The 72089-nt window shown below is 45.3% G+C and overlaps 1 protein-coding gene across 2 annotated transcripts; it reads right to left on the bottom strand.

The window, feature by feature from the left end:
* Positions 1 to 15805: 15805 nt before the first annotated feature.
* Positions 15806 to 51348, bottom strand: Lrrc8c (leucine rich repeat containing 8 VRAC subunit C). Of its 2 annotated transcripts, none has more exons than XM_059274884.1 (4): positions 51309 to 51348; positions 46722 to 46933; positions 44375 to 44513; positions 15806 to 18186 (listed from the first exon to the last, which is right to left on the bottom strand). In XM_059274884.1, the coding sequence occupies exons 2-4, from the start codon at positions 46727 to 46729 to the stop codon at positions 15913 to 15915; spliced, it is 2421 nt and encodes an 806-aa protein (XP_059130867.1). In that variant the 5' UTR covers positions 46730 to 46933; positions 51309 to 51348; the 3' UTR covers positions 15806 to 15912. The 2 variants fall into 2 exon arrangements, with proteins under 2 accessions (XP_059130867.1, XP_059130866.1); XM_059274883.1 differs by having other exon boundaries at positions 51247 to 51326.
* Positions 51349 to 72089: the final 20741 nt, after the last annotated feature.

Here is a 72089-nt window from a genome sequence, read left to right as displayed (position 1 = left end):
AAGCTGGAGGCATGAGGCGGATCTCACTGTGGCGTTGCGTAGTCATAGTTTCTATTGGGCGTAATCCGGCAGGCTGCCCGCTGCTAGTCATCTTTAAAATGCCTGCTGGAGATCATCTCTGGAACTTTTCTGGTCCCTTTGCTCATGAGTAATTGTTTCCTAGAAAACTTTTACAAGCCTCAAATGTTCCTACTGAGCTGGAAGGGTGTGGCCCGCTGGAAAGGCAACTGAACCAGATCTGTGCCTTCAGGGCACGTCTGCCTGTCTTGGTTACTGTAGAGGATTGTCACCTTCACTGAAGTCTGCCCTGGGAGGGGGCAGCTGGCTAGGGCTCTGTTGGGATTGGAATAGAAAGAAGCTAAAGGGCTTTGTTGAGGCCACCCAGTTTCCATTCTTTTTTTAACCATTGAAACCAGTAAGGCACTTTCTCTTAGAGTTTGTGTAGGTCACCAGGGCTATGTGCACATGTGTATCTGTGTACAACGCATGTGTTGCTGAACACTACTGGACATTTTGGGCTAATATTGGGAGAAACACCTGATAATTAAATGAAATTTGTGAAAGTGTTAGCTGAAACCCTGAAGAAAGATGATTGTTAAAATGTGAGAGGCTGGAGAGATGGCTCAGTAATTAAGGGAACTTAATGCTGCTCTTGTAGAAGACCTGAGTTCAATTTCCAGCACCCATGCCAGGTGGCCTACAATCTCCTAAAACTGCAGCTCCAGGGGATCCAACTCCCTCTGCTGGCCTCTCAGGGCACTACACTCATACGCACATATTCATATATACGTAATTTAAAAATAAAAAGAAAATCCTTAAAAATGAGATTTAATAAAAAAGAACAACAGTTTTCTTTAAGTAACTTTATAATGTACACTCTCCCAAGATGTCCTACTGTGAAAAAAGGAAAAGGTGAAGAAAAAATGACTTTCTCAGTTTTCTACAATAATTGGTGTAATGAATGAAATTCATTCTTTATGAACCCCATACCTCTCATCTGTAAATGACAGTAGCATTAAGGTAGGGGCCTTACACATGGAGCTGTGAAAGTGTTACCTCCATTTATGACAGGAAAGATTAGGATGGGATTGTGTGACAGTGACAGATTGCATGTTTCACAGATGGCCACAATACCATCTGTGTATAAGTATGTATGTATTTGTGATGGTTAGTACTAACTGTTAATTTGACATGATCTTGAATTACCTGAGAAGAAAGTCTTGATGATGGACTGTCTAGATCAGGTAGGCCTACGGGCATGTCTGTGAGATATTGCCTTAATTTCAGAAATGGGTAGGAAGACCAACTCACTGTGGAGGGCAGCATTCTGGTGTGTGTGTGTGTGTGTGTGTGTGTGTGTGTGTGTGTGTGTGTGTGTGTGTGTGATTCTGCATTGTATATGTGTAAAGTAAAGAGGGGACTAAACACAAGTAGGCATGCATGCATTCATTCTCTCTCTGCTTTTGACTATGTGATTAGCTCCTCCAAGCCCTGCCCTACTGACAGTCTGTAACCTGGAATTGTGAGCTGAAATAAATCTATTTCCGTCCTTAATTTAATTCCTTTGGGGTATTTTATATGGCAACAGGAAATGAAAACTAGGACAGTGAACTTACAATCATGTGTTCCCAGCTCTGTCTCTCTCTCCTTCCTCTCTCTCTCCCTCACTCTTTCTCTGTTTTTCCTCTTTCCCTCTCTGACACTTCTCCAACAGAAAGGTGGGGTCTATGGTGTCTGTGCATCTGTCCAAAGCTGGACAAGTTCTACATTGGCTCAGGTGACACCGCACAGCAGGAGTGATGTGTGTGACTTTCAAGATCAGCCCATAAAAGGTGGTAAGCTTCCCTCCCGTGTGTTCAGACATTCATTTGGGAGCCCTAAGCTATCATGAGACGTCTCACACCCTGAAGCTGCCATGCTGGGAAGACACCCAGGCTGTGTGGAGAAGCTTGTTCTGGCTGGTTGGCCCAGCCAAGGTTTCAGCCTGTAAACAGAGCCAAATGCCTGATACTGGATAAAGATGCCTCCATGGATGGAATTCTAGCTCCCAGCCATCCAGTCCTGCCAACCAAGGAGCTGTCTTCACCGTATCTTCTCCAAATTTACTGACAGAGTATGAGGGTCATAAAAGAGTTCCTTCACGCTGTCATGTTTTGGACAGGCTTACTATATGGAAACAAGTGCATGTACATGCATTAGGGCAGATACAAAACCAGTGGCCTTATGTGCAGGGGTCTTCCCAAGATGGAGAACTAGAGCCTGTTGGATCACTATATTTAAAAGAAGATTTATTTATTTATTTTTAGTTTATGTGCATTGGTGTTTTGCCTGCATGTGTGTCTGTGTGAGTGTTGGATTTCCTGGAACGGGAGTGATAGACAGTTGTAAGCTGCCATGTGGGTGCTGGGAATTGAACCTGGGTCCTTTGGAAGAGCAGCTAGTGCTCTTAACTGCTGAGCCACCTCTCTAGCCCCTATTTGTATTTTTTTAAACTATGCATATAAATGTGTAACTGTGTAGAGTATGTGCACATGAGTGCAGTTACCTAAGGAGGCCAGAAGAGGGTGTCAGATCCCTTTGAACTGGAGTTACAGGCAGTTGTGAGCTGCTGGATGTGGATGCTAGAACCAAACTCAGATCTTGTCTAAGAGTGGTACATGCTTTTAACTGCTAAGCCGTAACGCTATCTGAAAACTTTTGGATTAGCAGACTTCAAGGAACTAACTTCTGTTTCTAGTAGGATAGATTTATCTATACAGAGAAGTATCTCACCCAGCATCTCAGATTTGATTCTGTCTACGCATCTCAGGGGTTGAAGTCCCAGCTCTCCATACCAAGAAGGTAGGTTTTTGATGAAGATCAAGTCTAAGATCCTATGTGAAACCAGTGTTTGCAGAAGTCTAATATCACCATGTGTCATGGTTGGTTTAATTGTCAACCTGAAGTCACACGCAATCACTTGGGAAGAAAGCCGGAGTGAGGGATCAAGCGCTTGTACCAAGTTGGCCTGTGGGCATGTCTATAGAGATTGTCTCGATTGCTTTAACTAATGGGGGAGACTCAGTCCACTGTGGGAGGCACAATTCCCTAGGCAGGAATTCTACACAAACTGTAGAAGAGAGGAGAGGAAAAGCAGGCTAGTGAGCATCCACATACCCATTCCTCCCTGTTCTTGATGATAGATGTGGTGTGACTGTTTTAGGTTCCTACCACCTACCCGGAGTCGTGAGCTAACATGAACACTTTCCCTCTTAGCCTCTTTAAAAATAATAATTATTATTATTTTTTAAATCCAGGGTCTCATTAGATAACCCTGGCTGGTCTGGAACTCTCTATGTAGATGATATAAAGATCTGCCCGCCTCTGCTTACTAGGTGCTGGGATTAAAAGCATGTGATACCATGCTTGGCCCACGAAGTTGCTTTTTTGCCAGGGTATCTTTATCACATCAACAGAAAGGAAATTGGCATACCATGTCCTTACAGAAGGGAAAATTTGGACCTAGATGTTGACACACCCAGAAAAGTGCCATAGGAATGGGAAAGCAGAGATGGGGTGACACATCTATGAGTCAAGGGCCACCGAGGACTTCTTGCAAACTACCACACCCCTCGCAGTCCTCAGAAACACAGCTGTGCTGTAGATGCGCCAAAGGCAGAACTGAGAAGCTGGGTGTGGCAGCGCACACTCACAGACCCAGCAGTTAGAACCCCAAGTCAGGACCACTGAGCTTAGTGCCAGCCGGGGCTACACAGTGAGACCCGCCAAACAAAGCCCAAATCAAAACCAAGTGAAAAAAACTGCAATGTTAAATTTCTTCTTTTTGTACTCGAAAATAGATTCTTCTCTCATACAATACATCCTAACCACAGTTTCCCCTCCCTCTGCTCCACCCAGCTCCCCCACCTCCACTCCCCTCTGCTTCCTCTTCAGAAAAGTGCAGGCCTCCACGAGATGACAGTCAAATGGGACAAAACAAGATACAACAAGACAAGGCAAAGGCCTCATATGGAGGCTGGACAAGGCAATCCAACAGGAAGAGGAGTCCTGAGAGCAGGCAGAGTCAGAGACACACCCGTTCCCACAGTTAGGAGTCCCACAAGAACACCAAGCGACAGCCACAGTATGGACGCAGAGGACCAGGTGCAGACCCATGCGGGCCTCATGGTTGCTGCTCCAGACCCTGTGAGCCCATGTGAGCCCATGTGAGCCCATGTGAGCCCATGTGAGCCCATGTGAGCCCATGTGAGCCCTGCTTAGTTGATTCTGCGATCTGTTCTCCAGATGTCCTTGACCCTCTGGCTCCTACAATCTTTCTCTCCCTTCTTCTCCAGGGTTCTCCTTCTTTAGCGGGGTTCCCCATCTCTGAGGGGAGAGACCTGATGGAGACCTCCAATTTAGACTCTCTCCATGATGTTAAATTCCCATTTCTGCCTCCTAGTTTGTGCTCCTTCACTGTGGAGGCTCTAAGACACTCACTGAGGATGGACTTTCAGGAGAGAACCTCATCCAGGCCTCTTGATTGAGTGAGCGGTAGTGATTTATTTATTACTTATTTCATGGAGCCTACCTGGTAGAGCCCCAATGGTGAGTGCTGCTCACTTAAGGCTTGGTTCTGTACTCCTTGGACAGGGTCCTAAAATCACCCCAATGAAGCTCAGAGTGGGCCAAATCACAATGCAAATCTAAACCATTAGAAGAAATTTGAATATATTAAATCCCTTAAAGATAAATATCTCAGGTTGTTCCATAGGCTCCAGCCCGTTCATCCATGTACACTTACTCCCTTAAGCACCTACAGAGTATGGGATGTGTTTTTGTATGTTTTTCTTTCTCTCTGCGCACACTGAAAACACATAGGATTCTAAAGCGTTTTTAGGAGAGAACACAAGCTATGCTTGGTAACGGTCCCCACAGTGTGGTCAGTGCTATAGAAAACGATGTCATAAAGCTTTTAGAGTTACTTTTAAACTATTTTGTTTTTGAGACAAGGTTTTGCTACATAGCTCAGGTTGGTCTCAAACTTGGGATCTTCTTGCCTCCATTTTCTGAGTGCTGAGTTTAGAGGTATGAACCATCGTGCCCAGCTTTTAAATTTCAAATTTTTATTTTATTTGTTTATTGGACTTTCATTTTTGATACGGGATCTTGATCAGATCTGCAACTGAAAGAACCAGTAGTCCCTAGAACTTTCTGAGTTAGATTATGTAATAATATCATCTAGCTGGTTTGCTCTAGTTGAGACTTTTTTTTTTAAACATTAGCATTTGAACTAAACTACAAATTCTAAATTTTGGACAGCACATTAAATAGTAGGAGGTTAAGCAAGTGGCGGCGTCATTTTCACGGCCCCACATCAAAATTTATGTGGTTAAATAAGTATTTAACTCCTCTGCTGGTGTTTGTGTGTACAATCTGATCCTTTATATGTTACTTAAACATTTATGCAGGTAAATGTTCAGACAGAGTTGTTGCGACTGAAACCTAATATCTGGTTTGCATTTTTACAGTATGAACTCACAGACCCAAAGGCTGCCAACATCCTGTCTGTTTCTTGATGCATAAAACAGTGAGCTCCATCACCAGGCTGAGGCTGCTGTTGAGGCTCAAAGTGTGACTACCAGGAACGCTTCTGAGTCACACTAGAGTAGAGGACCTGGAGAGAGCAGATAAAAGCAGCCTTCTGGTTCCGAACTAGCAGATTTCCTGCTATACACATTCACAGAAAAGCCCCACGACGTGGCAGTTTAAAGAGTACTGCTCACGGCTTTTCAGGTATTTCTGGGGACTGACTACCCTATAAAGGATTTTTCATAAAGAAGTCGAAATTACAAAGAAGTCACACCAGTCACTTCTCTCACAGCTGTGATAAAGCACGCAGTAGGAACGACTCAGGGAAGGGTTTTTTTTAGAGTCATTGTTCCAGGGCGTGCAGTTGGCCATGGTGGGGGAGGCACAGCAGGAATGCCTGCTGCTTTGAGTCCACAGTCAGGGAGCAGAAGAGATACATGGATGCTAGCCCTCAGCTCACTTTCTCCCTCTTATTCAGGTTGGATCTCCAGCCCATAGAATGGTACTGCCAATCTTTTTTTTTTTTAATTAAGATCATTTTACTCTTTTTTAAAAAAATATTTTAATATTTATTTATTACATATACAGTGTTCTGCTGTGGGATGGTCTGTATGTCAAGTGTGTTACTGATTGGTTAGTAAATAAATCACTGATTGGCCATTGGCTAGGCAGGAAGTATAGGCGGGACAAGGAGAAGAATGCTGGGAAGTGGAAGGCTGAGAGAGAGACACTGCCAGCCGCCACCATGACAAGCCGCATGGGAAGATCCCGGTAAGCCACGAGCCATGTGGCAAGGTATAGATTAATGGAAATGGATTAATTTAAGATATAAGAACAGTTAGCAAGAAGCCTGCCACGGCCATACAGTTTGTAACTAATATAAGTCTCTGTGTTTACTTGGTTGGGTCTGAGTGGCTGTGGGACTGGCAGGTGAGAGAGATTTGTCCTGACTGTGGGCCAGGCAGGAAAACTCTAGCTACAAATGGCGCCCAACGTGGTGGCAAGAGTTTCCACCTAAAACCTGAGTAAAAAGATTCTAAAATGGAGCTAAAAACAGCTCCTAGTTGTCTCTTTCAAGCTAGCGGCAGCCTGCGTGTTTGAGCCACTATGGCGGGTTCCTGGCGTGCATGCTTGACCTGCAGTATGGCGGGAATGAGGCCTCTGCAAGTGGCACATTAAGCTGTGTGGTGGATTTAGTCTTTGCTAGTACAAAAAAAAAAAAAAAAAAAAAGAGGTTTCTGGGCTACACACTGCTTTGATAGAAGCATAGACCCACTATTTCTGAGAGTTGATGGCTCCCAGAGCTGGCGGAAAATGTACTACCGCCATGTTGGGAAGCTGAAGTGGGCGGAGCCAGCAGCCATAGCGCCAGCGCCGGTTCAGGCTTAGAAGGCTGCAGTTTAAAGCAATAGGCTCAACCAATATAAAAAAATAAGCCACGTAAAGATGGCTACCACACAGAGAATCTGGATTATGTTCTCTTTGATATTCGTAACTGAAGAAAAACATTTGATTACAAAAGCTGTTGAGTTATGCCAAAATGTATATTTTAAAGGTACCTTGACTTCAAAATTTGGATGTAAGGATATGTTGCTTTGGAAAGGAGGCTCTGATTTTGTTTCCACAGAAAGCCAGAGGCTATGGATTTGTTCAAGATTAAGATACATCAGGTTTGACCAGCCAAGACCCCCTGAAAGGTCTCTGATGACACCATGGCCCTGATGATCCAACATCCAGAATGGTTTCAAGGCAACTGGCTCAGACGACACAGCCTCATGGACTATTTCATAATTCTAAAATTTTCTTTGTATCCCCATAAGATACAGCGCCCCCCTCCAGCAGGAAGTAGTAAGAGAAACTACGCCCAAATTCCCAAATATACCAAGCTGACTTTGGAGATATGTAAAGGTTAAAACCTTCCTTTTTAAGAAAAGAAAAGGGGAAGTGCTGTGGGATGGTCTGTATGTCAAGTGTGTTACTGATTGGTTAGTAAATAAATCACTGATTGGCCATTGGCTAGGCAGGAAGTGTAGGCGGGACAAGGAGAAGAATGCTGAGAAGTGGAAGGCTGAGTCAGAGAGACACTGCCAGCCGCCACCATGACAAGCCGCATGGGAAGATCCCGGTAAGCCACGAGCCATGTGGCAAGGTATAGATTAATGGAAATGGATTAATTTAAGATATAAGAACAGTTAGCAAGAAGCCTGCCACGGCCATACAGTTTGTAACTAATATAAGTCTCTGTGTTTACTTGATCGAGTCTGAGTGGCTGTGGGACTGGCGGGTGAGAGAGATTTGTCCTGACTGTGGGCCAGGCAGGAAAACTCTAGCTACAGTGTTCTGCCTCCGTGTATGCCTGCACACCAGATCTCATTATAGATGGTTGTGAGTCTCCATGTGATTGCTGGGAATTGAACTCAGGACCTCTGGAAGAGCAGCCAGTGCTCTGAACCTCTGAGCCATCTCTCCAGCCCCTGGTACTGTCAATCTTTAGGATGAGTCTTCCCACTGCAATTCACCTCACCTTGAAAACCTCATCGTCATGCACAGGAATTGTTTCCATGATGACCCTAAACCCCACCAAACTGACATCAAGACCATCGAAGAAACACAGCTTAGGCAAACTCAGCCGCACAAACACAATCCGCCAACTCTTCCCTAAACTTTTCACCACTTCTGTCTCAACAAATTAATTAGTCTCAAAGTTAACCCTTGGGTTACTTCAACCTAAGAACGCTGTCTGAAGCCGAGCAGCGTCGCTGAGAATGTGACCTCAATAGTCACCCCACACAGTCTGTGTGAACTCGCAATTCCAAGAACCCTCACAGCTTATAAGGAAGGAAATGCTGTGAGTTTCTGGTCATATGGAATCACTTCTTGGAAACTGATGTTTTAAATTGTAACTGTGGGTTAAATATAGAGTATGAAATGTGCATGTGTGTCTCTTTTCTCAAGATCTATATACCTGAAATTTGCAATGAGGTCCAAACTGTTGTGGAACATTTAACCAGGCAAAGATGTGTTACATTTGTTTATGCTGCATTTGTTTAATTATGAAAAGATGTGTTCCTGTTTCACCTTGTCTGCCTAAGGCACCTGATTGATCTAATAAAAAGCTGAATGGCCAATAGCTGGTGGGCAGAGAGAATAAGGAGGAGGAGAAATCTAGGGAAGAAGAATGAGGGAGGGGAGAGAAAGAGAAGGACACACTTACAGCCAGAAGCCAGGCAACCACCTGCAGGAAAGGAAGATATACAGGAAGAAAGAAAGAAAGAAAGAAAGAAAGAAAGAAAGAAAGAAAGAAAGAAAGAAGGAAGGAAGGGGAAGGGAAGGAAGGAAGGAAGGAAGGGGAAGGGAAGGGAAGGAAAGGGAAGGGAAGGAAGGAAGGAGGAAGGAAGGAAGGTAAAAGCCCAGAGGCAAAATGTAGATAAAGAGAAACAAGATAAATAAGAGCTAAGGCTAAGCATTCAAAGAACATAAGTTTCTGTGTCATGATTTGGGAGCTGGTTGGTGGCCTCAAAAGAAAAAGCCTGGTACACCAAACATTTATTTTTAAATGTACTTGCTTATTTAATTTTGAGACAGGGTCTTGCTATGAAGCCAAACCTGGCCTTGAAATCATAATCTCCGTCTCAGTTTTTTAAGTCAGATCACACATGTGAACCATGATGTCTGGCTTCAAACACAGTGATAGTGTCTGTCTGGGTGTAAGTTGACTTGAGATAAAATTAATTCTATAAGGAATGAAAAAAGAGAGAGAGAGACAGCCCATGTGTTACTTGCTTTCAGACTTTGCTAGTAGAAAAATCTTTGCATCAGTTGCAATGGGCCACTTGGTATAGATGTTTAATAGTACTGTTGCTTACTTTGTATAATTTATATAAAATATTAAAGCTCAGAAAACACTCATTTATGTCATGGCTGGTCATGCAGGTGCTTATTTGTACATTGCTGGGTTCAAACAGGTTTGTAAGTTTACATTTACTTATTTCCATTCCATGCTGCAGTCTAGGCTGGACTGGAGTTTATTTAGACAGCCTAGGACAGCCTTAAACTGGAAGTAAGCTTCCTCAGCATCTTGAGCTGGGATGACAAGCCTGAGCCATTGTATCTGGCCTTTTAAATCTTTGCAAGTGTGAAATCCAGACTGCAGTCTGCACTCCTAGAGTTACATGCAAAAAATAGATGTGACTAGCAAACGTGCTTGACTTTTTATGTAGGACGACACACTGCATAAGCCTGGAACTACCCCATGGAGGTTGTTTGCACGAGACGTTTCCTATGAGTCTCGGGCACTTGCATGTTTGATTCCCAGTTGGTGGCTGCTTGAGGAGGATTAGAGATGTGGCCTTATTGGAGGAAGTATGTCCCCGGGGAGGGCTTTGAGGTTTCACAAGACTTCACCATTCCTCTCTGCTTCTTGTTTGCGGCTGTGGACTTCCACTGCCGCTCAAGCTGGCATGCTGGTGGCTTGCTACCATGCTTCCCTGCCATGGTGTTTTCTTACCCTCCGGAGCCCTAAGGCAAGTAACTGTTCCTTCTGTAAGTTGCCTTGGTTAAGGTGTTTTATCACAGCGACAGAAAAGTGACTAAGACACATCCCTGCCAAGTCTCAAATGAACTTTGGTGACTCTCCCCTGCACATTTACTTTTCCTCTCAAACGAAATGCTGGCCATGAGTAGTTGCTGTGGAATAATGCTTTTGTACACTGGTCTAATAAAATGCTGATTGGCCAGTAGCCAGGAAGGAGGTATAGGCGGGATCAGCAGACAAGGAGAATTCTGGGAAGAAGAAGGCTGAGTCAAGAGATGCCATCCTGCCATCCAGGGAACAGCATGTAATAACATACAGGTAAAGCCACGGAACACGTGGCAACAAATAGATTAACAGAAATGGGCTTAATTTAAGTGTAAGAGCTAGTCAGTGGTAAGCCTGAGCTAGTGGCTGAGCAGTTTTAATTAATATAAGCCTCTGTGTTTACTTGTGTTTAAGTGGCTGCGGACCAGGCGGGACACAGGAAAACTTCAGCTACAAATAGTAACTGACCTAATTGCTTGCTGAGCCTCAGCTTATCTCAATACTCTTATGAAAGGAAGGACTGAAGGTGGAACAGTGGAGAGCAGTGGAGAGCAGTGGAGAGCAGTGGAGAGCAGTGGAGGGGAGCAGTGGAGAGCAGTGGAGAGCAGTGGAGAGCAGTGGAGGAGAGCAGTGGAGAGCAGTGGAGGAGAGCAGTGGAGAGCAGTGGAGGAGAGCAGTGGAGAGCAGTGGAGAAGAGCAATGGAGGAGAGCAGTGGAGAGCAGTGGAGAGCAGTGGAGAGCAGTGGAGAGCAGTGGAGGAGAGCAGTGGAGAGCAGTGGAGGAGAGCAGTGGAGAGCAGTGGAGGAGAGCAGTGGAGGAGAGCAGTGGAGGAGAGCAGTGGAGGAGAGCAGTGGAGAGCAGTGGAGGAGAGCAGTGGAGAGCAGTGGAGGAGAGCAGTGGAGGAGAGCAGTGGAGAGCAGTGGAGAGCAGTGGCCAGTGGGGTCTCTTCTGCTGTGTGCACTGCTCTGAAGCCACGACCTATGGAATCTGGGGCGTCAGCTTTTGTCTCTAAAGCGTGCTAATGCTCTCAGAGCTGCTTCTGTTTCTGAAACACAACTCACTCAGCCTCTCCCTTCACCCTCCCCACCACTCCTCATCACAACCATCCTTCCCCAGACATGACTACCAGCAACATAATTCTTCCCAGAAAGTATGGGTGACGGCATCAACACTAGCCACGGGTTTCTTACGCCTATGCAACAGTATGGAGAATTGTCCACGTAGCGGCCTTCTGTAAATGTGTGTTTAATTAGAGAATGCCTCTCTGGCTGTGCGGGACCACTCTTATTCCTCTAAGTAACCATCAGTGTATTTACTGAAGGCTGAGCTGGGTAGCCATTGTACAATCTGATTTGGCAACTGTACAAAAATTGTACTCCAGATTATACATTAAAGCACTAATTACACAAATGGAACTCCAGGGACACCTTGGGTAGATGCAGTACAGTGAATTAAGGAAGGAAACAATTATTCACAATTATAGAAACTAGCTCCCACGGTAAGAGGGAGCCTATTTCCTGCAGCCCAGAGAACCTTGGTAATGGTTTAAGAACACAAGATAAGCATGATTTCTAAAAAACAAGTAAGTAAAGGACGGACCCCCAAGTTAAATTACAAAAACGACTTTATTTTTGTTCCTATACACTACATAGCCAAATAACATTAAGACGTTTCCTTTTGTGAACATGTATTATGACAAATCAGCTCTCAGTCCTTTTTCTCGACAGTCCAAGAAGTTTGCCAGCGCTCAACAGTCTGAATGCACGGGAATATTGTAAACAAATGCAAAACACTGAGCAAGCACATAAGGCGTGGAGTGTCAACCCCAAAGAGTACATGGAGGGAGGACAGAGATGCAAACAAATGCATTAGGAGCCATTCAGGTCAGGGGTGAACACCTGCAATCCAGTGCCCGGGAAGGTGAGGCACGAGGTTCTCAAGTTCAAGGTCAGCCTGGGCTACAAAGCAAGGCCCTGGCTCAGACACCAAACCAAACCCTAAATACATAGTGGCTGCTATTTAGCCAATAAGTTAAGCTGTACATGTTATATATCCCTCTGATTAAATATAATTCCTTGGGGGCAGAGGGAGACTCTCTTCTCTCTCCCTTAAACATGAAGATGCCATCTTACTAGTGGGCGACTTTGGGAAAGGGGAATGGGGGACGGATACTTGTTTGGAAGGCTGATACCAAATTGTTAGAAGGTCGGGAGTTCAATCCGAAAACTCTTGGTGGCTCTAGGTAAGACTGTCTGAGTTTTCTTACTTTGTCTCTAAACAGACACAAGACGCAGACGTCACACAGTCCCTTCCAGAAAGTCTCCTCCTGCTCACCATGCCGTTTTGCTCACTTGAGTGTGTCACTGTTCTTGAGATTCTGGCCCAGTGTAAACTATTCAGCACCATCTCATTCAGGAGTCACAGGACAACAGTAATGTAGTCTTACACTCCAAGAAGCTGAAATTACATCCACATTTATATTATTTGCAAGAGTAATGCTAATGGATTTTGTATCTGTGAGCCATAAATGTTACTGTTGAAATGCCAATACTGTTGACCGGGCATTTGGTATGAAATTGGATTAGAGAGTGAGATAAATTGAAACCATAAACTAGCATACTGTAAAAAACAGGACTTCTTTTGTTCCAAGAAACCCAAAAAGGAATCTGAGTTGTCTCAGACCCTTCCGAAGCAGGACCTACAATCAAAATGAACAGAGTCCGTGGGGCAGGAATATTTCCCAAGCTGCCTGGAAAACACAGGCCTATTTGCTGCTCAAGACGCCATGGGGATTGTCAGATTTCATTATAACAGCAGGGAAGAGCCGGGTGGGCAGCATGAAGAACCTACATGTGTAGACACCGAATTTTATCTCATCAAGAGTTTTGATATCCAAAACCAGACCAAATCCTGTAACAAGAAAACACAATACTCTCCTGAAGTGTTACCTTCTTAGGTGTGTTTGTGATGGAAAACAATTACATTAATTAGTGTGTGGATTTGTGTAGGTGCTCATGCTATAGCACCTCTGTGGAGGCCAGAGCACAACTTATGGGGGTTGGTTCTCTCCCCGCACTGTGTGGATCCTGGGAGTCAAACTCAGGTCCTTAGTCTGGGTGGCAAACGCCTTTTACCCACAAAGCCATCCTGCCAGTCCCTTAGGTGGGGCTCTGTTAGGACCTTCCAACCAGACAACCACCAGACAGACAGCTGTTTGTTCTGCACTCCGTTGCTGGACTTCATTGCCCACCTTGAGCTTGACGCTGCCCCTGGAGTTAAGAATACAGATAGCACATTTGTGATGGACACAGCAGTTTGCTGTGAATCAGAGGTTGGACAAAGAGCTGGCTGGTCCTCCTCAGGAAGAGCACTTGGAAAACAGAGTGATGGACGAGGCAAACAGCCTCTGTGCACTGAGTTGGATTGAAGAACATTAGAAAAGTCAGCAGCTCAGATACCTGAGTTTTCCATTGGAAGGCTAAATAGTGACCGGACGCATCTTACTCAAGAATGTGAACAAAAACTGTATTAAAAAGGATAAGAATCAGAAAATTTAAAGTCTTCAAAGTTAAGTTTGAGGCTTTGGAAGTTTTATAAAATCTAATAGAAAGATCTATGAATATTTTACTCTTGGTTAAAACATAAAGTCATAGAATTATACTGATTTATTGGATGTTATTTACAACTTAGGTTGGGACTCAGCCTGCAGAATCATTACGAAAATAAATCAAATTATTTTGGAAGCTTGATAAAATTGAATTATTGGTGACTTAGTTATGAACTCACATGGGATTTTCAGTTAATGCCACATAGAGACTTCAGCATAAATATGGTATTTAACCTGAATAGATCCCCTTTGAAGGGTGATGCTGAAAATTACTATAAATTTTAACAATCAAGACAGTGCATTCGCTGACTTGGTTCACCTTTCCACAACAGGTTACTCACGCTCAATAACAGACAATCTGCCCATACATTCCTTCTTTAAGACAGAGCTGTTTCTGAATGTGATACATCACTTATACTCAGGACCTCCATATACTAAAATTGAATATTTCTTCATATAAGAAGTATAGCCATAACAGTAAAAAAAAAAAAAAAAAAAAGTTTCATGACTGAAACTTTAAAGGGAAAACAGAAGCTCTTGCTCAACATGGCTGGCCCGTCACACAGATGTGTCCTTCACTCCTCATCCGCTCAAAATAATGAGCATCACTGGTTGTTTGTTTTGTAGTGCCAGGTGACTAAGCTCAGCTTTGGGCATGCTGCTGGACCAACTCTTCGTCACTGAGCTACACCCCTACAGCTCTGTCTTAAGTCAGATGAGGACGATGTGTCTGCCCAGTGCCCCCCAGAGCTGCCTTCTGCATGTCAGAAAACAGGGCTGGCCAAGGTCACGGGGCGAGGAAACCTTCTTCAAACAGGCCGTCCTTCCTACTCAGGGTTGAATTAAGGTGTTTCCTTACACTCGGTGAACCGTGGAACACAAGTCCCCATGCCAGGCTGGATTTTAGGAAGACAAAGGTAAGGAAAAGATCTGCCAGCCACCAGGCAGGAATTATTGCTGAGTGACAACACTCACAGGTGAGTGAAAGGACCGACTTCAGTGAGATGCGATTTTAAGCAGAGAGCTGAGAGATCCCATGCTTGCGTCCCTAGCATCTGCATCAAGGGCAGGCTTGCGGGAAGTGGATGACTATACATACGTATGTGCTGGGCTGTTCTGTTCGGCAGGCAGAACATGGCTGCACAAGGCCCAGGGAAGGGGCGGGGCCTCTGTGGAATAGCTTTTTAACAGAGTGCCTTAGCAGCAAGATTGTTTACTATCTGATGCATCCACATATCAAGACATCAAAAATGATTAAATTACTCAAAACAGGCTTCTAATTCTATGATTTAAAATTTAATTATCTGCCAGAATTTTTAAATGAATCTAATTTCCCAAAGGTTGCTCACCAGTACCACATGGCAATACTGAGGTGGACTGGGTTTGGGGGAGGGTTGTACTTAATTTTTACTGACAAATTTTAGGAGGTTGGTGAAAATACAAATCAGTTAAACAGCAAATGATAAATGAACACGGGGCTGGTGACCACTGGGGATTGCTTTCTTCACCCATCTGAAAAGCCCCTCTGAGGCTAACTGAAAATGTTGTTCGGGAAATAATACAATTGATAGTGTTGGAAGAGGGAGAATTTTCAAGACAATGCTCTGTGACAATGCACTTATGTGAGCTACGGAGTGGAAGACTGGCCAATGGGGAAGGCCGCTGATATGAGAACCGGCCCAGACTCCTTGGTACACATGATGACGGTACTAACAGAGACCTGGACAAGTAGGGACAAGGTAAAAATGGTGTTGGCAAAGTTACCTTAACCCACTTAAAATATGCCAAAATGCACACGAGCTACATTCCTTTCCTTTCACAAGAATGAACTTAAGTAAAAAAACAAAACCCAAAGCCAGAAGGAACTACCCATTCCTGTTGGTAGGAAATAACAAGATGCATTAGCTTCCAGGACAAATAAAACTTAAAAAAATTAATATTGAAAAAATACAATCAAATTTTTATTAAAAATACATACTCCTTACTCAATCTTTGTGTACATTTTGTCTTGTGTGAAAAACAAAAAAACAAAAAAACTAAAAAAAAAAAAAAAAAAAAAACCCAAAAATAATATAGGAAAGGCATTAGGATGACCTAACTCTTTATACTGTATTTGGTAGAAGCGTATTTCAGTCACGTTTTGATGAGAAATCAGCTACTCTGCTTTCATTTGCTCCCGGACATCTGAGGGCAGGGTCTCAAACAGAGCCTCTTCCACAACTAACCCAGCTCGCTTCAGAGCCCGGCAGTCTCCCAGCTCAGGAGGGAGGACTTCAAAGTGATTGCCTTTGATGTCTAGGTAGGAAAGAAATAGTAAATTTCCAATTTTTGGTGAAAGTACGGAGAGGCTGTTTTTCCCAATCTTCAAAGTTTTAAGTTTCTTGCAAAAGTAGAGTTCGTCTGGAAGGCTTTCGACTTTGTTACAAGTGATGGAAAAATAGTGTAAACTTTGCAGAACTCCGATTTCGGGCGGGATGAAGCGAATGTCATTGTAGGACAAATCCAGGTATCGGATTTTGTTGCATAGGAAGAGGTGGGAGGGTAACACCTCTACCTTATTGTGGCTGAAGTACAGTCGCTCCAGGCTGGTCAGTTTCTTGATGTGCTCTGGGATGTACGTGATGCTGTTGTACCACAGTTTGAGTACGGTGAGCTTTCTCAAGTGCTGGAAGCTCACGATTTCTTCTATTGACTTCAGGTTATTTTCCTTCAGGTCCAGTTCCTGGAGGCTGAGGAGGCTGAACACGGCGTGGGGAATGCGCTCCAGGTCACAGTGCACCAGCTCCAGCTCTGTCAGGTTGACCAGCTTCTTCAGGTTGTTCAGCATCACCAGCTTGGTGCCGTCATTGTGGATGCACATCTTCTGGAGGTGACTGGACACGTCCGCCACGGCCTGAGGGATTTTGGAGACGTTGCTCTTGAGGGAGAGGATTTTAAGGCTTTTGAGATCCCGCAGAGACTCCAGGGTGACATTTTTGGAGATGTCGTGACTCAGAGAACCAACCAGGTAGAGCTCTTCCAGATTTCGGAGGCCGTACATCCAGGGCGGCAGCTCCCTCATGTCATCAAACTTGACGCTCAGGACTTTGAGGTTTTCCTTCAGGAAAGAGAGCGCTGCGCTGTGGATTTTGACAGAGCACTGGTGCAGAGAGAGCTCCTGGAGGTTGTCTAGCTGGGCGATGGTGGCGGGTATCATGACGTTCTTAATGATCTCCAGCTTCAGAGACTGCAGCTCTGTGATCTCAAACACGGTGTCTGGAAGGCCGGACAGCATGATCAGAGGCAGCTCCAGGCGGTTGTGGGCATTCATCTGCAGCTTCTGCCTCAGTTTGTCAGGGGTCCACTCATTATTTAAATTGAGTTGCTTTAATTTGTTCTCGCTGACTTCAGACAGGAACACTGCAAACCTCTTGGAATAGAGAGGGTCGTATTGGTCTATCATGTGGAGCATAAAGGCAAAGTCATTCTTCACATCCGGAATGTCATCGATTCCAGTTTCCTGCCGGACGTACTCGAAAGAATATTCCTTCAGAGAACGGTAGAAGAGCCAGTACAAGGTATAAAGGCACGTAAAGCCATAGATGCTCACGAAGCACAGGTAACAGAAGGATAGTTTAGAGAACAAATGAGCCATGGTGTGGTTGCAAGAAAAGTTTTTATAGCCCGTCATGTCCTGGATGTCCACGTTACAGTCCACTGTAAACTGGACTTTGGAAACCAGAGCGCTGTTATACGCAATGATGATTAGGAACTTGATAACCTTAAGCACGGTCTGCCGGACGTACATGGCGTACAGGATGTCACCTTCCTCCACGTGCAGCCTGAACTTCTTCACCTTCTCAAACAAGGCCTTCGCCTGCTCCCCTTCCTTTTTGTCCAGAGCTCCTGCCGTGGATTTGTCAACCACAAACTTCTCAGGAATTGACTTGAGAGACTGGGCGTTGACCAGATTGCCTTCAGGACCGGACTGGATGGTGTTGGGCCTGTTCATGTTGTTCTTCCTGTTATCTTTCTCTTCCGAGTCCTCCCCAGACACTTCGGAGAGTGCCCGTGTAGTCCACGGGGAGTCAAAGCACTTCCCCAGGATGGAGACGAAATGTTCTATCTTGGAACTGGAACCAGGGAATTTGAACCAAAAGTTGCTGCAGAGCATGAAGACCAGGGTGTGGATGAGCACAAGGTACGGGAAGTACTTGGCATACCAGTGGAGGGCTCGCTCGTAACATATCTGGTTGATGAAACTGTACTGTTGAAGGTCCAGGTCTGTCTTCAGGCCTTTCATCTCCACCGTGGCGGGGTTGGTGGGAGAGGGCTTAGGTGGAGGCAGTGGCGTGGTACTGATAACTGCCTGAGAGACATTGGAAAGGGAAGAGTGGTTCTGATCAGGCTGCACTCTTTTCGGAAGGCAGATGATCCTGTCTTGCATGACCTGAAATACAGAAATAATAGTTTCAAATTATATTACCCAAAGAGCTTTTGTAATGTCATTAGCGCAAGGAAAGTAGCAATAACATCCAATAAATGTCCATTTCCTCTGCCTGGAGAACATAACATTTGATTCCAGCACCACCAAGATTTTATTCTTAGCCCATGTTATGGAAAAATGAAATATCTGATTTTGTTCACCACGTCAAAGATTGACACAAAGCAGTGGTATTGCCAGGGCATGGAACAAGTCAGGGCAACGTGAGTATTTAGGGACTCTTCAATATTTTTTTTTTTCTTTTTTTTTTTTTTTTTCAAGACAGGGTTTCTCTGTGTAGCTTTGCGCCTTTCCTGGGACTCACTTGGTAGCCCAGGCTGGCCTCGAACTCACAGAGATCCGCCTGCCTCTGCCTCCCGAGTGCTGGGATTAAAGGCGTGCGCCACCACCGCCCGGCAACTCTTCAATATTTTTAACCTTCTATCACTGCGGCCTGGGAGAATCTTGCCTTGAACTGGATGGCTTTCATTGCCGTATTTGTTTGTGTATTGGACGTGTAAACATTGGAAAGAGGAAATACGGAAACAGTTCCTGGTGTTCTTGTTTACTGCCTTCTTCCCACCCACACCATGCACCACATGCACAATCAGCATTACTGGCTGTGATGTAACAGGGCTCTCACGGAAGCTTCCCCACGTTCTTTAGAGATGAGAGAACATGAACAGTCCTCAATAGCGACCCACTCGTGCGGTAATTTGCTGCCTTGGAGGACAATCTTGAGCCCCTCTGCTGCTCTGCCAGGGCTTTGTTGAGAAGCCTATAGAGTCAGAACGTGGAGCGGCTCCCAGGGGAGCAACACAGAAGAGACAGGGCGGGACGACTGGGAGGAGGCGGGGAACTCCTGAAACCACCTTAGAGACACCACCCTCACCAAGAAGCTCAGGAACAATTTGGACAATGAGCAACAGTTCAGAGGACGAATAACAACCAAAGAGCACAGAGTAATGATGTATGGAATTAATAATGCAGGGACAGTTGGTTTGGGGCTGGTGAGATGGTGGGTAAAGACACTGGTGTCTGGAGTTTGAGCCCAGGGACCAAGGTGGAAGGAGAGAACTGACCTCCACACAGGTACCCACGAATAAGTAAATGTAAACAGGAAGAAAACAGAACAAGTCTGTCTGTATCTTTAAAGGCTAGAAACCCAGGTGTGGTGATTCTACAGGAGCCAGGGTCTTGTGACGACAAAGGTCTTTGCACTGATTACAGAGGGAGAAGCTGAAGGCGTTTCGCAGCAGACCCCGGCGGCATAGTCCATGATTACAAGGGGATGACAGGGCGCTGGAGCCCACCAGACAGACGCGCAGAGCTGACAACCAGCCGAGGACACGAGGCTTCGTAAAGCACGAGGTGCCCAGTGTCCGTCCACCTGCTGAGAGGCACCCAGGGCCCCCGCCAGCCCTTCTGGGTGTGGGCACTACCAATGTGGGCATGAAGCACGCCTCTCCTAGGGACGAGGACGAGGAGGGGGATGGTGACAGCAGCACATGTACGTTGTGCTCAACACGCCGCTGTCCCTATTCCAGCATCACGGGATTAATTCTGAATCGTCACTTTTACATTTCATTTTATTTAAGGGGTATCATGGTGTCCAGGCTGGCTGGGATCCCACATAGCTGGGGTCGACCCTGAATGCCTACTCTTCTTGTTTCTACCTCACAAGTGCTAGGATTCCAGGTGTGTGTCACTGTGCCTGGTTTAACTGTCACCTTAATCTCACAAGGCAGTATGCTTGTGATTCCCATTTTATAGTTCAAGAGACCAAGGCATTAAGTGACTTAAGTGACGTCATATAGCCTACATCCTGTCCTTATTTTACATAACTGATAGGTTTGAAAATAAATGTCTTTCTTGCTTTAATCATTTTTAAAAACATTTCTTTAAAGCTATGGTTAAAATTTTTTCACATATATATGTACATGCGTGTATGTGCGCATGTGTGTGTGTGTGCGCGCGCGCACGCGCGCGTGTGTGTGTATGTGTGTGTGTGTGTGCCTGCATGTGTGTGTGCGTGCGTGTGTGTGTGTGTGTGTGTGTGTGCATGCATGTGTGTGTGCATGTCACATGTGTTTCAATGCAACAGAGGCCAGGGAAGGGCGTCACATGCTCTAGAGCTGGAGTGACGAGCAGCCCAACATGGGTGCTGGGAAACAAATCTGGATCCTCTAGAAGAGCCACAAGTGCTCTTAGCCACAGGGCCCTCTATTCACCAGCCTTCCTTTATTTTTAATTAAAAAATTATCTTTATTCTTTCTCAGTGAATTTTATACCTCTTTCACCTCCTGTTACCCCCTCTCACCCCCCTCCTCCTGCTGAGAACTTTCCTCTTCCTAACAAATGCTGACCCTATTTTAAGTCTTTTTTGTTTGTTTGTTTGGTTTTTCGAGACAGGGTTTCCCTGTGTAGCTTTGCGCCTTTCCTGGAACTCACTTGGTAGACCAGGCTGGCCTCGAACTCACAGAGATCCTCCTGGCTCTGCCTCCCGAGTGCTGGGATTAAAGGCGTGTGCCGCCACCGCCCGGCTATTTTAAGTCTTTTGTTGTGTGCCCACTTGGTTTAGTTTTGGGTAGCTTCAGCAGGGTGCTCTCTTTCTTGAGGAATAGTTCGGGAATTTAACAATCATGTGTTGAAAGTAATTTCCCCTTTGCATGTGCAAACACGATTCTGTTTCCTCCTGTTTATTTGCTGGTGAGATGTCTGCTGCCAATTTAGTTCAGTGGTTTAGTGAGTGACCCATCTTTCTCTACGGTGGTTGGTGAGACTTTACTGCATCCTGGGTTTTCTAGGGTCACTTTATTCTTGGACACACGTGGATCCTCCCTGCTCCATACTGGGCACAAAGGACTCAACTCTCTGCGGTTTTAGAAAATATCTTCCAATGCTACTTCACTCGGCCCCATCCCTCCCAAGGACACATGCTCCTGCCCTGTGGTCCCTCTTCCCTAGAAGGGTGCACTCTGCCGTCCTCTCGATCTTGCTCAGACCTGGGAGAACCCGGAACTCACTTCTAATGTACCACCTCCTCAGGCAAGTGTTGTGGGTGTCTGTACAGTGTGTGAAGATGTGTTGCTGGGATTGGCGTAACAAACAGCTGAACGGCCAATAGCTAGGCAGGAGAGAATAGGCAGAACTTCTGTGCAGAGAGGGCTCTGGGAAGAAGAAAGGAGATTTTGTCAGCCAACTTGGAGCAAGTTGGATGTGCCCTACTGTGGCCTTCTGAGTGCTGAGATCATGCATGAGTGCAGCTTGATCTCAGCCCTTTTTTCAGTTTTCTTCACCCGTTCTGGGGAAGGTGTGTTTGGAGTAGGGGTGGTTTTCCACTACCTGAGTGTGCTCTTGTGATTTCTGTATCCATCTGGCCCTGGGGGCCATCCCTAGGCATTTCCACAGAGCTCTGGCGTTTCACTGGGGGTGTTATCACCTTCCAGGTCCATGCTGGGAGATGGCAGTGAGCAGGCTGACTGGAGCTCTGGTTGGGGGGTACCCTAGGGCACTTTCCTCTGAGGCACCAGCTTTAGCTTCTGGGCCATTATCCTTCTTCCAGATCCTCCTGGGAACAGAAGCTTTGGCTTCAAAGAGTGACCAGGCTCCAGGCTCTTATCTTGCCAGGAATGCTTCTAGTTGGCTTTGATGGCAGGAGCCGCGGTCCATTGCTGCTTGGTTTTGGAAGGAAGCCTGGTAGTTGATTTAGCCCACTCAGTGTTCCATTCCTGCTCCAAGGACACGCTTGTCTGGGTTTGCAGCCCACCTGTGTGCTTTGCTGTCTTACCCTTCATGACTCTACACCTAGATGGGGAGTGTTCTGGAGTCTAGCATTTTACGAGGTTTTCCATAATCACGCGTGTACATTACTAACGAAGTTAGTCACGATACAACACTCATCCGCAGTTCCAATGTATTCTTTAGTCTGCGGTTTACAATCTGAAAAGACAGGGCTTCACAGTGGTTATGGATATTGCTGCTCTGTTTGGTTAAGGCAGATTGTTCTTGTTGTTGCTGTTTTGGTTTTCTGAGACAGGATTTCTCTGTGTAGTATGTAACTTTCTCTGTCGACCAGGCTGACTTCAAACTCACAGAGATCTGCCTGCTTCTGCCTCCCAAGTGCCAGGATTAAAGGCATGAGTCATCATCACCCTAAGACAGATTTTTTTTAAAGGAATAGTCTTTTAATTTCTTTGGTAATTTCACATACATTTACAATGTATCTTAATCATATCCAACCCAAATCTCCTCTCCTACTCACCTAGACCTTCCCAGGATCCCCCCTTATGCCTCTTCTTTTTTATTTTTAATAACTAACTGAGTCCAATTAGTGATGCCTGAATGCCCATTGGAGTGTGGACAACCTATCACCGACCACATCCCTGAAGAAAAATGATTCCTCCTCAAACAGACACCAACTGCCAGCAGCTTCTCAGCTAGGGGTGGCTCTTCATGAGCCTGTCCTCCACCCACACCGGGACTCTGACTGGCTTGCTCTTTCCTGGGCAGGTAAGCACAGCTGCCATGAGTTTATGAATGCAATGACCATGTCATGGCCAGAAGACAGTGTTCCACAGCCCTCCTCCCTATCCTGCGGCTCTTACATTCATTCTTTCTGCCCCTTCTTCCTTGATAATCCACAACTTGTTGGTCAGGGGGATTGATACAGATGCCCCAACAGTCACTTATTCTCAACACTCTAACAAGTTGAGTCTCTGTGTTGACGGCTTTTGAGACAGGGTCTCATGTATCACAGATACATGGCCTTGGACTTGCTAAGTAGCTTAAGAGTGACCCTGAACTCATGATCCTCCTGTCTCTATCGTCCAAGTGGCTGAGGCATGTCCAAACCACCATACTTGATTTGGACAATGCTAGGGATGGAACCCAGGGCTTTGTGCATGCTAGGCAAGGACTCTACCGATCGAGCTACAATTTTGCAGCTGTAGCAGATTTGGTTCAAGCTGGTAGAATAGACCAATAAAAAGGCAGGTGAACTATACCAGAGATATTCAGCCTTTTACAGGAAGAGGCGACTTGGCCGTGTAAGTTATTTTATTTTGGCAATAGTGAAGCAACACAGATTCATCATACTGTTAATCTGTCTTGAGTAACCGTTATATTAAATATACATTGAATGTACTAGTTGTCTCTGTCAGCCTCCATTCACTCCTTAGAGATGCACATAGTTGATACTAAATATGATACCCCAAAGCATTGATAACTAGAGGTGTCCCAAATCAGACAGAGCAAACCAAGTTATCCCTGCTGTCCTAAGAAAGACTCAGTGACAAATGCACCCCCAAGCTGTATTCTCCATGGCTGGTTTAGAGACACCGAGGAAGCGGTTCTTTATCAGCTAACGCTGACCGAGTGTCTGCTATATGACTCACACCACAGGAAAGGAAAGGGGCACAAACGATGCTTGCTCTACAGTCTTGCTGGAGATGTAGCTGCTGTACAAAGAGTCAACAAGAGCACACACGAGGCAGTATGCCCTCCACAAGGGTGGCATAGCAGTGCAGTAAGAGCTAAGGTGTGGAGGTGGGGGGAGGGGTGCTCCAGGAAGAGGTATGACTACACTGGGTCTTCAAGCTTCTAGACTTGGATAGGGCATCGGGGAGTGGAAGGTCGGAACCTTGTAGGTTCCAGGGACAGGAGCAGAAGGCTGTGTTGGGTAAGAGTGAAGAATACTAGGAAGATGGACGCTTACTCTTTACGCACTTCTCCTGGAAGCAACTCTCATGCCACTGAGGTACCAGTCGATGAGCAAACTTAAGTACTGTCTCCCAGAAACCAGATCCCAGAGCACAAAGCCATTGCCAACAGGCACCAGTTTTGTTCCTGAGGAGGAAGGGTTAATTCAGAATATGCTGACTTTGTTTCAGGTTACTGAAAATGTTTTAAGTATTGTGAAACCTTTCAGGGAATGAGAAGGAACTGAAAAATCAGGGCCCGTGGACACTTTGGGGGTTATTAAATGTCTTATTCATAAGCCTGCTGTCCTCCGAGCCCAGCCCTGGGTATGTGGGGGCAACTACGGCAGAGTGCAAAGACAGGCATCCATGAGAACCACACACGCTGCGTCACTGTCACCAGGACAAACATGGTCTGTCTCCAGGGGACATGGGAAAGCAAAACTGAGCGGTGCTGTCACTTCCTGTCTGTGCGCGCACGTCTTCCCCTCTGTTATTTAGATGACTTTACTATGATTTTTAGAAAAGTTTCAGATTGACAGCAACATAGAGAGGAGGTACAGCAATATCCCACGAGCCTCCCATCCGTAGGTACGTACAGACTCCTGTACCAGCGCCCTTCATGGTGATACACTACAGCAATGTACAAGATGAGCCTATACTGATATGCCATTATTACCCAGAGTCCACAGCTACACTAGTGACCTCACTTGGTCTTGTTTCTTCTTTGTGTCTGGACAGCTCTATGATATATAATCATCGCTACAGCATCCTACAGAGCAGTCTCATGGTCTGGCAGGTCTTCTGTGTTTAGCCTATACATTCCTGTCCTTTCTAGAACCCTAGCCTGCCTCCCCAAACACTCACTTTTACCTCCTTTACAGTTTTGCGTTTTCCAGAATGCCCCGCAGTTGAATGAGATAGTATGTGGCTTTTCAGGTTGGATTCTGTTGCTCCACACTGCTTCTTCGGTGCCTCTGTGTGTTTTTGTAGCTAACTCAGCTTCTTCTCAGTCCTGGATAATAACAAGTTGTCTAGATCGCCTCTTAGGGATGGTGTTTAACACTTATGGAACGGTTAGGAAACAGCACAATGGGCATGGAGGAAGTTTAGAGCCAGAGAGCCAAAAGAGGGGAAAGAGTCTTAAGCCAATTGTGAAAGTTTAACTAGTTATTTAATAAATATAAGTAGTAGCTGGAGCTGGAGCTCAGCGTCAGAGCCCCTATTTATCAGCATGTATAAGGTCCTGAGTGTGATATTTTGCAACACACATGTGCAACCCAAGAATTGAGCAAAAAGTTTGCCTTTATTACTTGTAAGAAGAAACAAGACCAAGTGTCTCCTCACACGTGGCATTGGATAATAAGTAGTCTGCTGTCTGGGTTGTCTTTTTAGTGGGGATGTTAAAAACGTACAAGATGGTCAAGAAGGAATGTGTGCACAGAGGAAGGTTTGTATGTAGAGAATCAGAAGAGAGAAAAACCAGACACAGAAATACTCACAGCCTCCTGCACACCTCCACAGCCTCCTGCACACACCCCTATAGCCTCCTGCACACCCCCCACAGCCTCCTGTACATACCCTCACAGCCTCTTGCACACCCCCCACAGCCTCCTGCACACACCACTATAGCCTCCTGCACACCCCCCACAGCCTCCTGTACATACCCTCACAGCCTTCTGCACACACCCTCACAGCCTCTTGCACACCCCCCACAGCCTCCTGCACACACCCCTATAGCCTCCTGCACACCCCCCACAGCCTCCTGCACACACCCTCACAGCCTCTTGCACACATTCCCACAGCCTCTTGCACACACCCCCACAGCCTCCCAGTTCTCAGTGTCACAGAGTGGTACACCGGTTACAAGTGATGGACCTACACTGACAGGTTCAGGAGTTTGTGTCCTTGAGGATGGAAAGAAAGATGTCTAGGAAGGATTGTACAAAAACCTGGATTTTTCTCAGTGTGAAGAAGCTAACAATCATATATACTGTATATGTGAGAACTTTCTCAGCGGTAGAAGGTAACAGTCGTACAAAGCAAATCTTGTGGACATAAATCAAGAGGAATTTCTTTGCTGGAGGAATATGAAATACCACTGGAATGGCATACACTGCCATGTCATTGTCACACAGACCAAGTGAAACTTCAACACTGTAAGTTCCTCAGAGACGGGCACCGTGGCTTCACCTCACAGCACCACACATTAGGACACAGCGAACATCAGATGAGTAAATACTGTCTTTCTCCAAGGATAACGAGCCCCAGCAGTGGCCCCTACACGCACGCCTGTAATTAGATGCCATTATCATCTGGAAGAATCTGGTTGCTGGTTACCTCCTTCTGAGATAGAACAATTTCTTATGCACATTCTCCGCATCGCCAGAGCTAAGTGCTGACTGTTGAAGACTCGGACGGTGCCAGAGTTGGGAGGCTGACACATTTACATTAAGATCATCTCTGTGCTTTGATATTTGGCTCCAGAACCACAATTCTTCCGTCACCATGGACACTGAGATGACCGTTTCTGAGAGGGTGATGGGATGACGGTGCCATTACTGTTAGTACCGCTAACTCCTGGTTGGCCTGGCAATCCCCAGACATCGGGGATGGTTTCATTTCCTGTGTTTTGATGATACCGACACTGTCTGTCTCATTCTGCTGAAGCGCACAGCAGCAAACAAGGAATTAGAGGGACTGATGGCGTTTTCCAAGTAGACCAGCAAATTATTGGACCCATGGAAACTTAAGATTTCAATAAGAAACATCTATTTCAAAATTAAAACATATGGGGAAATTCAGTGGATATCAAACCTACAGATAAACACTAGGACTATACACAGAATATGACTGTTTTGTTTATGTCCTTGATAAATCTGAAATATTTACCTATAGTTACGCCCCTGTAATAATACAGGAAGAGCTTTTTCTGAAGTGATGTGCAAGGACCGACTGATGTCTTGTTCAGCAGCTACAGTTTGCTAAGGCTGTGAGCAGGAATAGAATCAGAGAAACTGGAAATGTTTAAGAAAAAAAAAACACATAAATCTTCTGGCTTACCCACAATGTATCAACAGCACAAAGAACTCAATACTAGAAACACCCAAATAAATAAGAAAACCATTCTAAGAGGATTTTTTTAAAAAAATAAAGATTATTTTACAAATTTGCCATACTAATCCAATAACAATATTCTATAGCTCCCAAGGAGTGTGATAACGCCAATGGCTAGGGTCCAATCTGTTGGAAGGAACAGACCATATTATTCTTAAAGGAGATTAGTGTCTGTCATTCATTGTGACATCACGAGGGCCCACCCTTAAGCGGGGGAAGCGGGGGAGAGCTGCTACAATTGTTAGGCAGCGGTCCGTCCCAGCAGAGCCAAGACTGCTCTTTGTTCTTGTTCGGGGAGGGCCAGGGCTGCAGAGATGCTCATCTTTAAGGAGGAGGACTGGACCTTTCGGTGGCCAGGGGTTAGCAGTTTCGGGTCTGAGCCCCAGCTGTGGGACTTTTCCTTGAAGTCAGCCCATGTGGCTGCTCCCCCTAAAGCTTCTCTCTGGATCCTCTTCTGTGGGTAAGGCTATGGACCACAGCATGGGAGACAGCACTCTGGCGTTGAGCCACACCCTCAGCACAGGAGTCACTGTGGGGCAGCTTCTCCTTTCTCGGAGCTGACGGCACAGGATGAACCCAGTACTGCTCCTGTCTTAAGGGGACAGTAGCCTGGGAGGCCAGCTCAGATGGGGGCGCCAGCCTTTCTCTGCTCTCTCTCCCACCTCCTTTCCATTTCCTTGCTAACTTACCCAGCTCTGCCCGGTCCCTGCTTTGTTACGATTGTTGTTTTGCTGTTCCTGCTGTCATTTTACACTGATCATGACAGATCACGATACCAAAGAGGCCAGGCAGCTCCCCTTCCCTGCTTCTGAGACATTTACGGGAGAGAAAGTCCTCATGACTTACGTGAGGTCTGGCCCAGCTCAACAGGAGATTGATGGTGAGGGCTGGGGCCAGAGCCTTGGCGTTAGTTAAATGGTTTTCTTGCCTGGCTTTCCTTCTGTGCCTGTACATCTTCTGCAATGCTTCCCGTATGGGAAGAATAGGCAGGCGCCTGCAGAGAGAAGCAGGTGGGCATCTGGCCTCGGGTTCTGGGGCGCTCTCAAACTCTATGTGGCTTACCTAACTTGCTCACACTTCAATCACATGGACATGTCCCAAATGAAGTGAAGTCTACAGTTAGAGGCGAAATGCAACCGATTTCTACTGTACCATGATTAACTTTTCAGAACGAAACTGAAAGAAGGTCTGGGAGACGGCTCAGTGGGTAAAGGGCTCTCCTCACAAGCATGAGGACCCGAGTTCAGACCTCCAGAGCCCAGACAGAAGCTGTGACACCCAGACACAGTGGCACATCTGTAAGTCCAGCGCCAGGAGGCAGAGGCAAGAGGATCTCTGGAGTTTGAGATCAGCCTGGTGTAAACAGTGAGTTCCACAACAGCCAGAGCTACCTAAAACTTGACTCAAAGACTTAATATGAAGAAGTGATTGAGGGAGATACTTGACATCCACCCCTGACCTCCACTCTTAAGTCTTCAAGCTCTTATTCATCCAATCAGGAAGTGCTACTCTGTGTGCCTGTCTATCCCCATCCATCCATCCATCCATCCATCCATCCATCCATCCATCCATCCATCCATCCATCCACCCATCTACCCATCATCTCCCCCCACCCCCAAAGCTCTTAGTTGCTACAATCTTCCATGTGGACATTTATGAAAAATTTAACCTAGTCTTACAAATCCCACCTTTTGTAATACCTTGTAACACTTTATTTCGGAAATATAATTTATTTCCATATTGTTCTAATCTTGTATAAAACATTAAGGGCTTTGATTTTCCAAGGTAGAATTAGTCTCCTTTCTGTTGTAGTCACTGAAGTTTATTTATAAATATCCACTGTAGAAATTACATAGTTCTATGAGTACACACATGAATTTCTACTTTGAAGCACTTTAGATATCTTTAGGATTCAGAGCAAGCCTGGGGTAGTCCTAACCTAGCACGGTGCCTGTAGCTACAGAGCAAACCACACAGAGAATAAATAATGTGCTGTTTTGCCTCTGTAATGACTGCATACAACCTTTGGGGCAGAGAAGGAGTCTTAAATTATTGTGTGTTCCCCATAATTCCTAACACAGTCCTGGGAACTCAGTCAACATTCCATCAATGTGCACTAATTTATCTGCACTTTCAGAGTGCAAGTTTCACAGGACAGGGCTCTTCTATCCCCAGACAGTCTCGAGGAAAAGTATCCACACGTCCAGGATAAACTATCTCTGTCGGACTTCCACCAAACATCTTTCAAACTCTCTTCCAGTTCTGATAAGGTCACTCTGTAAAAAGAAATGTAACTAGTGCAAGACCACAGTCTTTGAAGATAAGATTAAACCAGTATCACGAAGAGACCACTGTTACTGAAGAATGGCTAACCTTTACATGAAAAAATATAAATCCTGAACGAGGAAGTTCAGTCAAGAGTGAGTGAGCAAAGCAAGTCCTCAAAGTTAATTCAAAACCTGGTGTAGAATTAAGACTGTATGGGTAGCCCAGGAGCTAAGAGCACTCGCTGCTCTTCCTGAGAACCCCAGCCTGGTTCTCAGAACCATGTCAGGCAGCTCACAACCACCCTAACTACAGCTCCCTCGCTGGCCTCCTCGAGGACATGCACCTATGTGGCACACACTCATCCATACACATAAATAAAAATAAAATAGTGTTTAAAAATTGGTTTAGAGTAAAAACATTTTCCCATGAAAACAGATGAAGGTTTTAGGCTCAGGTCAGCTCATAAAATCCAACCCAAGGGAACAAGGCCAAGTAACTACACTGTAGAACGTGAGCACTGCAGATAATGTCTACTGTAACATCCGGGTAATGGTAAAGTTAGGCAAACCAGTGTCCTGGTATCCTCCTCTCTAGAGCTCCCTGCCATGGTCCCATTTTACTTTCTCAGTTGCTATGGTTACTACAGGTTATATACTCACATCCTAAGATTCAGAGCTAGAGCCATAAATTAGAGAACATATACATATGAGCAGCACTAAATAGATTCAGCAGGTTGTAGCTATGTGTGTGTGTGCCACAATAAAAAGCACAGGTCATGGATTTGAGAAATGAAAGCGAACACAGGAGGAGCTGGAGGGTGGGCAGAAATGAGATAAGCACAGTACTTCCAGGGACTGAGCAGGCTATATTTAGGAACATATACCTATATACATATATGCATGTAATAACTATGAAAAACAAAGGGGCCATGAATCCAAAGGAGAATGGGAAGGAGTATATGGGGAGGTTTGGAGGGAGGAAAGGGAAGGGAGAAATGTAATTATATTAATCTAAAAAAAAAAACCTTGGAAAATAACTAAAAATAAAAAAATACATATGGAATTTCAAATAAAACAAAATAAATGTTAAAAAAAAAAGGAGTAGGCAAACCAGATAAAATTGTAGTTTTAAAAAGTCTAGTAGTCAGGACAACTACAGTTTAATTAAATAACCACAGATGACTAAACTAAAACAAATGTCCAGCTGTGAAACATATTCCACCGAAGACGACATATATCACGGGACATGGAGAATCAAGATGGCACCAACCTGGAAGCCCCATCTTTACTAACTCTGGTAGAGCAGAAAGATGCTATGTACACTACTGGGGGAGAAAAGTCATCAACAGTGATACCTAGCTCCTAACCTGCAAGCTATAACAATGACTGACTCAGCAAGATATGCCTCATTGGGGCAAGAGTGGTGTGAATGTTATGGGGCCCACCAACCACTCTCTGATTGGCTCATGTCATGTGACAGACAGGTACTTTTCATGGGGCTAAGAACCCATGACTGAGATGATCAGGGACGCCAGGGGAGAACCTACCCCTATTGCTCTGCTACATGAACATAGTATTAAGATGCCTACTATGTACGTATATTTATACCCATGGGTTAACACATCTCTTAACCATCATCATAGAAGCATCTTCTTGCAGTAGATGGTGATTAATACAGAGTCTCACCATTGGCCAATGTGCAGAGACTAGGGCACTAGAGAGTGCTCAGCCCTAACTAATGATGATATCTCCATCACATCCCTCTCTGTAAAGCTCAGGGATCATAAGTGGGAGAGGGGTCAGAGAGGGTAATAGCCAGAAGCAGTAGATGACTGCAGAAAAAAAAGTATTCCAGACATGATGTGGCTGCTACATAAACTCACAGAGGCAGTAACTGTGTTGCACAAGACTCATACAAGATCAACCCCACAAAATCCTTGCATGGGCTGGGAAAAGGCCCACTTCTGTCTGAGGAGCCACTGCTAACTAATACCTACTCGGGGAGGGAAAGTCAGTTTCTTCAGGGATGTGGCCCCCAATAGGCTACCCATGCTCAGCGACGGCCCTACACCCATGTACATACTGGCAACACTAAGTGAACACAGTAGATTTGAAAGAAGAAACATGAGGTCAGGAGGGAAGTAGTGGGAGGACCAGAGAGTCGTTATACACATATACGAAATTCTCAATAAAATAAAATCTTTAGAGAAACCTTTTACTGTTGCCAAATTTTTGTGACCCTCCTACATTCAGCTATGTAATCCCACGTAGGCTATAACCCTCTGTTTCAGAAGCTAGGGCCTAAAGTACCAGGTAGGAACAAAAGGAGTCTAGCCTATAAACAACATGGCTCCTCTAGAAGCAATGCAATATGCTCATGGCGTCGTCTGTCCTGTACCGTGGTTGGCCATGTGTCAAAGCGGAGGTAATGATGACTGCTCTTGGTAACAATCCATGTGGTCCCAGCTTCCAAGACAGTGTGGGACTCAACTCGTCTTAACTCTGAGAAGTCAGACGTAAAGCTGGAAGCTGAAATCCAAGACACTTGGCATTGGTGGGAACCTGAGCATCTGGGGATACTAGATGATGGATGCTCAATGTGGGTGAGTCCTTGCCCCCATCTCACTGAAGTGACCCACTCGGTGGGTCCACAGAGAAAGGGACCACTCTGCCTTGTGCGTGCAGTCACCGCCATACTGTGTCTTTGGTTTTCTGTGTGGATGTTCCTTTGTGGAAACCCGCAGCCTCCTTTCTGTCCTTCTGGTCTGCTGTTTGATCACTCAACATGGATCTCCTGCACTCTCTCCTCATATGGCTTTTACGGTTTCAAAGGACTTATGTCTGAAGTTGTATTTCAGATGTATTTGCTGGTTTTCATGTAAGGAGCTGGATATTTAAAAAATCTCTCTCTCTCTCTCTCTCTCTCTCTCTCTCTCTCTCTCTCTCTCTCTCTCTCTCGTGAGTGTGTGTGTGTGTGTGTGTGTGTGTGTGTTTGCATATGGTTGCCATGGTACTCATGTGGAGATCAGAGGGTGACCTCTGGCCTCAGTTCTCACATTCCACCTTGAGAAAGGGTCTTTTCCCCCTGAGCTTCCGGGGCCTCCCATGTCTCCATCTCCAATCTCACTGTTGAAGTGTCGGAACTTCAGACATATATGATGTGCCAGGCTGTGCTTGGGCTCTGGGATTCAAACTCAGGATCTTACACATGCACAATTAATGCTCTACGCACTAAGCCATCTCCCCTGGGTTTGGACATTTTTTTATCACTTCTGACCCCCAATGATGTTAGAACTCTAACGAATATGTGCCAAGAACAGAGTTCTCATGACACATGGATTCTTCTTGAAGCTCTTTGTCCTGTTCTGCCACAACCCTCCTGAAGGGACTCTCCAGTATCAGAAACTCATGACCTAACATTTCAGAAGGGTCTTGACTACAGCCACAGCATTCCTTCCTAAAATCTCTGTTCCAGGAAGCACAGAAGAGGTTTAAGTCATGGATATCTTCCTTACAGAAGTCTGTTACAGTTTGGATCTTAAATGTTCCCCCACAATACTCATATACTGAGGGCTTGTTCCCCAGAATAGCAGTGTTCAGAGGCAGGGTCTTTGGTAGGAACTGGATCATTAGGGCTCTGACCTCATCAATATACTAATTCAGTAATGGATTAATAGGCTATTGGAGGTGCAGGTCTGTCAGAGGAAACAAAGCTCATAGGGACATGAATGCAATCCAACATTCCTGGGCCCTTTCCCAGGGCTATCACATGCTCACTGTCAGTAAATGGCTAACATGTCATTTGTAACTTGCTCATTTCCTAAAATCCACTCTTTTAAGCAGTTACATGTGTTTGCCACTGATTTCCACTCTGAGGGTATAGGGATGAATCCCACAGATGGGGCCAGGTTTTATCAAGTTCATAATCTTATCCATTGGATATAAATTCTTTATGTGCACTAGTGTTTTGCCTGCACAAGGGTACCTAGATCTCCTAGAACTGGAGTTGCAAGTGGGTATGAGTCACGATGTGGGTGCTGGGAATTGAATCCGGGTCCTCTGGAAGAGCAGCCAGTGCTCTTAACTGCTGAATCATCTCTCCAGCCCCTGGATATAAATTCTTACAACTGGATTCCATAGTAAGGGATGATGTAGCCTCAGAGCTGATAACTTTCCCTCTTGTGAAACTAAGCGCTAACAACTTAGCTATTTGTGAAGTACAATTTAAAAAAAAAATGCTTACAAAGTCATTTCCAAGTCCACATTTGAAAAGAGGGATAAGAATTGGAAAGTGCATGACACAGTTTATAAGGAAGGCAGAAGAATCCTTTGTAGGGAGGGGAGAATTCTGAGTATGTGTCGGTGCACATGTGTGCACACCCATGCATTTGCACATGGCTGACATGTATGAAGACACTCGGGAAAGGGGACTAACTGTGTGTGCTCCCGAATGGATGCATACACATCATCATGTTATGAAATTCCCATCTTCCTGTTCACTGATTCCTCTTCCTGTCTTTTCATTCTTCATTCTTTTCCTATTATCATGATAAATAAGAATTCTTCATTTAAATTTTGGAGAGAGTTTATAAAGACTCTCAAAAAAATCTAACTAGAATTTTATTAATATTGCTTTGGATCTATAAATAATTCTGGGGACTGAACTTGTTTATAGTCTCACTTCTGTGTGATCTGAAACGTGCAACATCTGTTTATTCAAATTACATCTTGTGTTATTCACTGGACACCTAAACGTTTCCTGAGAAGGTCTTGTCTATTGGTAGTTGGCTTATTTCCCAGATCCTCAGTTTCTCTTATGCTTTTCAATGGCATTTTTTTCTTTTAAGCTTTTTAGCTGCTATATTATCTTTCTAGTTGATAGCATCCATTAATTGACAAATAATTAATCAATACATTCATTTATCCTTTTTCTGAGACAGGGTCTCATGTAACCCAGGTTGGCCTTGAACTGTCTCTGTAGTCAAGGTTGCTCTTGAAATCCCCATACCCCATCTCCGCTTTGCAAGTGCTGGGATGACTGGCGTGCCCAGCCATGCCCGACTCATTTATACATTATATGCAGTGAGTTCCTGGCCCCAAGGTTGATGGATGGATTGCTTGACCCCGCTGTCCAGGGTTTGACAAAGAACAGGAATCCAAATACTATTCTTAGTTCATCCGATACCATGCAATGCCATGGACCATATCACATATGAATACTACATAATCCCAAAGGATGGGAATTACAAAATGCTTGGAACAAAAATACATGATTTGACAAAGAAAAATTAGCTTAAGGGGAAACAGTAGCAGCACGTACTGCATCAAATGAAGGGCTCCAGACACAAGCTAGAAACTTCCCAGCTGACGATTAAAGTGTGGTTCACCTTTAGCCTAATCACCGCAGGGCCCCTGATTCCTGGGAGGGGGGATACAAGGATCACCAGTGTCCTGGGGGTGGGTGAAGGGAGGGGGAGGGAAGAGAGGACATGCAGGAACAAAGCTGGGGTGGAAGGGGAAGAGTGGACCTGACGTGAGAGACGGAGGGATCGGTCACCGCCTTGAGGAGTCATCCCCGCCCCACGCTGAACAAACAGCCCTCCTCCCTTCCATCCCCCACCATCTTCTTCCTTTTATTTTGCTATCTGCCCCTAGCTGGCCTGAAACTCACTATGTAGCCCAGGCTAGTTTCCAGCTTGTACCAGTCCTCCTGTCTCTATCTCCTAAATTCATGATGACAGGCATGAACCACCACATGCAGCTGATCCAGATCTTTAAATAGAGGTTTTGAAGGATTTACACACACATAAACAGCAACAGAGACTAAACACATGATAAATTTGCTTGGTCTCACATAGAGAGAAGCACAGTGTTCTGTCAGCGCTTTGTGATCTGAGGGAAAAGACACATTAAGAAACAGTAGGTGCAGGCCGTGGTGGTGCACATGCCTTTAATTCCAGCACTCAGGAGGCAGAGGCAGGTGGATCTCCATGAGTGTGAGGCCAGCCAAGTCTACAAAGAGAGTTCCAGGACATCCAAGGCTGTTACCCAGAGAAAAAACGTGTCTCAACCCTCCAACCCCCTCACCACCACAAAAGAAACAGTAGGCAACAAAATCATATCAATCCACAATGTCGAGGTAAAGGGAAATGTCCCCATTCTCCGATGCATGTGGAGTGTCAGAGGGTCTAAGAATAGTACTTGGATTCCTATCCTTTGTCAAATGCAGGAGAGTGGGGTGAAAGGTAACTCATACACTATTCCTGGTGCCAGGAACCCACTGCGCTTTACACTGTCAGTGACAGAAGAGGAGAAGCCAAGTCCCAAGCGAGACCAAGTGCATCTGATTGAATAAACCCCAGTGATGAAAGAGTCCTAACAAAGATTTCGGTAGCAGGGTAGAACGGGGCTTTGAAATCATGCTGCTTTCACAGTTCTCCACTGTTGCTGCAGACGAGAAGAAACTTCAATACTATTTTCACAGCTGAAAGATTTTTATTTAACACCACCAAAGTCCCAAGTAGAATAGTGACATAGATGTGGGTACAGAGAAATTTATAAACATATCTTAGATGAAGTCTTTGATTTTTTTTTCCCCTTGGAGACAGGGTCTCCGTAGCTCAGGCTGGCATCCAGTGTATGGTACTCCACCTGCCTCAGCTCCCCAAGTGTGATCCCAGCCTCCACACCCAACTGAGGTCTTATTTTAAACCTGCTCATGGGTGTCTCCACAGTTTCCCTCGACATTGAACTTCCCCTGAAGCTAAGGCTGGCTAAGAACTTCTGGGCTCCACCTGTAGTAGAAGCAAAATTCAGAGTAGACCATCCAAATGAAGCCCTCTGAAATGACTCGAAGTTCATGATTTCTCCTGCCTGGACTCTCCTTGAGCTGCCTGCGAGCATTTTGATCCAAAGCTATTTGCCGTAGCTGGGCAGAGAAGTAGAGATGAACTTCCATGTGCACCAGACACCAACGTGTCCTCCAACAAGCTCCACTGTGCAAACTGACAGATGGACTCGTTGGCCGGTTTGCCCCGGTGCTTGGACTAAACCCACTGAAACTTTTTTTTTTTTTTTGGAAAATGGTCTCAAGTCATCGAAATAATTCTCTTGTGGCCCCCACCCAACCCAGAAAGCAGGAAATACCTTTCCTGTGTAACAATCACAGGGCAGGTCTCCAGGGCTTCCCGGGACTTGCATCCCCCCAATTCCTGTTTCTGGTCCCTAACCGCTCACTCTATATTTGTATCAGGCTGCCTGTAGGCTGTTGTGCATTTGGTTTATAAGATAACCTGGGGTCACTGAAATCTAAAACAATCTGGTGTTTCCAGGAAGCGACGTCCTGACCTTTCAGGATTTGGTCTGTTTTATTGAGTGTGTTGAGTTTTTGAATAGTGCTGTTTATAGCGCAAAGCTGGGTGTTTACACTGTGGGTCCTTGAGGGTGCCCAACTGTACAGGAATAGGATATGCACACTCCTAGACTCTCTTGGTTTATGAAGAATTGATTCCTGTTTCTTCTGTGGCCTGGTGTCACGTAAGGAATGCTATTTACACATGGTTTTCTGCCACTGTAGTTTTGAAATAGCCACTTGCTTAGAAATGAGTAAATATTTGCCAGACAAATAAGACAAGAGTTGATTCTAACTTTTGCATTTCAGGGCAAGAAAGAGCCCAACCAATGGCCCTTTTATAGATAATGTCTTTCCCCTCGTGCTTTCAAAGCTGCACTGTGTTATACTACACGAACAGTATATTTTAGGAATAACGAGATAAGCGAGCATGACTGGCCACAGAGGAAGCAATTTTCAAGACGCCCAGGCTGCTGTTGGGTTACCATTCCATCATCAATCAATGATCCAACTACTGTAGATTTTGTCCTGCTGTGTGTTCAAACCTAGGAATTAACTTGCTTTGTAACTAAGGTCAGAGAGGAGGACTGCATTTCCCTTTAACCCAGGGGAACAGCAAGGCGTAAAGCACATTTTAGCCATTTTAATATCGCCGTGGAGATGGGAAAGGAATGTGAGCTTCACAGGGAGCCCTTTGTACTTTAAGATCTGTCCGTTACTAAGCCAGCTTCAGAGGATTCCCGCAGCAGAGCCTGAACGGGAGCACATACTCCTTTCCCGGGAACAGTATGTTCACTGCAGCGTGGCTCCTGGGCGCTTTTCAATTTTTCTTTAATAATTTATTGGAGTGTTTTTTTCTTGTTTCTTTAATGCAAAAGCTATTATCTTATAGCAGGCACCAGTGAACAGCTTTTTTAAAAAAATCTGAATCTATAAGGTTGACACTCTACAACTTCAGATCTCCCACAGTCCTTATGTCCCCCCATTATCATTTTGCACTTGCTTTTTTTTTTTTAAATATTGCTTTATACACTAAAGTTTGGATATGTGTAAACCCCTGCCCCAATATTCCACACTGGTGTGTGCAGGGTGAAACGTTCCACAGGGTATGTGCATAGGCTAGAGCGGGGCTTCTCAACCTGTGGTTCTTGACCCCTTTGCGGGTCGCATAGCCTGAATCAGATATTTATATTACGATTCACAACAGGAGCAAAATTAGTCATGAAGTAGCAAAGAAATAATTTATGATTGGGGATCACCACAACATGAGGGTCACAGCATTAGGAAGGTTGAGAACCACTGGGGTAGAGAGAGGGGTCCTGAGAGCTGGTTTGCTGCTGCCTATACCCACCTCTTAGCTTTAGGGAAAGCTATCCCAACTTTTATCTTTCCAAATCCTCATCTGAGAAACAGGATTTCTCTTGCTACAGGCTCATTCTGGGAACTAAAGAAAGTCCATACGGATTCTAGCACAGACTGCTACACACTAACTACTCAATGGCACTGCTGTTAGCATTCTGGCTAAGGGGGGGGTATTCCATTGTGTGCCACAAACAGGATGTGACTATTCTTGACTCCACCCTCAAGATGGCAGCCAGGCCTCTGTCACTGTGGATCTCCAGAGGGTTTGTGAAATGACCAAACTGCTTCTGCTTACACTGACTTTTCTTCCCATTCTCACAATATTAGAGAATTTACTCGATGGTCTTCTCTTCAATTTCCTAACTTCCAGTGACTGAGATGCCCACACCACACTGCATATTCTCACTAGTTCATGAGGTGCACACTCTGCAAAGTGTCACTTTGTGTATTTTCAAGATCTTCAGACTACTGACACTGGGGTTTTCATTCAATGTCTAGCACCCTACACAATGCCTGACTATTGATGTCCTGCAGATGTCTGTGACCTGCACGGCCATCCAGTATAAGTTCAGAGCCCTGCAGACTTGGTAACTTGATGCGATGTTCTCACTCCTCAGAACTGTGGCATCTCGAACTACACTTTCTGTATCTAGCACACTGGCATCAGATTCCTTCTTAAGGACTGTAAAGATTAAATAGCATTGCAAAAGGTCCAGGCTAGCTGATCTATCTGATCTGAGTCACAAAAGCAGGGGTGGGTGGTCCTGGGCTTCCATACAATAGACACAGGGTGGAGATTTGCTGCAGACAGATGACTGTAATGTTGTAAAAAGGAGGCTTAAAGTATGCTTGACAAGTCCCCCATGCCGCCCAACACTTCAGCCACCTCTCTTGAGTGTTGTCCACCGGAGACACTATTTTATTGAGAGATGTTCTCATATAGCCCAGGCTGGCCTTGTACTTGTTACATGGCCGGGGATGACCTCGAATTTCCGATCTTTCTGCCTCCACCTTCCAAGTGCTGAGATTACAACCTCCATGCCTGGTTTATGAGGTGCTGGAGATGGAACCCAGGGCTTTGTGCATGCTAGACAAGCATTCTGCCTCACGAGCGCATCCCCAGCTGCACCATAGATATCTTTGTGGACATATTCTCTTCTTATTGGGTTTCAGGCTAAGGGTTTCTTTTCCCCGACTTTCTGATCCTCTTTTCTGCACTCTATCCAGCCCCGGACTATGGGCTTGTTAGGAAGTTTCTGCCCTGTGTCAGAGCTCTGCATGGTCAGAAGGAGATGTGCAGTCTTCCTGCCGACCCAGGCACCTTCATTTACTTCCCAAAGTGGCCATTGTTAATCTTTGTCCCCTTCCTCGAGGCCAGTGTGGCACTACTTCCCGTAGCACCATTTCCCAGTTATCCACAACCACAAAGTCTCTCTGCAGATGTGTTTCCTTTTACACCACAGAGAAACTAAGCCACAGAGGCTCATCTTTTAGTGTCCCTTCCAAATAAAAGACAATGTCATTCCCTTCTAGTAGTAGATGTTCCCAGTCAAGGGGGCCCTTCTACCCAGACCCGTCCTGTCCTCACTCCTGGAGGTGAGTGTTCATTGCTAATGCCCCCCTTTTTTGGAAATATATATTCATCTATTTATTTTACATCCCAGCTGCAGCCCCCCCATTTCCCCCTCTCAGTCCTTCTCTCCCATTTCCCCCCCCCCCCTCCACCAATCTCCTCCTTTTCTGTCTTCATCCAGGAAAAGGTAGGTCTCCCATGAGTATCAACAAAACATGGCATATCAAGTTGTAGTAAGACTAAGCACCTCTCCATATTTTAAGGCTGGACAAGGTCCAGTATGAGAAGTAGGGTTCCAAAAGCCAATAAAAGAGTCAGAGACAGCCCATGTTCTCATTGTTAGGAGTCCCACAAGAGGACCAAGCTACACAACTGTAACATATATGCAGAGTGCCTAGGTCAGTCCCATGCAGGCTTCCTGGTTGTCGGCTCAGTCTCTGCTGCCTGTATGAGGCCAGGTTAGTTGATTGTGTGAGCCTTCCTGTGTGTCCTTGACCCCTCTGGCTCCTACACTCCTTTTTCCTCCTCCTCTGCAGGATTCTTGATCTCTGCCTAATGTTGTTCAGCTGTGGGTCTCTGCATTTGGCTCCGTCAGTTCATGGCTACCCTTTATGTACCCACCTAAGCACTCAATATCACAGCCTGGAGGGTTAACACATATCTTAAATGTGACATGCTCAAAACCAAACCTTTCTAGCTGCTCAGGTCTAAAAACCTTAGAGACATCTCCATTGTTTTTTCTCTCACATTTAACATTCAATCATCCAGAAACTGTTGGTAGGCTCCTTCAATATACCCAGAGCTACTGTTTCCAGCCTGGTCTGAGGCACTAGATTAATATCGGGATCACTGTACTGGCCTTCCAAGTAATCAAGCGATACATGTCCCCTCCTTTGCACCGATACTGTACGTTCCCTCTAGTTCCCAAGCGAAGTGCCCCCATCTTGCTCACTCTTTCCTGGGGGTTATACCTAGACAAGCGCAAGCTGCACCTCCAGGGCTTGGGTTTATGAGGCACTCTCACCGTGTAGCTCCAGCTGGTCCAGAACTTGCTTCTTGGCCTTGGGCTAGTGATCCTTCTGCCTCTTGGGTGCTGAGATTATAAGCATGCCCCCTTGCCTTGGCCTACACTGATTTTCCACAGCTGGAGTGGTCTTGTTAAAATACTACCTCATGCCAGGCATGATGGTGCACGCCTTTAATCCTAGCACTTGTTAGGCATAGGCAGGCAGAACTCTATGAGTTCAAGGCCAGCCTGGTCTGCAGAGTGAGTTCCAAGACAGCCAGGGCTACATAGTGAGACCCTGTTTCAAAAGAACCAAAATAAATAAATAATAGGTAGATAGATTGATTGATCAATTGATAGAGACAGATGATAGACAGATGGATAGACAGACAGTCAGACAAATAATGCCACCTCATGAAAACCCTCTGCTCAGAACAATCCAAGGGGGTCCTGTCTCATTTGAGCAAAGTCACCTTCCAGAAGTTGACCAAGCTCTCCAGGACCTGCCTGCTCTGCCTTTCGGGTGACAGCTTTTCCTGTAATATGCCAAGGAAACCCTTGCCTGCTGGGGTCACTATCAGGGGCTTCCCAGGTTCACCTCCTCTCTAGACTATATAATATGTAAGCCTCGCATGGTACTGGAATCACTTAGACAGGACTGGAGCGACAGCTTGCACGCACAGCTTCGCCCCTGACAGGGCATCTACGCAGTTGTCAGTGGAGTGGTCCACACTGCGTTCTGAGCGTTTCCCCTCCCCCTCTCGATAGGCTTATATGGCAGAGCAGTCTATACCTCTGCTTACACAAATGTTCCCCCAAAGCACAGAAGTCCAACAATAGGGCTCCCCATCAGGCATTTATTGCTCTTTCAGCTTAGACAAGCTGATCAATCAGTGGTCATTTATATCATAAGCAATGCTGCCTAGTAACAGAGCTAAAACTTTACCTGTATCAGGTCTCCAGGGAAAGAGAAGGATAAGGAAGTGAAAGAGTTAAACTTGAGGAAGTGAAGGGTCTAGCACAGCCTGTCTCTACACCCTTGTTCTAGCTTTTAGCCTCGAGTGCTCCTTCCAACTGCGTGACCTGTTCCTGCCCGTCTTCAACTCCTTGGCCAAAAGCCACACTTCCTGATGTCCCCTCGGGTCCTCCTCCCGTCCGAGGGCCTCAGTTTTCTTGCATTCTGGTTTCCCTAACAATCCCCTTTATCCATAAGAGTGCAGTTCTGCGGTTTTGGTTACCCACTGTCAATTGTGGTCCTAAAATATTAAATGGAAATTTCTAGAAATAAGTGATTCATGCTCTTTAAATTGCACTTTATGCTGAGTAGTGCAATATTAGTCACTTAGTAATGGTCTTGGTTTTCAGGGTGACTGTGGGGGCATCTCAGCACGTGCATTCCTGTAACCTGTGTTTTCAACGTGGCCTTTGAGCACCAGGAGAGGCGACTGGAACAAATTGTCAGCTGCAAGAGAGGTCTCAGTTAAATAGGGAAAGAATAAAAAAGATTTGCTGAGGCTGCTGAGAGCCATATAATAGGGGAACAAGCAGACAGACATCAGGTTGGGTAGAATCCTTTCAGAACCCGCTGGAGGTCTTGTACGTATCTCTCACCTCACTGTTTATAATTTACCCGCTGATTTTGCTTGTTTTCTTCTTTCCTTTCCCTCAGGCTGAGGTGGGCTTTGATTGTTTTATTTATTTAGTGTGTGTGCTCTTGCACGCACGTGCTGTAGGAAGAGGACAGTTTCCTGAAGTTGGTACTCTTCTTTGACCATGCGGTTTCCTAGCGCCCAGCTCTGCTGCTCAGGCTTGGTAGCAAGTGCCTTTATCTGCTGAGCCACCTCGCCAGCCGGAGGATTTTTTTTCATCTTTTATTTTTCCTCCTTTTACTGGCAATTCTTAGTAGAGCAGAGCCTAGCACATGGTAGTGTATTCTTCAACAGTTATCTTGTTTATGAATAACTTTATGTTTTCCCTCTGCTTTAGACTTGTTTCTCCTTGGTATTCTTTTCTGAGTGGGTGGGAAGAAGGGAAGTGTGTTTTGTTTTGTTTTGTTTTGTGACACAGTTTCACGTAGCTCAGGCTAGCCTGGAACTCATTACAATGAGGATGACCTTGATTCTACTCCTCCTGGTTCCAATTTCCAAGTGCCAGGATTACGAGTCTTCACCAGCAGGCTAGCTAGCAAAATGTTTTTATTGCTCAAATAAAACACAGTGAACACGGTATTAGGGACTAGGAACAAGGACTCTAGGTCCAAATCGCTTGGGTTTAAAGAAGGGCTCTGCTGCCCACAGGGAAGTTTTTCCTTAACCTCTGTGTACTTAGGGTAGGGACAGCTCCTATCTTAGAGTTGACGCGAGGAAGGAATGAGTTACCACAGGAGTGACGTGTCCAGAAGGATGTCCAGCACACAGGCACCTTTAGGACACACTTTAACGATGAACAATACCATCTTTAAAAGGCCTTTATATCTACACTGTATTTGTTTCTGGAGATTTTTCTTTCTTCCTACTTCTTCCAGGCCTTCTTCCTGAAGGTCCCACCCACCCACAGCCTCCAGCTTCCATCCACTTACCCAACCACTGAACTAAGATGTCCAAGGGTCCAGATTTTGCTTTTCTCTCCTTAGTCAGTGAGTTGGTTGGGAGCTGCTGTTACCCACACCTTCCCTGACCACAGGACTCCCCTGTTCTCCACCCGGCCTCACAGCTCCCCATCTCTCCTCCAAGGACTCCTCAGTGCTGTTCCTCACAGCTCTCCCCACCCCACCTTCTCCTTGCATGGTTCCACTCCCAGGCACCGACTGCGGTCATCCTAAGGACACCCAATCTGCAGCCGTCCCGAGAGCCTCCCACCACCGCTGTTTTCTTTCTTTAGCTGCTTCTCCTCTCCTGGCACCGTCTCCCCACCCCTCCAGCTCCCCCTCCATCCCCCTCTCCATCCCCCCACCAGCTCCCACTCTCTAGCTGAGCCAGTTCATTCTCCAATTTTTAAGGCAACTATAACTTTTTCCTCATTTCTCGGCTGGGTCCCTTCCTCTGCACTCCCTTCCCTCCTGTGGACCCGGCATCACTAACAGTCTCTTCTGCTTGCCCGTCAGCTTAGGTCCCCTCAGAAAGGAACTACTATGTACAGTATCTAGGTCCTGCGAGTGTGGTGCCTGGCGCAGCAACAGGTGTGAAGATGTGTGGACACACAGCTTCCATACAGAGTCATTCGTGACTGAGTAACCTTTTAACTCAGAACTAGACCCTGAGTACATCTTGGACTCTCCTGAAGATATTAATTCTCCCAGATACACTTAGGCTCAGGCAGAAGAGGCAAAGAAAAGCAAAAGGCTGTATTTGACAGTGGAAGTGGCATTGTGAATACGTCAGTGTGAAGGCACAGAAAGATGAGGAACCCTTTGCAGGCTAATGACATCAAATGTCACTTGAGCAAGTGGCCTCTTTGCATTCTTCTAAGCACAGTGCCTGCTTATCAGGAATGTTTAGCAAATGAGTTTTCAGGCTCCCTGCCATGATGACCAATGCCATATATAGCTAGAGAGGACTGCCTAATGGTTACCTGTGACTCCCACCCCCATGCAGCCAGCTCGCTCCTCTCTCTCCCCGCCCCCTCTTTCTTCTCTCTTTCTGCCCTGTTCAGTGCTGGGGACTGAACCCAGGGCCTCATGTATTCGAAGCATCTCCCACTAGCAAGCTGCGTCCCCAGCCCAGAAGAGCCAGCTCTTCAGCCCACCATTTGGCTTTCGTTCCTCCGAGGGTCGGGCCTTACCTGTAATGTACATCCAAACACTCCGATCATCAGCATGGCCACCGAGAGGTAATCTGTGAACACATCCCACCATGGCTTCAGCACCCGGAAGGCGGGCTGCTGCTCGGAGAACTGCCGAAACTCGGTCACTGGAATCATGCTTCTGGGAAAAAGGCGAATTTTGGTTAGTTAACTTTTCTTTGGACATCACATAGGGCATTTTTCTTTCTTTCTTTCTTTCTTTTTTTCTTTTTCTTTCTTTTTTTTTTTAGCACCATCTGAAATGCTTTTGTGAACCGCAGGAGCAGGATGTTCTGTAGTCAAAGGGACCCACAGTGTTCCTGAGCCGGTGATGGACCGCCAATGGAAAACTGAAGAGAGCCACACACAGCTCAGTTAGTCTGGTAACCAAGCTCCCTCTGCGCTCCTCGGATTCAGACATACCCAGCTATTCCCTGGACCCCCACTTCCCTCAAGTAGAGCATGAAGATGCCATAGAGATGGGGTTCATGCTCTGACATGTCTTTGCTATTCCTTGCCTGAGGTTATGCTGTGGTGTCCACGCCATCTCTGTACCCGTCTGTCACTCCTTTCCTGGGACCTATTCATGGGCGCTTTGCTTACTCTACAGAGAAGGAAAACCATGGCTACGCGGCCACTGTCCTTTAGTAGACTGGGGGCGCGTGTCATTTTCTCCTCATTTTTTGTCAAAATGCTCTTGCTTCCATTCCTTTTCTGTTTCTTACATGTCATATTCCACTGTGAATCTCAAACCTATCCTGAGTTTCTGTTCTGAGAAATCAGTTTGCCCTGGAAACTTGCTACATTTGGGATAAGTGTTCCCTAGAGGGCCAGTGTTAATACAGGAATGACCACCAGCCTGCGGTACTTCTGGGAGGAGGAAGACCTTTAAAAGATCAGGCTCAGTAGAAGGAAATTAGGTCACTGTGAGTGGCCCTTGAAGGGACCCCGAGTGCTTGCTTCTCTCTCAGCTTTCCAACCGTCACATGACCAGTAGGCCTTGCCTAGATGTAATTCCATGCCAAAGACCCAACCAAGAGCCATAGGCAAACAGATGATGGCTAAAGTGTTTAAGAGCACGAGCCAAGAGAAACCTTTCATCTTATAAAGTTGATTTATCCCAGGCATTTCTTACAGTAGTACAAAATGAACATAAAAATAGTATCTTTATAAAAATGACTGCTAAATGCTCAGCATTAAATGGGACATTAATGCCCCTCCCCAAACCCAGGAAACTAAAGAAGAGGAGGCGGGAAGAAGATGGGGAAAAGTGCTGTTTTCTTGATAAATGAACACATATCCACTGTGTTCATGAACACATACCTGCACTTGATCTAAATGAGACTGGGCCCTACCACATTCCACTGTGAACTGGGGCGGGACTTTGAGGTCCATGACTGCCTGGGAGCTATAGAGGGAGTGGTTGCTGGAGGAGGAAACCAGGGTCCTCTAAGAACAGCAAGCGCTCCTAAGTGCTGAACCATAATGTTCATTCTATCTTGCTGCTTTACAACTCTTTATTTAGTCTCAGTTTAGTTTAGTTTTGTTTTGAGACAGGGTCTCTCTACATAGCCCTGGCTGTCCTGGAACTCACTATATAGACTAGACTGGCCTCAAACAGAGATCCACCTGCATCTGCCTCCCAAGTGCTGGGACTAAAGGTGTGTACACTACCACACTCAGCTACAACTGTTTCTTAAACAATAATTTGGGCTTTCCTCTTTTGGGTTTATTCCTTAATAATGTTGAGAATTTCAGCCCTCGGCTCTTACAGCCTGTCTCCTTGACATCTGAGCAGCATTGATGTGGTTTTTCCATCTCCCTGGAACACAACTCCACACTAACCCCACCAGCTACCACCAGCTTCTTGAGAACTGAGCCTACTGCGTCACGCATGTGCGCCAGCCCCAGTTTGCCTTCCGCCGCCGCCGTGACCAAAGGCAACATGGGGGAGGAAAGGGTTTATTTGGCTCACATGCCCTGATCACAGCCCATCTCTGAAGAAAAGTCAAGGCAGAAACTCAAGCAGGGCAGGCACATGGGGGCAAGAACTGAAGTAGAGCTCTTGGATGAACCCTGCTTACAGGCTTGCTCTCCATGGCTTGCTCACCTTGCTTCTTTGTACAACCCAGGACCACCACCCCAAGGGAGACACCAACCCTAGTTGGTTGCCCCCCCATTAATCATTAATCAAGAAAATGCTCCCCCCCAACCTGCCCTTGGGGCAAGCTGATGGAGGCAATTCCTCAAATGATGTCCTCTCTTCTTTGATGACCTGGAATAAAGTTGACAAGCACTAAACATCAGTGTCCTTAAAACACGTTCCAGGAAAACCACTCAGACGCACCCAATCATTTTAGTCCGTTGTAGAGCGCAGGGCTAGCTCGCACCAACCACAACAGTCTCACCGCCCTCAAGGTGTTGAGGTCCTTGTTTTGACACAGCCACAGACGGGCTCTACATCAGTTGGATTTCCAAGTTCTGCTCCAGAGGTGGTTTATCTTGTGTGGCATTCACATCGCCAACCATCATTCCTGGAAACCAAGAAGCTCTGAGCCACTGTTGGAGAAATAAAGGAACGGATTCAGAGGCTCATTTGCCTGGGGCGGCGCTGACAGGTTGGTGACAGTGGTAACTGTTGTAGCCCACTGGATCTTTCATGGGTTTGGTTGTTGTGTCTTTCACAAGTTCCTTTAACCTTTGAAAGAACTGGGCTCATTCACTTAGGCGGTAGACAATTTCAGGGAGGAGACCACCACAGCGGGGCAAGGCTTTCAATCTTGCTCTCCCCTTCATGCTCAAAATGTAGTGAAAATCCTCAAGTGTTTGCTATGCTCTTGAATATGGAACGTTAGAAATGAAAAACAGGAATTTTGTAAAACATCCATTCATTTATGAAAAGGAGTAAACGTACAATATAAAAAGTGTTGGTTGCACATTAACAAATGTTTCTCATGAAAGACTAAGAACTCAGAAACAGAAAAAAAAAAAACCTCATTACATGCTAACAGATGTTATGAAAAGTCAAATCTTCCAAAACACAAAAAGATGGAATTATTTTACACCTTTGGAAATCTCTCCAATATCTAAATAGAGGTGACAGTTAGATTCTCAGGTCTAGTTCTGAAGTCCATGTGTTGTGACATGCTGTTTGGGTTAAAATGCATGAGACTGAACACAGCCTCACAAAAATATGAGTTCAGAAATGCAAGGCCTATGTGAACAGGCTTTCATGTAATTATGGATATTTACTTTTTTGAGACCTTGACTAGTTACAGCATGGATACTAGGGAGGGAGGGAGGTAGCAATGAGCCTCACTCTGAGAGCTTCTGTCGGGCCCCAAGAGTATCCAAGGTAATGGGCGTCAGCTGATGCATATGGGGCTGGAACCAAGCAGGTAGAAAGGTTAAAACTTGACTGGGGTGGGCTGCTCTCTCTACGGAGTCTACTTTGCATCTTTCTCTCCTGGAGTAGTGTGTGCACCCAGCTACAGGCCTTTTGCGGCCAAAGTGGAGGCATCACCTGGCTACAGTTGTAGTGCAAAGCCACTAAAGGGTACAGAGACCTGCCTGCAGGCAGGCAGCTGCCCAGATCCCCAGGCATAATGACCTGGCAGGCAGCAGTCCTGCCTGCAGGTTGGGGTAGCCAAGGAGGCAAGCAGATTTCTTCCCTTGCTTTAGGCCAAACTAAGGAGCTAGAGTCAGCTGCACAGAGTTCATCAATGCTGGAGAAATGCAGAGGCTCTGTGGGTGCCCAGCGTGAGGAAGCCAGATACGGATAGGAACACAGGGAATGTTTTCATGCTGTATTAAACCTAGCTAATGTTTTACTGTAGTATCTCCTTAGTTACAGACTTCTGAGACTGGCTGACGGTTGACAGGCATGAATGGCAATGGACGCTGAGTATTTCATTAAGGTTATCTTTACAACCACACTATCTTTTACGGGATGGTGGCCCAGGGCCTTCTTTGCTGTTCTGCCAATCTTACGTAAATGGTTTCAATATGGAGCTGGAGAGAGAGGCTTGGCAGTTAAGAACATGGCTGCTCTTCCAGAGGACACAGGTTTCTAGCATCCACACAGTAGCTCTCAACTCTCTGTAACTCTGGCTCTAAGGGATTGATGCCCTCTTCTGCCTCCAAGGGCACTGCACACATGTGGTGCATACACACACTTGCAGGCAAAGACCCATACCACACAATAAACAAACTTTTATTATATAGAGGGCACAATGCTAACTTCTGAGTGCTTTAAAGGTCTAGAAAATTCCTTGAGGGACAGATGTGTGTACACACAGGAAGAAGTTTGAGAAGTCAGCTCACAAAGAGAACAAGGGCTAGATGCAACTGTGAAGTTCTTGGGAACTTTATGGTTGGGTGGGCATAGATGACACTAAGGTGACTGACAGAACTCAGTGACAGCCTGTGGCTGTCATTATTACAGAGTGAACAAATGTATTCTGTATGGAAAAGGATACTCCCAGAAGGGATAAGGTTGTTGACTGAGGGTCCTAGTGCTGGCAGTGGGTAATTTTCCTACGAGTTGTTGTCCAACAAAGCCCAAGAGACTTCCAAATGATAAAAGATAGACCACTGCTTATACCAGACCTTATTTCTGAAGACATTACTTGCTTTGGTTGCAAGACTTGGAGAAATCAAGCTGGGACTGAATTCTCCCTTGAGATTAGCTTTTGTAGTGCCAGATGTGTTATTGAGGTTGCTGGGAAACAATGGCCCAAAGCCCTAACCAGCTGGGTGGTTACAGGTATGGAAAGTTGTCTGAGAGACACATGAATGCGCCCAAATGAGCAATGTTGGAAGTCACCTCAGTCAGTCAAAGGATGCAAGCGCCAAGAGCTACAGAAGTGCCAGGCAGGATGAGCCAGATAGTGCAGTAGTGCTTTCAAGCGTTAGGGTACACCAACTTTGGATTTAACCCCATTCTACAGAGGGACAGTTCACATCCGGTACTGTGAGCTTTGACAAAACAGTGGCTGAGAAATCATAGTCCTCAGCTATTTGTTCTAAGAATATAATGTACTGCCTCAAGTGTTTTGCAAACATTTGTGTTTATGCTCATGGGTTATTTCTAGTGTCAGCTTCTAGTAAAGTGTCTTTCCATTTCTCATCTTCCCCCTTGTTTGTATTTTGTAATAGAAGGACTTTCTTCGAGCCACACTCAAATGGGAGGCACTGGGCAGGAGGGCTGGGTACCCCACTGGAGTTAGAGAATAGCTGGACATCTGTGTCACTCCCTCCAAGGTTCAAGAACTACTGCAGAGAAGTGAGGTGGAAAACTATGAAATTAGGGTCACTAAGTCCCACCTCAAACAACTGATGGGGCTTTTCCTTGAGACACCTCTGTACCCTGGAGTGTTCTGAGCCCTTCCTATGCCACCATATGCAACAATATCTAGTTAAAAGATGGACAGTAACTAAAACAATAACTTCTACCAAGTCAAAGAGACAGTATATGAAACTGAGAAAAACAAAAACAAAAACAAAAACAAGTTTGTCAGTGTGTCTTCAGGAAGACTATGTTCCTCCCTCTCGAGTCCGGGGCCTTGATCTCAATTTCTGAAAAGTACCTACACACCACTGATTTTGCACCATCAGCGACAAAGGCAAAAGACATGTTAGCATTACAAAATGTTGACCTTGTGGGGTTCCTTACAGGTCTGGGCTAGTGGGGTTCCATGGGCTACCACGGCAGAGGCTTGCTGGTCCTTATTGATGACTTTCCTTGAAAAAGCAAGGGTCTGGAGCTCACAGCAGGTGAGACTCCCTGAGCCCTTGGCTGGGGTGTCTCCAAGCATCACGCTTTACTATGGGAAATAAAGGTGAACTAAGGAGCCAAAGCATGCTCGTGAGGTGTGATGGTTTGAAAAAAAATGGCTCCCATAAGGGAGTGGCACTATCAGGAATTGTGGCCTTGTTGGAGGAAGTGTGTCACTATGGAAATGGGCATTGAGGTCTCATATATGCTCAAGCCACACCCAGTGAGACAGTTCACTTCCTGTTGCCTGTGAGTCAAGATGTAGAACTCTTAGTTCCTTCTCCAGCACCACGTCTGCCTGCACGCTGCCATGACCTGCCATGATAATGGACTAAACCTCTGCAACTGTAAGCCAGCCCCAATGAAATGTTTTCCTTTGTAGGAGTTGCCGTGGTCATGGTGTCTCTTCACAGCAATAGAAACCCTAACTAAAACACGAGGCAAGTGCTTTCCTTGCTGGGCCATCTCCCTACTACTCACCCATACACACGTGTGTGTGTGTGTGTGTGTGTGTGTGTGTGTGTGTGTGTGTGTGTGTGTATTGTGCAAATTTCCCATATACACATAAAATAGTGAATATTTATACTTTTAGTGAGGAAGAGGGGTAAATTGTTTTCAATTTTAGAATAGTCATGCAAGATCAACAGTTGTCTGGGAAACATCACAGGCAGAAGATCCCTTTGCCTTGGGCCAGGGCATGAGCACAATGGAGACCAGTATGGAGAAGGCACACATGATTTTACATGCACAGAGTCTCCCCATTTGTACCAAAGGGTCCACAAGTCAAAGGAAGTCATCAGGATACAAAGTATCAGTCATAATAAACAAGCTGCTTTTCTTTAGCAGTGTGAAGAGGAGTGAAAGAGGCACATTTTCTCAATTACATAAACAGTATGTCTTTCTTCCTTGGGAGAACGTGACTCTGGATAGAGTTTTACTCTGTGGTACACACAACAACCTATTTCTAGAAAAATCCACCAAAGGAGGTCGTGATGAAACGATGCTATAGAAACACACTTCATTAAAAGAGGAAAATCCTAAGTGCATTACGAATTAGAAGCGAGAGGGACCAGAAGGTTGGCCATCCCGTTCATACCATCATTTTAGGGGTGAGAAACCTGAGTCAAGAGAAACCAGATGCTTGATCAAGGACGATACCTAGCTAGTGGAGAACCGGAACCTCCAGCCGAAGTTCTTGAAGTTCTTTGATGAGGTCACAGGACGCGGGTGAGGGTTTGAAGAACCTAATGGGTTCTAAACTAACAGTTGCGGTAGAATTTCTCCTGGGCTCAATCTGCTGCCATGTCCTTCGACTGTAGGCAATGAAAACCATAAAGTGTTCTGAAAGTTTAGATGACTCTTAAAGACATACTGCCTTCAAGCCATCCTGAAATGAAAGCATTTGACTCAAAGGACTCGTAATGGTAAAGCTGACCTTGTGACCCAAGAGGGACCTCTGTATAATCATCTCCTGGGATCTGTTCATACATTCCTGCTTCCTGTGAGTTGATGGCTCAGTTATCTTCTATAAAATGTCTTCAGTTTGAACTTCCCATGATTTCCAAGGACAGTGATGGCAGGAAGTAAAAATTACTCCTAGTTATCAGTTTTGGTTCCGTCTTAACCAGGGAAAAGATCACTTTCCTTTCCAGCCATCTCCTTCAAATATTTTAGAACAGTCCTTTCGTAAATGTGTACAGCAAGCTATGCACCAAGGCCTTGGCTTTGTATGATGTTTCAGGGATCTCTATGGTAGTCTTCAGCCTTTGAGGCTACTAAAAACGTGTCATATATTTTGATCAGGAGCTGTTAGGGGCAACTAACTCCCTGTCGAAAGGATGATTCACTTTCATTACTAATTGGCTTTCTATAAATGAATTATGAGAGTGAATTATGCCTGGCCCTGTGCTAGGGACTTGGGGAACACACCAGGTACTCACTCCTACACATACTCTCCCAGGGACGGGGACCTGCCACCGGGATCCCCATGAAGCTGGAGCCGCAATGCTCTTTCCAGTCAGTGTTGACTTGTGTTTCTGTGCCAGTGCTGTAGAGATTTATTTTATTTCAACTGAGACAAAGTTTATATGTTGCTTGTCTCAGAATCTTCTAGAAAACAGCCAGGGTCTTAGAAATTATCAGTGCATATCTGTTAAGTTGAAATCACAGATACATACACTCAATTAAGCAATTTGTAGTAACCAAATCTTTCTACTTGAAATTGCAATGAAGAAAACCAAAGGCATTAATACATGGGTGCATAGTGTAAAAAGTGATTAATCTAAACACATCTGGTACGAGAGAGAATGGCTGAGAAGAGCAAAGGACTCAGGAAGTATGTATAACACCAAAGCCGAGCATCAGTGAAACCCATCCCCACTACTGCTGGAGAGGGTGTGCCATGGAGATGCGGTCCTACCGCTCAGCTTGGCCCCAAGGACAGGGCCAACGCCACTTTTCTAAACATTATGAGGACACACTAGAAATACCTCAAAGCTGAGTCTGGATTTCTGCATTTCCAGATCCTGCTGAAGGCTTTCGTTTCTTGAGGATTTTTGTTAAAAGGCTTTAGGGATATCATCATGACAACGACCATTTAATGCTCCCTCTGCAACTTTCAAGCCCACCTCCATTCACAGACCCTAGTGAACTGAGGCTAACTGTGGCGGTCTAACACTCTCATAAGAACTGACCGTAGACCAGCGCAAGGGTTAGACATTCTTTTTCTGGCCTCTGGTTCTGAATATACCTATAGGCTGTCTGCAGCATGGCTGACACTCTGTTTGTTTAAGACAGGGTCTCAAGTAGCCTTGATCCCACTAAGTGGCCAAGGATGACCTTGAGCTTTTGACCTTCCTGCTTTACTGGGGACCAAATCCAGGGCTGCATGCATACTAGGCAAGCACTCTTCCAACCAAAATACATCCCCAGTCCCTCCACTGACTTTTTTTTTCCTTTTTCTTTCTTTCTTTCTTTTTTCTTTTTTCTTTTTTTTTTGAGACAGGGTTTTTCCGTGTAGTTTTAGTGCCTGTCCTGGATCTTGCTCTGTAGACCAGGCTGGCCTCGAATTCACAGAGATTCACCTGCCTCTGCCTCCCAAGTGCTGGAATTAAGGGCATGTATCATCACTGCCTGGTGCACTGGCCTTTTTTAAAAACAAACAAACAACAGCAAAACTTAATTCTTTATTGATTCTTTAGAAATTTCACATCATGCAACCCAATCCCACTCATCTCCCATTCCCTTTATATCCACCCCTCATCCCTGCAGTATGTCTCCCCCCCAAATTAATTAACAAAACAAAAAGCCCACCTTGCTCCTCCGTCTCTCCACACCTCTTCATTGACCACAGTGGCATCGGGAGCTGCAGTGTGTCATGCAGTATATACACCCTTTTGTCCAATCAGCCCCACCCACAAAACGTTCATTGCAATGAGTCGTTGCTCTGGTCCAAGGCCTCTGGCACACCATCATCACTGGGCCCTCACTGAAACTCCTCTCAGATATCCTGTTGTTCTCCTGAGTCACGGAGATCCTGCAGTTATCGTCCACATGACCAGCAGGTCATAGATGGGGCAGATGTCAGGGTGGGCCAACCCAAGGCCCAGGATGTGGGTCTGGGTGGCTGCTGAGCTGGTCAGTCCCGACCACTGGGACCACCTCCTCAGGAGAGGGGCAGAGCCAGCAAAACCATCTTTCTGGAGGTGAATGTGCACACATGACCTGACTAACAGGAGTCCCACCCCCTAAGCACACTGTGTATCCCTTAAACAAACCTTGTGAACAATGGCTGTGGTTGTGACAGTGTTTCGGGGCACCTTATCCACCTCAACATGTGTGCAGTTCATATGTGGTCATTCTGCAGATTTATCTCCCTCAGTGAACATCGTTTACCTTCAAGGCAGACCAGTGGCTCAAACACACAGCAACTATTAGTTCTAAGCAGTCACCTGGAGCCACACAGGGCAGGCCAGACGGTCCTGGCCAAACAAGGCAGGACCAAGCTGTCCACCAAGGCTGGGCCGAGCTGTCCACCAAGGCTGGGCCGAGCTGTCCACCAAGGCTGGGCTGAGCTGTCCACCAAGGCTGGGCTGAGCTGTCCACCAAGGCTGGGCTGAGCTGTCCACCAAGGCAGAACCTAGCTGTCCACCAAGGCTGGGCCGAGCTGTCCACCAAGGCAGAACCTAGCTGTCCACCAAGGCTGGGCCGAGCTGTCCACCTAGAAGTCCATTCTTTCAAAGAAGAGGAAAGCAGAGAAGCCCGGAAGGCCCCGTCCTCTAGAACATTCGAAAACTCGAATTTCCCGCTCACTTCTTAACTTCCAAAGTTTAGAGAAGCCTGAAGGGGAGGCTCCCTCCTACTGCATATTTCTCACCCAGAGCACTAAATGGGAGCCAGAAAAGATGTTGAGCTAAACTGTGCATGGTTCTACAAGGGAGGGTTATCATTTCCGTTCCAAAGACAACGTTACCTGTTTATCAGATACTTTCCCACAGATGTTTATGGGAGAATGGCGAGGACCTGTCAACCCAAGTGTAACTGGGAAGCTAAGGCAATTTCTGGTGAAAACTTCCCATTTCTCTTTGCTCACCCCTTCATCTACTTACGGGGCATTGCAGAATCCAACCCAAGGCCTTGTACATACAAGGCAAGCACCTTAAAAAAGTGTGTGTGGCGGTGTGTGTGTGTGTGTGTGTGTGTGTGTGTGTGTGTGTGTGTGTGAAAACTTAAATTTCTAGCTAGGTTAAAATCGTGGAACATTACTCCAGGCACTCACAGCCAGCACCTCAGGCTCTCACAGCACCAGGGATGTACCTCCACCACAGACACCATCTTTCATTCATTCACTCATGGTCCTGTTCTTAAATTACTACTGTCTCCCACATCCAAAGTGTAAGCTTCATGGAAGCAGGGCTAAGTTCTGGCTGTTCGCCACACAATAGGTGTTTAATATACATGTGCGGAATAAGGGACTGAGCAACTAAACCCAAATCTCAAGATCAGTGCCTTACTGTTCCATTGTGTGGGGACACCGTGACCATGGAAACTCTTACAAAGAAAGCATTTAACTGGGGCTGGCTTCCAGCTTCAGAGGTTCAGCTCATCATCACCATGGCAGGAAGCATGGCGGCTGGCAGGTATGGGGCTGAGAGCCTTATGTCCCGATCCCTTAGCAGCAGACAGAGAAGGGGAATCTGGACTTGGCTGGGCTTTTGACACCCCAACACCCATCTCCAGCAATGCACTTCCTCTCATACTTAATCCCACAAGGCCACACCTCCTAATCCTTCTCAAACATTCCCACTCTCTGGTGACTAAGCATTCAAATATATGAGCCTATGGTGGCCATTCTCATTCAAACCGTGGCAGCCAGTACAAGCACAAGGTCATGGATTTATTAATTTGAATCCTTTGTCAGCGAAAACAAGGTAGAAGGAAAAAATTAAAAACCATCAGATAATTTTGGGTAAGACTCAACAAAGTTCCATTTTTTTTAGTAATTTTTTTTTTAGATTTTATTTATTCACACAACATGAGTGTTTTGCCTGCATGTATGTGTATACACTTATCTGCATGCCTGGTTCTTAAGGGGGTCATGAGAGGGTGTTAGATCCTCTGGAACTGGAGTTATGAATGGCTGTGAATTGTCATGTGGGTGCTGGGAACTGATCTTGGGTCCTCGGTGAGAACAAGTGCTTTTAACTATTAGCTATCTCTCTCCCCATCCCCCATGAGCGGTGGCTTGGATGAGAATGGTCCCCATGTATCTGAATGCTTAGTCTTCAGTTGGTGGACTGTCTAGGTAGGATTAGTACATGTGGCCTTGCTGTGCTAGAGGTGTGTCACTGAGGGTGGGCTTTGAGGTTTCAAAAGCCCAAGCCAGGCATAGCCCTGTCTGTCTGTCGTCTGTCTGTCTCTCCCTCTCTCCCCTCTCCCTCCCTTCCTCCTGTTTACAGATCAGGATGTAAGCTCTCAGCTCCTGCTCTAGCACCACACCTGCCTGCCTCCAGCCATGAAACTATAAGAAAGCCCCCAATTAAATGCTTTTTTTCTAAAAGTTGCCTTGGTCATAGTGTTTCATCACAGCATTAGAACAGTAACTGAGACACACCACACACCTTTTTCTTTTTTGTTTCATTTCTTGTGTGTGTGTGCGTGTGTGTGTGTGTTGCTAGTGATTGAACCTAAGGTCTCATACACACACTAGCCTGGTATTTCACCCCTGAGCTAAGTCCCCACCTCCAGCCCTTCTTTAATTTCTAAATGCTTTAGACCGTTTGTATGTTGCCCAGGCTGGCCTTGAACTCACTCTGTAGCTCACGTGGGGGTGTAGCCTTATAACCATCCTGCCTCAGCCTACCAAGTCTCTGGGATTTCAGGCCTCCCTCATCTTGCCTGGCATACTGCCACCTTCACAGAAAAAACTACATACTATTTAGAAAGGGGTTATTTGCCAGGTGCTATTATTAGTAAAAATCTTGGGTTGGAACTAAAGAGCTTGAGACTTTCCTTAAAAAAAAAAAAACATTTCAGAACTGTCTAGAGCCTTGCCAGATATATTTTTAAAAGTTGTTGAAAGATCTAGAAAACAAGATTCATAAGCCTAGTGAAGTATCAGCTTCCTTGGTGGCATCTACAGGTGGCTTCTGAGCTGAAACTCATCAACTGGATGAAAAGTGTGTTGGGCAGCAACAAAGCTAGCTTAAGGCTTGTTACATCATTGGATTAGCGTGTAAGGTCTGTCTGTAACACCAGCACTTCCAAGGCAGAGGAGAGTTCAAGGATAGCCTAGGCTAAACCGATAATTCTAAGTCAGACTGGGCTACATGAGACCCTATCTCAAAACAGTAACAAAGAGGTGTTAAATTGAAAGTCTTAAAATATTAATCCTAGGGGAGGTGTGGTGGTGTACAACTTTAATTCCAGTATTTAGGCGACAGAGGCAGGCAGATCTCTGAGCTAAAAGCCAGCCCTGTCTGTCTAGTGTGTTCAAGGCTAGCCAGGACTATAGTGAGACTTTGTGTCACCAATAAACAAATATATAGCATGGAAAATCTGAGAAAGTCAGTTAAGACCTAAAATTTCATAAGAAAAAAAAGTAGAACACAAACAAGAAAAAAAAAGATTACTTTTAAAAGTCAAAATATTCAAAGATGAGAGACCTTTGGAGCTCTGAAGAGGAGCTGGGAATTTAGTAGATCTTCTGGGTAGTGGAAAACAGGCCCAGAGCCAAGAGAAAGGGCAGTTGATGGAACTGGGGATGTTTGTTTTTATTTGTGCTGTTCCCTCTGTTCAGATGACCCACCCTCCAAAGTTAACCCAGATCACTGCTCCCTAGGCCTGAAAATGGCCACACAGACATGAAAGTTTGCAAAATAAACCCCACCACCCGGTATATGGAGAAAGGGGAATTTATGGAAAGATAGGTTGGTTCATTTGTATCCAAGGCACTGGATACATGCAAGGTCACCCTTGGGATTCCTGTGTGTAAAAAGTGGGACTGGGGATGGGGAGGAGAAAGCCAGGGCTCCACTGGCTTCATCTCCCTGACCTGGAGCTGCAGGAGCTCAGATCGTCAATGGAGAATCTTGGCATGAGAAGGTTCTCAAGGGCAGTGATCGACAACCTCTCTGTCCCCAACGCTGACCCTGACAGTAGAACCGGCAGCTTTATGAAGGTGCTAGACTAGCTTCATCAGCAACTTCCTGAGCTGCTGATGTGGAGAAGGCAGTGAGTGAGGAAGACCATCTCTGTCCTCTGAACCTTGCACTGGGATGCAAAGACATACTAAATTACCCACACCTAATTACTGTTTTGAGAGACACGTTGGGCTGGACACACTCAGGATGCTTCACACATTCAGAGGTGCCTGAACGCCGGGGTAAGATGCCTTCTTCAGTGGTTCACATGGGTCTCCGTAAGCCAGTATGAATTTTTGTTTCTGTTTCTGTTGATTAAGATAAATTTGACATTGTCTATCCCAGAGACAAGGGCAGGACAGAGGAGTAGGGCAACAAATGGCAATCTTTAGATTAAACTGACAAAAAGTCACTAAGACTCAGTCACAGAAGCCAAGCGCCCAGCAGAAGCCGAGCAGCTTCTTCTTCTAGCTGCCAGTAAATGAGGCAGACTGTCCTCCAGATGTGCCAGTGACACTGTCCTATGCCAGGTCATCCTCCCCCTGACACCTCCGTTGTCTGTGCTGGGTACTGAGTTCATAAAAGTCTCGTCCCAATCAGCAAACATTGTTTTGGCACCTTAGGGATCAGCCAGCACCTTCCCGATTGTAGGTGGTGACGATGGGTGCCACAGTCCGCTTCTCTCTCCTGCCTCTATCCAAATGGCCAACTTGTCCTGCTCTCCTCACTCGGTCCGTCCACGTCTATCTAGGAACCCAATTCCCAACTGCACACAGGCATCTATTGTCTGTTCTCTGGCCAGAGGATGATTCCTTAGATCTGCTTAGAAACGTTTTTTTTCTTTTTGGTTTGTATTTCAAGACAGGGTCTCATTGTGTTGTGTATCCCTGGCTGTCCTGGATCTTAACTCTGTAGACCAGACTGGCCACGAACTCTCGAGTTCAGAGATCAAAGGCGTGTGCCACCACTGCTCAGCTAGACACACTTTTAACTGACATATACTCATGGGCTTTAGTTCCTCAGATCTTTGGGTTTTCTTGGTGCTTGGGCTTGAGTCCACGACCTTGGGCATGTCACACAAGTGCCTTACCACTGTGCTACACTGTCAGTCTAGCATAAACCATTTTATGGCATGGCAAACCTCTTGGCTTTCTTCTTTTAGTTATTGAGACAGATAAACTGCTGTAAATAGTTATCCTGACATGCTATAGAAGAACAAATACGTCCAGTCGGACTTCTTGGTCCTGTTACATAACTCCTCCAGATCTCCCATCCTCCCTATCATTCCCAGTCCCCAGAGACTGTAACTTAACTCCCTTCATCCATGAGATCAGCCTTCTAAGATTCACGTGTATGAGGACATGCAGCATTTTCTTTTCTCTGCCTGGCTAATTTCTCTTTATTAGGATGTTTTGCAAGTTTATCCATGTTGCTGTTTTCCCTTTTTCTCCTTTCTTTCCTCATTTCCCCTTTTCAGCATTTTAAAACTACTAACTGCCCATCATTGAAAATCAAAGATAACAAGAAGTTAGGGTGGGAATGTGAGCAGGACGCATCCATGCAAGGCGGCTTGAGAGCATGACTCCTTTCTTTTGGTTCTCTGCTCTTTACACTAAGTCAGACTCGAAGGGTTTATCTGAGCTAGACGAGCAGGGGGAGATGTGTGGCAACCAGTCTTTCACTTCTGCCAGAGAGGACGAGATCCAAAGCCGTGTAAGCCAGGTGTGGCGCAGGCACCTGTAAGCCTAGCTCTGGAGAGGTGGATGGAGGGGGATTGGGAGTTCAAATCCAGGTTCAGCTCCCAAGCGAGTTAGCACAGCTTAGGTTATATGAGATTGTCTCAAAACCAAAACCAAAATCTAACAATCAAAAAACAAACAAACAAACAAACAAACAACCCAAACATGTGATTGCCTGGGAAGAAGTAGAAACAAACACGCATCTAGCTTTCACAACTGGGACTTAGAATTGGAATAGATTCATAAAGAGCTTTAAGAATTTCTTACCATATAAACTCTGCTCAGGTGATTCTGGTTTTGAGGCAGCATCTCGGGTAGCTAAGGCTGGCCTCTGACTAGCTATGCAGTCAAGGATGACCTTGAACTTCTGATCTTCCTGTGCCCACCTCTCTAGTACTGATACTTCAGGTACGTGCGGCTGCATCTAGTTTTCTGCAGGGCCGGCTAAACTACACCCCAGCCATTGCCTGAACTCCTGCAACTCGCTATCCAAATCCTGAGAACTAGATAGATTCGGAGGAGAGATGCCCCAATAAGCTTCTGCATGTTCAATACTTTTCTCCACTATTACTTCAACTGGCATTTTTCTGGTGAGAAGGTCCATAGCTCTTTCCTAGCCAGCAATGAGATGTGTAATCCCCTCAAACATTTAGCCACTGTACCAACAGGGACCCACCTGATGACTGCAGAAAACATAAGGGAAGTAGCTGCAAGAATTCAACTAGAAAAAAACAAAACCCTAAGAGAGATTGAGTCAGCATGAGGTACACCAGCCTACAGGCACCAACTTCAAAGAGAAGAGGAGATTATTCGGGTTGCTCTGGCAACACCAAGATAAAATGTGGAAATGAAAATTCAGACTCTAACATTAACAAAACCTTCCTCAGCAGGAAGGTCTCTCACATCACGGAATGAGCTTTACCATAGCAACATGCAAAAAAATCCACATAAACTGATCAGAGAATACCCAAGGGGTGGAAGCCTGGCAATGAGGATCACACTGATCCACTGCCAATTCAGTACCTCATAAGGGCTTGTTGGGATCAAGAGAGACTTCGTTTGAAATCTTAACCAGTTTTAAACACTAAGTGCTATGTATTACTTTTACCAACTCCTATTTCTCCAAATCTCCACTCATTCTGAAGAACTGTTTTGTCTCCCCTCTCCACCAGGAAAAAAAAAATAAGAACATAAAGGCTAGAACTGTTGTGGTGGTTTAAATAAGAAATGTCCTGCACGGTCTCGGGCACTTGAACACTCGGCCTCCTGTTAGTGGCACTGTGTGGGAAGGCTTGGGGGGTGTGGCCTTGCTGGAGGAAGTGTGCCACTAGGGCTGGACTTGGAGAGCGTAAGCCCCGTCCTGCTTGCCGTTGGCCCCCCTTTGCTGCCACACCACCCACCATCTGCTCTGGAACCACACGCCCAAATACACTCTTTCCTCCCATCACAGCAACAGAAAAGTTGCTAACACAGCCACCATTCAAGGTTATATTTTCTGTGTCTCAATTCTACTTTTGGGAGGGAAATAATGTCCCCAGTTACTAAGGCAGTAGGTAGACCTCTAGTTCTTAGAAAAGAAAAGTAAGATTCCAAGATCAGTAGCTTCCACTTATCCCTTCTCCTGGGAACCACCAGTGTGCTCTAATCTGATTAGTGTAGATGCGCCATGCAAGTGAAGTCCATAGCATTTGTCACTGTGCCTGGCCTGTTTCTCTTAATGTGACATTTGCAGGGTTTATCAGGCCATCACATACTGAAGAATTTACTTCTTTTTGAAAGCTGAGAAGTGTTCCATTGCAGCTATATAGCATATTTAAAAAAAAAACAAAAAAAAAACAAAAAAAAACACAACACATTAGAGGGAACTCACAAGGCCCCACCTTTCCTTGAGGATCTATAGGCTGTTGGCTATTTCTGCAGGAGAGACATTTTCTTCGACGGTGTGACCACTGGTAAGTTGTCCCTGCTCCTGTAAATTCCTCTTATCTGAGCCCCGTAAACAGCCTCAATTAAACTAATTGGTTCACACACACAACACACACACACACACACACACACACACACACACACACACACACACACACAAAAGATTACTCATGTGTTGATAGGTTATTTCCATCTTGTGACTATTATAAGAAAGGTTAGTATTAATAGAGGTTAGCACACTAAGGAAAAAAAAATGCTTTACAAACAAAAAAACCTTTGAATCAAATTTCTCATTTTTCATTAAGTGAGAAATGCAGATCTGACAACTGATAATGCTGTTGTGCCTGCCAACAGCCAGGCACGAAACACAGTGTCTTTTTACTCATTGAGCCTATCAGCTAGGCATGGGCTTGCTCTATAGAAGATGAAACCTACACACAAGTTAAATGTTTCCCCAATGTCACAAAGTCTGTGAAAGGCAGATCAAAAATTCCAACTCCAAGATTCCAATGTCCAAGCTCATCACACTTCACAAGCAGAATTATTTCGCGGGGGAAGCTAACTGTCTCGGGATTGTATTCACGGCAATCATGTTTGTGAGCTGAACACGTTGCCCCGGCTCTGGACACAGAGAGAAACTCCGTCTAAGAAAAGAGCTTTGTGGAGGCCCTAAGGACTCAGCTTCTGTCCATGGAGCCACTAGTACAGAAACTACATGTCACTCATTTGTAGCTAGAAAAATGGAGTTTACATAGCTGCAGGATCCCGTCTATTAATACATTAATTACACTCTTGGTTTATACCCGCTTCTGTTTGAAACTAAACCCTTGGGTGGAGAATGCAGTTCCCACACACTGTTCTGTTCCAGTCTCCTAATTCAGGGGGATCTGGATGTGATTTCCAGGAACTCGGTGTGGCAAAACAGCAAGAACCTTCTGTACCGAGAATTGAATACTGGGAAACTTACACCAAATTAAAACGGGAGGACACTGACCACTTACTTCCCTTTCATTGTTCTAGTTCAAACTAATTGGGTTTGGCTACTTATTAACCATCTCTCGCCCCAAGGAAATGACCAGCATCTCTCTTCCCTCATGTTTCAGCCAAGTGTTCTGCTTTATTGCAGTTATGTTCACAAAAAGGGTTGGTTTGCTATGACTAATTTGAAGGTCCAATTTTTTTTTTAATTTTAGTTTTTCTTTCATTTTATATATCAACCACAGTTCCCCCTCCCTCCCCTCTTCCTACTCCTCCTTTCACCCACCCCCCATCCACTCCTCAGAGAGGGTAAGGCCTCCAATGGGGAGTCAACAAAGTCTGGCAAATCAAGTTGAGACAGCACCAAGCCCCTCCCCACCGCATCAAGGCTGAACAAGCTATCCCACCATAGGGAATGGGCTCCAAAAAAGCCAGTTCATGCACCAGGGATAAATCCTGGTCCCACTGCCAGGGACCCCACAAACAGCTCAAGCCACACAACTGTCACCCATATTCAGAGGGTGGTCTAGTTCAGTCCAGTCCCATGCAGGTTCCCCAGCTGTGAGTCCAGAGTTCATGAGCTCCCACGAGTTCGGGTCAGCTGTGTCTGTGGGTTTCCCCATCATGATCCTGACGCACTCTTGCTTCTATAATCCCCCCTCCCTCTCTTTAACTGAACTCCAGGAGCGTGGCCCAGCAGTCATTGGATGAAGGTTCTGTGATAACAATTGAAGGTCCAATTTTAAAACACAATGTGATGACTATTTCTGGCTCCTCAGCTCTTCCCCAAATATTCCCAAAGGCAGGAAACGCTTTAGGTATATTTTATGTATACTATTCCATGAGCATTGACAGTATCTTCCTGAGGCATGGCCTTCATCCTGCCAATGAGTGCTGGTGGAAATACCCAGAGCGGACCTCTCTGAAGATACAGCTCTTTAGGTGACGTCACATCACTCGGAGTTCCAAGCTCACACACCCTCGCCTTTGGCTTTCATTATTCATTAAATATTTCCCTGCAGACACCTCTAATCATCTCAGATTTCTATCTGACCTCATTTTTTAAATGTCTAGGTACTCTAAGTTTCCCGCTTAAATTTTTCCCAATATAGAGAACTCCTGCTCTAGTTAAAGGGTTTGCCATCATGTTTGGAGAAGTCAAGACAAGTCCAAATTTTTACTCATTTTTGTAAAACTGAAAGGGATAGAGAAGCCTTAGACTATAGGAAGAGCATGTTGGCAGAGGAGCACACGGGGACTTGGTTACAGAAATGTTAGGTGTCCAAGTGGAGGGGTTCCATAAATAGTTGGACATGCCAGACTAGAGTCGGAAAGTCTTGGCTAGGGGAATAAACTCAGGAGAGATTGGGACATAAGAAGTGTCACCAGGGAACAGGATAAAACCACTCAGGGCACATACAGACAGGAAGGCTGTCTAAGGACTTCCTGAAACAAAGAACATTTTGCTCCAGATATGGACACGAATATTTTCTCTAGCTTCCTTCTAGTCTTCGCATGAATGCCACTTTTGGAGATGTTTTCTTGGATGGCCCTGTTGAAAATAGGACTACTTGGGGTGGGGGATGGCTCAGTAGGTACGTGAGGACCTAAGTTTCACTCCTTAGCGACCATATGAAAGCCGGACATCGATGTATAGTTTGTAACCCCAGCACTGGGGAGTTGTTACCCCACAGATGGACTCTCTCGGGCTCATGGGCCAGCCAGTGAGCTCCATGTTCAGTGAGAGACCCTTTCTCAAAGAAAAAAGAACAATCGAGAAAGACACCTGTGGTGATGTGTTGTGTACCCTTATTAAATTTAGCTGAAGATCAGAGGACAGAACAAGCCACTAGATTAAACATAGAAGCCAGACATTGGTGGCACATACACCTTTAATCCCAGCACTTGGGAGGCAGAAATCCATCCGGATCTCTGTGAGTTCAAAGCCACCCTGGACTACATGAGATTGATTCAGTCTAGGAGAGAAACAGAGCCAGGCAGTGGTGGCACACACCTTTAATCCCAGTACCTGGGAAGTCACACACCTTTAATCTCAGCACTAATATGACTAGGCAGAAAAAAGGTATATAAGGCCTAAGGAGACAGACGCTAAGGCTTTTTGTGAGAGTCTTTTGGTTGGGGACGCAGAAGCAGTCAGGCCCTCTTTTGAGTGAAGCATTTTGGCTTAGGCCATTTCGGCTGTGACCTTTGGGCTGAGGACTCAGAAGCAAACAGTCAGAGGATTCGTGAAGTTGGCGAGGTGAGATGTGGTGGTGGCTTGTTCCTTTGACTCTCTGATCTTTCAGCATTCACCCCAATATCTGGCTCCGGGTTTTCATTATAAGACCTTTTAGGATTTCAAGCAACAGACACCTGGCATCAACCAGTGGTTTTCACATGCACACACATGCATACTTCTACATACACATGTACAAACCATAAGAACACATACATATGTGTGCACATGCATGCACGCACACACAAATATTAGTGCTGACTCTTGCACAGCAGCACATGATTCCAACATTCCAAACACTTTTGTTGTCATGCTCTCTTCATAGCTAACTACTTAATGAAGGAGTGAAAATTAGTGTCTACACGATTGGAAGTTCTCTCAGTTGTCAGAAATGCACAGCAGAAGGGCTGCAGAGAAGGCTCCGTCATTGACAGCACCTTGCTCCTCTTGTGGAGGAGCCCAGTTTGGTTCCCAGTACCCACACAGAGTCTCACAACCACCTATATGTAACTCCAGGTCCAGAGGATCGGATGCCCTCTTCTTGCCTCTATGGACACCAGGCACTCACACATAAAATAAAATAAATAAATCTCCATGAAACATGCATACAAGAAATACTCATTTGACTAAATAGGGGCCTGCATGTCACCCAGGGAGCCTGTTTACAGTACCGTGAAAGTCACACTCTATAAGACAACAGGGAACTTCTTCCTGGTCTCTGGCAGCAACTCATCATCAAGAGAGGCTGTTCTCTCCTCCCCCTTGTTAATTCCACCCCACTTTAAAAGGGATGTTAAATGAACATTTATTAATTGTACCAAATGAGTTTCACTGTGACATTTTCATATAAGCACAGAACATAATTAGATCCTATTCACGCCTCATTGTCCTCTATTAGCTCCCCTGGGTATTGTCCACTAAGCGGGCGCTCTCTCTACCTCTCATTACCAAGAAACTGACGATGTCAGAGCTATTTTGTTTCCTTTCTCACTGGTTTCTAATCTTTTCGTTCTCCAGCCTCTCAGGTGCTAATAACTTCACAGAAGGTAAAGTTAGACTCCGTTTCACTCAGCAAGTCCGTTCTGTCCGCAGACGGCCCATATGCATATTTATATTAATATTTGTCATCACACTTAATACAAGAAGTAACGGCACACAGGTTCAGTTTTCAAATCAACTGCTTCATTTCAGGGAGAAAAATGAGGATTTCCTCAGTGTGGCCTATGGAGGAGACTAATATTAAAATAGAGATGGCACTTGGAAGAATCTTCCTTAGACTAAGGACATGGATGCATATTTTTAAGTCATGGTGAATCTTCCACCCTTACCACTTCTAAATAAAAGGCCACAGAGATTGAAATGCTGAGGTGGGCAGAGAGACTACTGAAAACCTTCACGAGTGAAGAATCCGCTCGTCCTTTCCAGATTACATTCTAAAAACAAAACGTATTTTAAAACAGGCTTCCCTCCAGGTTTCCAAGCAAACACACCCAAATAGATTAGTTAATACTTCACAGCCTTAGTGTATCCTCAGATGCTACACTTCACCTTCCTTACAATGTCACACAAACGATTCTGATTCAGTGAGGATGTCAACAGGAAGAGGTCTGGCGGAAACATAAAACCTCAGAGCAAATGAACCCCGAGACTCAAACAAGTCCCTTACCAGAAATGCTGGTTAAACCAAACAACAGAGAGGCCAAGGCCATCAAGGAAAACCTCTGTTCTCAGGCTCGATGCTCACCTCATGTAAGACATCTATTATAGTCCTGTCTGAATGCGGCCAAGGGGGCTTTTTGGAAGCATGGTATATTTCAATTAAAAAAAAAAAAAACTAGCTGAGGGAATGTAAAGGCACCCATGGGTGTGCACTATGTTCCTGAGGGGCTCTAGGGATGTATGTGCTCCTTGGCACCAGTGACATGCCATATTGTCGCTCCCAGAATGTTTTTGTTTTGACTTATAAAACAGTCTCCAGGGTATAATCTCAGCTGGTAGAGTACTTGCCTAGCATACAAGAAGCTCTGGGCTCCATTCCAGAACTTCCTAACCTGGGTGTGGTTTGCCCAAGCCTATAATCCCAGCACTGGAAAGGTGGAGGTAGGAAGACCATAAATTCACTGTCATCCTTAGCTACACAGCATGTTCAAGGCCAGCAGGGGATACATAAGACTCAAAAAAAAAAAAAACCAAAAAAAAACTTCCCCAAAAAACAAAAACAAAACAAAAAACCCACCAGCACCAAAAAACCAAACACCTAATAATGATTTACAATATTACAACATAGGTCATTAAGCATTGTTCCATTTGGGTCTAATTGTCTTCTCTGATATTAAAAAGCAACCCATCAGCAAATTTTGAAGAAGCAAACAATGATCATAATAAGTACCTTCCAAACCACAATGGCCCTTGATTACTGAAGATACACCTTGAAAGACACGACATGCTTAGGGTACCAACCACTGCATTAATAGCACTGAACCCAGAACTCAAAGGCAATTTGTGCAAATTCTGCTCTCTATGAATTAAATGCAGTTGCTTTGTACATGAAGACCGGTAACAACAACAACAAAAACCCCTTCATTTAGAACAAACTGTCAACAGTGAAACTAATAAAAAATACTCCTGTTATTATCTTATATGTATATATTACTTCACTGAACATCTGCAGTCCCAGAATTCTAAGTTTAGTCATAAGCAGTCACATTAATCCAAAAAATAAAAATAAACTAAGTCATCTCTACTCCATTTTGCATAATATGTTCTGTTTTGTACAATGGTTGCAATGTAAGCCTTATATTTAGGAAGATCTAGGCTTGCAGTAGGGCTCTATTGGGTAATTTTCAACCTCTAAATTATACACAATTAGAAAAAAAGTGTTGGCAATAAATGTAACAGTTATCATTATTTACTTAAGAAAAGCTAAGCCTCTATCTTAGAATCTTCTGGTACACTGACTGTATGTGACCCTTTACCTGCTGCTCATGAAAAGTGCCTGTAAGCACCCTCAAACTGTGGTGTCTCCTTTAAAACATTCACATTGGGTAATTTCCCCTCGTCTCAGGATGAGTCAAGTGTCTTCAAATCATCCACCTCTAATCCATATGCACCAGTCAAAACCCCAGGAGCATCAGTCTGCCCCACCCCAGAGGCTCCAAATGAGCCGTCTGGGTTCTCTGGTCTCTGTGTCTCTTGGTGCTTACTCAGCACTGGATACCTCTGGAGCATTACCCAAAGCTTCCAAGAAGCTTCCATAGCCCAACCCAACAATAATATCAACTGAAGAGTCCCTTAGGAATGAGGGTCCATGAGTGGAGAACACATTACCGCTGTTTCCCTAAAAGGACATGATGTTAAACTGCCTCCTAAATATTTACGTTTCTACCCGTGGACTTATGTCACTTGTGTGCTCCTTTTTACAGAGGGTGACAGTGAAGGCAGACTAGCTGGTCAAAGACTTAGTGACTAATGAATGCTCCTAATGGGACATCTGCATCACTGCCCCTCAAGGCCCAAGGGACATGACAAATGATGGGACAGAAGGGATTTAAAAGGTGGAGGATGAGCCAGTGTCATGAAATGCTCCCATCTGGATATGACATTGCCATTGCACACACACACACACACAGCAGCAGCAGCAGCTATGGACACCTGCACTAGACTATGCCCTTTAATTTGTCATCGTGGATGGAGGAGGTCTGCGTGCTCCATCCCTTTCCAAGGAGCTAATGACTGGTATTGGTTGCTGAAGGCGGGAATATCATTTTCTCTAATGGTGAGGCCAATAGGGGAATAGAGAAGGGGTTCACAGGCCAAGGAAGGGGGACACCAGCAGATAGTGGCATGAGCATAATCATAACACACTGCACACTTGTCTGAAACTGTCAGGTGCACAATGGCCAACCCCTACTCTGTATTTTACGTGTGGTTAGACCTGCTGGTGTGAATTCAAATACTCTGAGAAAACAGCTCAAGACATAACTGCACCACTGGCGTCTATGAGGTGTCATCAGCTCAGCCTGAAGGGTTCAGCTACGCTTTACAGGGTTGACAGGACCCGTGAAGACAGGTTTCCTGGAAGCTAAGTCTGTGCTCCCCAGGAGTAGCCGAAGCTGCTACCTTTCACCACGCTTATCAGTTCCCAGTGTCCAGCTCTCCTTTCTCGTCACAGGGAGCCTGGTGGTCCAGTCCTCACGCAGGCGGGTGTGGGCATGTGACTCTGTTAATATAATGGAAATGGAAACGGTGGGCTCAACAGCCAAAACAAAGGAACTCACAACCCATCCCTATTTCTTACATAGATTATAGACTCAACAGTAGCTGCCTTCCATTTGACAAGCTAGGGATACATGTTAGCAAAGTGGTACATTAAGACACAAGCAAGAGAAGCCTTAGGTGTCATGTGATCATGTCTAGAGTATTATAAGGGAGGAAAAAGTAATGTCCTTTTGTTTATATCACAACTATGTGGAGTGGGGTGAGGTAGAGAATCCATTTGAGATCATTTGAACTTAACCTAAGTGACACGGAAAATGTTTCTCACAAAGAAGAATGGGGTGCATTTAGTTTTAAGGGGGAAAGAGGACCCACGGGGCAGATTCATGGCAAACTTTTTTCAATGATTTTTGGCTTTAAAAGAAATATTCTATTGAAACCATCAAGGATGTAGACTCGATTGTGAACTTCACATCCTTTTACTAAAATCTATCTATCTATCTATCTATCTATCTATCTATCTATCTATCTATCTATCTATCTATCTATCTATCTATGTATATATGTATGTATGTATCTATCTATCTATCTACATATATATGTATGTATGTGTATATCTATCTATCATCTATGTATATATGTATGTATGTATGTATCTCTCATCTTTCATGTGTGTATCTGTGTATATATTTATCTACCTACCTACTTATTTATGTACATGGGGTGGGGTATATGTATGTTACTGCACATGTTGGGGGGTCAGAGGACAACTTTCAAAATCCATTTTCTCTTTCCACCATGTGGGTTCCATTGACTGAGCCTAAGTCATGAAGCTTGGTAGCAAGTGCCTTTACCCACGGAGCCATCTGATCAGCTCTACACGCTCCTAAGAGTTAAAATATAAGATAGTGTATGAATTTGGTCCTTCAAGTTGAATGCTTTTAACTCTGCTCTCAGACTTGCAAAATATGCAGAGTATCTTTTCCATAATGAGGGGGGCACCAATGGATGGAAGCCTGAGAATTTTAGTTGAAGAATACTTGACGAGAAACCCAAGGCTTAACCCCATCTTATTGATAAAATAGAGCCGTAAATGAAAATATCTCATCAATGTTCTCTTTATCTTCCCCGACTCACACTTTGGAGCTGTGTAAGGATAAAGATGACTTGGGTGCAATTTTGGAAGGCACTGCATTGCTAGGAGTCACACCCCTCTAGCAATGGCATCAAACTGGAGGTCATATAAGAGAAGGCTGCTTGTGACCCAAGCATGTACTGTGAAGGCCTCCTGTGGACTGGTCCCACCAGTTACACAGACCTTCCGAACAGCTTTCTCGTGCTTTCTTGTGGCTTGAAGGTTTGTCTCTGAGCTTGTGTTGAAATTCAATTGCTGTTAAGTCACATTTTAAGAGGGTTCCTGTCACAGGGTTCCCTCTCATAGATGAACTGACACCACGGTGTCTGAAGTGAGTCCATCGTCATTTGTATGAGCTCTCACATTCCTCTCCCTTTCTATCTGCTCTTCTCTCACAACCCCCTGTTCGAGCATGTCACAGCAAAGAGGTCCCTGCCACACACCAGTGTCCTGATATTGGACTTCACACTCTATACTGTGAGCCAAGCAAATTCTGCTCAGTATAAATAATTCCCCAGATTCTGGTATTTTCTTATAATTGCACAAAATGAAATGAGACACATTCAGGCATGACTAGAAAAAAAAAAAAAACAATATCACAGTAACAAATACATAGAAAAATGAAATGTTTGGGGAACATACAAAAGCAGAGATCGTGGTGGAGCTATAGCTCAGTTGGTAGCATATTTGCTTAGTATTCACAAAGCACCTGGCTCAGTCCCCAGCACTGCATAACCTAGCCATGGAGGCGCAGGCCTGTAATCCTAGCACGTGAGAGGCAGAGGTAGGAGGACTGTGTTGGTTTTTGTCAACTTGACACAAGCTAGAGTCTCTTGGGAAGAGGATGCCTCAGTTGAGGAATTGTCTGTATCAGACTGAACTGTGTGCATGTCTTTGGGGGATTTCTTGATTAATAATTGGAGGGCCCCAATCACTATGAGTGGTACCAGGCCCGGGGAGGTGGTCCTGGGTTCTAGAAGAAGGCAGCTGATCAAGCCGGGGTAGTGAGCCAACATGCAGCATTCCTCACAGTTCTGCTTCAGTTTCTGACTCCAGGTTCCTGCCTTGAACGTCACCCTGCCTTCTCTCAATAACTGATTATCACCTATAAATTGTCATTAAGTTCTTTCCTCACAAAGTTGGTTTTGGTCAGTGTTTTATCACAGCAATGGAGAAGTATGTTGATCAAAGATCAATGTAAGTTCAAGGCCAGTGTGATTAAGCTACAGCATAGAACCCTGCCTCAAAACAATAAATAAACATACTACTACATTGCATCATAAAAAGAAAAACTGCCCAAACCTGTGTTCATGATGCTACTTATAGCCTCCTGCCAGAAGAAATCAGTATCCCTAGCAAAATGCTTGTGTTTAACGCTTATGAACATCAACCACCAAAGATGTATTCTGCCCAAGCAGTTCTCACCCAGAGTTGACCAGCTGACACCCAAGTTAGTGATCTTTCATTCTCTTTTATTGTCAGATCTAGTGGTCTTCCACTACTGTCTTTTGTTATAAAATATTCTTACCTGAAGCAAGTCTTTGGAGTTGAAATGTTGCTCAGTCAGTAGTTCAATTCTCCAAAGCAATAGGTAAATATATAATAAATACGCCATAACATTTTGAAAAATATTGGCCAATAAGTTGTCCATTTACCTTCTTAAACTCAGGGAATGGGAACTTTTTTCTACAAAGGCAGAGATGGACAGCAAATACTCCGGCTAGGTCTGGCAAACCATGTGTTCTATTTGTAAATACTGCTTTTGAAAATGTAAAACCAGTGTCAGAAGTGGATTGTGCAAAAGCAGGCCGCAGATCCAGACCATGTGAGCTGTACTTTGTCACTGCCTGTTCCAGGGTTGTGAGAAGTCCCAGGCACACTCACCTTGAGATAAATGGAGCTGCGGTTATTGGCTTCAAGGCTGAGATGGTACAGTTTGAACACTGCAGTGTGAAAGTCTAAAGGCCACTTGAAAAGACTCCTGTCTATGGGGCTTAAGATGACTTACTGTCTAAACTGGGAGCAGGCATAGGAACTGGCTGAGCCAGGGACTGGGTGGGAGCTCTTCCT

This window comes from Peromyscus eremicus, chromosome 10 (genome assembly GCF_949786415.1).
Source record: "Peromyscus eremicus chromosome 10, PerEre_H2_v1, whole genome shotgun sequence".
Lineage (NCBI taxonomy): Eukaryota > Metazoa > Chordata > Mammalia > Rodentia > Cricetidae > Peromyscus > Peromyscus eremicus.
Note: the sequence above shows the minus strand (reverse complement) of the source record. Positions and strands in the feature narration are given on the sequence as shown.

Coding starts and splice junctions, on each gene's coding strand:
- Lrrc8c (XM_059274884.1), bottom strand. Junction 18,187..44,374: donor TGTTTGGATGTACATTACAG/GTAAGGCCCGAC, acceptor TCTGTATTTCAG/GTCATGCAAGACAGGATCAT.